The 72,089-nt window shown below is 46.1% G+C and overlaps 2 protein-coding genes across 2 annotated transcripts; one reads left to right on the forward strand and one right to left on the reverse strand.

The window, feature by feature from the left end:
- Positions 1-21,982: 21,982 nt before the first annotated feature.
- Positions 21,983-35,879, forward strand: nat9 (N-acetyltransferase 9). The gene is made up of 6 exons (XM_084322641.1): positions 21,983-22,276; positions 30,755-30,864; positions 31,380-31,520; positions 32,023-32,082; positions 32,473-32,567; positions 35,164-35,879. Exons 1-6 carry the CDS (start codon positions 22,200-22,202, stop codon positions 35,311-35,313), a joined length of 633 nt encoding a protein of 210 aa, XP_084178767.1. The 5' UTR covers positions 21,983-22,199; the 3' UTR covers positions 35,314-35,879.
- Positions 35,880-38,102: 2,223 nt separating this feature from the next.
- On the reverse strand, positions 38,103-55,832 carry lrrc59 (leucine rich repeat containing 59). The gene is made up of 8 exons (XM_084323444.1): positions 55,653-55,832; positions 55,295-55,405; positions 55,001-55,060; positions 54,525-54,683; positions 52,885-52,989; positions 51,828-51,900; positions 49,300-49,491; positions 38,103-39,431 (listed from the first exon to the last, which is right to left on the reverse strand). The coding sequence occupies exons 2-8, from the start codon at positions 55,391-55,393 to the stop codon at positions 39,148-39,150; spliced, it is 972 nt and encodes a 323-aa protein (XP_084179570.1). The 5' UTR covers positions 55,394-55,405; positions 55,653-55,832; the 3' UTR covers positions 38,103-39,147.
- Positions 55,833-72,089: the final 16,257 nt, after the last annotated feature.

Below are 72,089 nucleotides of genomic sequence, written 5' to 3' on the forward strand. Positions count from 1 at the left end.
TAAAGTATGTTTTCATCTCTTTCTGCAGCTTTCTCCAGAACGTGATTTATAGCTCCAAATGCATTATATTGATGATGAAATACAGTTTGATAGCGATCTGTGCCAGATAATAAATTTCAACGGCACGTACTTCTGGAAGTTACTACACGTCATCTGATGTTGACCGGATGGCCGAGGGGGCGTTTATAATTCCGTGGGCAGCGTTATACCATTCATCTAATGTGGGTCAAATGTTCATCATAGCAGTTAGTATCGTACACATTGAAAAATAACGCTGAATCTTACCGTATCTTCCTCGCGCCGTTGGGCGATGAGCGTGGAACAGACATTTTCCTATTATGGGATGTAGAAATATCCGGTCCATTTCCAGGTTGTATAATAATATATACGTCCAAATCATGTTGTTTTTTCGAGTTATTTGCAGCGATCGATGTTCACTGTGTGAAGACTGAGTCTCTCTAACATTAGCGAGTGCCCGGACCACATATGGAGTGAGTCCTGCCGGGTTAAAGGTAACATCCGTTTTTTCGATCTGCCGATCGGCCACCAGATGGCGGTCTTGAACCGCTAGAGGATTGAGAGGAGATCACACTTGTGTCTCAGGGCCCCCGGAAAGGAAATATGATTCCGATCACAGATTTTTGAAATATTGATATCAAAGACGAGTTACGGCATCTTCGGCAACTTGAGCATGGCGGGGAAGGACGCCTAAACTCGTCCTTTGGCAACTAAAGTGTAGAGCAAAGCTACGGAAACTGGCAGGCTACCTAAGCACTGGAAGCATGCAGTGACTGATTGATTGATTAGCTGGTTGTTTATCTGATCTAGACATTGGAAGGACAATAGCAATAGCTGTTTATTTATAGGTGTTGAAAAGGCATATGATTCTTTGTGGAGGGAATGTTTATTACTAAACTGCATGGGCATCAAGGGAAATATGTTTAGTGGGATTAAGTCAAGTCAGTATTGGAAGGGATTGTTCAGTGTCTGTGGAAATTAAACTCCCCAGTTTTAACAGTTTGGTCAGAATTATCAGAGAACCGAACCTCTCTCAGAGAACCATACCTATCGCAGAGAACCAAACCTATCTCAGAGAACCAAACCTATCTCAGAGAACCTATCTCAGAGAACCAAACCTATCTCAGAGAACGAAGGTTATCCTATAACCCTAGTTATATGAATACTGGCGGAGCGTCTCGCTCTGCCATTGAGATATCATCTCCATGCACATATTGTGCACGTGAAAAAGTTGACACATGCACGTAACTTGCACGTGACCACGCCTACTCCTGTGTGTTCCTACAAAACACAGGAAGTGGTCACGCTTACACCCTTAAGTCTGAATTCCATGTGTGAAAAACATCCAAGGGTCCTCAGGGCGCTGAAGAGCGAGACGCTCCGCCAGTATTCATATAACTAGGGTTATAGGATAACATTCGTTATATTACATCTGGCTCGCATCTCGCTCTGCCATTGAGATCAACAGGGGCAGAGCAGACGCGTGGCCATGTCAAATGCACCCCCTGAGGGCCCATAAGCCCCTAACCAGGGGGGGAGGGGAGTCCCGTCCACCTGCCTGTCCTAACGAGGGGGGGGAGGCAGTCAACTACAACCAACGTGTGAAAAAGGGAACCAGTCACCCTAGAACGCACAGTGCAAGTGGAACAGAGCACTCCGCGGTCCACACCCACACACACCTGCTAGCCCACCTGATGGCGGGGTGCAGGAGAGGTCCCGGCCCTCAGGACTGCTTGGGAGATAGAGCCCCCAGTCATGTCCATGAGGTAAAACCTAACAAAGGGACCCGGGGAGGACCAGGAGGCTGCAGCGCAGATGTCCTCCACCGAGGCCCCCCCAAACAGGGCAGCGGAGCCCGCCACTCCACGAGTGGAATGTGCCCTAATGCCTGCGGGGGAAACCTGTCCGGCCAAAGTGTAGCAGAGGGCAATGCCCTCGCATAACCAATGTGACAGGCGTTGCTTGGACAGCGCCTTACCCGCGTGAGAGCCACCATAACAAACAAACAGTTGATCGGTAGCCCTGAGATCCTGCATGCGACTAAGGTAAACCATCAGCGCACGGACAGGACACAACAGGTGAAGGCTCGCCTCCAACTCACTAGTGTGAGGAGGAGGGTGAAAAGCCTGGAGCACAATATCCCTGGAGCGATAAGAGCTCCGGATATTCTTTGGCACAAAGGCCGGATTAGGCCTCAGAGTCGCACTGTTATCGGCCTGAATAGACAGGCACTCTGACTGCACCGAGAGAGCACACAGCTCACCCACGTGTTTAGCGGAGGTGATGGCCAGAAGGAACGCGGTCTGACAGTCGATCCAATGGCGCCTGCTCAAGAGGCTCAAACGGGGCCCCCAACAGCCTTTCCAGGACCAGTTGGAGGTCCCAGCTCGGAGACAGAGCACGTTCCACAGGCTTGAGATGCCATGCGCCAAGCAGGAAACGTCTCACGAGAGGGTGGCTGAACAGCATTCTGCCCTCAAAGCCCACATGACAAGACGATATAGCTGCGGCGTATACCTTCACTGTCGAGGCCGACAGCCTATCCAGGATAGAATGGAGGAAGGACAGAACCGAGTCCAGGCCCCCAACCTCACACCACTCTTGAAACATACGCCACTTCCCTGCGTAAACCACGGTAGTGGACGGAGCGTGCACGTACTGGATGGTGTTAACCACAGTAGAGTTAAGACGCATTCCCCTCCAGATTCACCCTTTCAGCAGCCAAGCCATTAGAGGCTGCCCCAGAACAGGAGGCAGAAACAGTGTTCCGTGTGCCTGAGAGAGGGCCCGCGGTGACCACGGAACAGGCCACGGCGGGGCCACCAAGAGCTGAATCAGGGCCGGGAACCACACAGCTGTGCCCCGGTCCGGCGCGACCAGGATCAAAGTCCTGCGCTCCTGACGTACCCGCTCCAACAGCTGAGCTATCAGGTGTATGGGGGGGGAACACGTACAGAATCCCGGGCGGCCACGGGTACATCGAGAAGGCATCCACTCCCAGAGAGGGGTTGTCCTTCCGACTGACCAAGAACCACAGAGGGCACTGGTAGGACTGACTGCTTGCAAACAGGTCCACCACGGCCTCCCCGAATTGGTCTCAGACCTGCCTGACTACAGTATGTCTGGACGTAGTCCCCACTCGCCTGGGTGGGGACCGCCCCGCGACATCACGTCTGCACCCACATTCTCCCTGCCGGGGATGTGGAGAGCCCTCAGGCTGCGCAGATTGAGAGACGCCCATAACCAGAGTTCGACCGCCGCCCGGTGGAGACGGGGGGGGGAGCGTACTCCTCCCTGTCTGTTGATATACGACGCCGACGTCGTGCTGTCCGTCCTGATCAGAACATGCTCGCCCACCACACGATGGCCGAGCTGTTTGAGGACTAGAAGCACTGCCTTCAATTCCAACACATTGATATGTAGTGCAGACCGGGCAGCATGGTCTTTCCAGCTGCCCCCTACTGCATCGGTCGGACACGTCCCCCCCCCCATCCCCCCCCCCCATCCCGTCACCTTCAGCTGCTTCCACTTGCCTCTCACAGGGTCTATTTTCATACTGAAAAACCACCTCTGTATCCTCCTCATGAAGAGGAGGCCAAGAGGGACCACAGTTTGAGCAGATGCCATCATACCGAGCAGGCGCATCACGGACAGCGCCGTAACCGTCAGGACGGAACCTCCCGAGCGCGCAGAGAATATCCTCTCGCCGCCGCTCTGAAAGGGTTGCCCTCATAGACCTTGAGCTTAGAATTAAGCCCAAGTACTCCACCTGTTGACTGGGAAGAGGAGTACTCTTCTTCCAGTTCGCAGTAAGGAGGAGTTCCACCACCTGCCTGGTATGAGACCTGGCGATCTCCTCTGACCGGCTGAGGACCAGAATGCCGTCTAGGGTCGAATAAAATTCGTATCCCCTGACGACGCAGAGGTCCCAGCGCGGTCTCCACGAACTTAGTGAAGGTGCGAGGAGCCAGAAAGTAGCCAAACGGCAGCCTCTGGTACTCTTTTTTTAGTTTAGTTTCTTTATTAGTTGTCATACAGAAGTACAGAATACTTTTATACAAAATGCTTCTTTCTGTTACGCTCCAGAGACTGTGCTAGACAAAAATAGATAAGTATAAAATAAGTATAGCAAGTATAAAATAGAAGTCAAGTACGTAGACAAAAGTGTTCAGTATATACATATATACAATGCAGAGTAGAAGTAACTGAGTTACCATACAATATACAATACAGTGCAAAGCAGAGATGGGATGAGGTACAATTTAGGTACTGTGTAATGAGGTATGGGTTGTAGTGCAAATTCTTTACCAATAAATACAAAGTGTGTTTAGGTGTTCTAAAGTGGGTAAAGTGGGTGCTGCAGTGAGTTGTTTGTTTAAAGTGAGTGTGTGTGTGTGTGTGTGTGTGGATGTGTGTGCTGTGAGTGCATTTGATGGTTGTTACATAGTGTTATTGTTCATTGAGCATCCTGATGGCCTGGGGATAGAAGCTTCTTCTGAGTCTCTGTGCTTGCCATGAGACTCGGGTATCGCTTGCCTGACCGCAGCAGTTCAAAGAGGCAGTTGTTTGGGTGGCTGGAGTCTTTGATAATTCTCTTAGCTTTACCCATGCACCGCTTGTTGTAAATGTCCTGGAGAGTGGGAAGCCCCCCTCCAATTATGCGTTCGGCTGAACGGGCCACTCTCTGCAGTCTGCTACGGTCTTGTGCGGTGCTTAGGGATGGGTACCGAATTCGGTACTTTTGAGGTACCGAACCGAAACACGTCGGTACTACCGAGTATCGAATCAAGCGAGAAACCGAAAAAAAATAAAAAAAAAATAAAAAGAAATATTTTTTATTAATTTCTTTTTTTTTTACTTTTTTTTTTCTTTTACTTTTTTTTTGTCATGTCAACGTTCACACGCACAATATATGCTTACCTAGGATTTGACTTGATTCAACAACAAAGCAGTCGGAGCAATGACAAGCCGAAAACTGTCGAAATTGTAGTTATTTGAAGTTTGGATTTTTTTTTTACGACTGAGGTAGGTAAATTAAATTTCTTGAGACTAAAGTACCGAAAAAAGGTATCGTTGGGTACCGGTATCGATTCACAGGTACCGGTACCGGTATCGGTTCAAATGTGAAAGGTACCCATCCTTAGCGGTGCTATTCCCAAACCAGGAGGTGATATTGCCAGTCAGGATGCTCTCTATTGTGCATGAGTAGAAGTTCTTAAGGATCTTCTGACTGACTTGGAACTTCCTTAGGCGCCTGAGGAAGTAGAGGCGTTGCCGTGCCTTCTTCACAACACTGTCAATGTGTGTGGTCCATGTCAAGTCCTCGGATATGTGGACTCCGAGGTACTTAAAACTGTTCACTCTCTCAACCGGTGCCCCGTCGATGCTGAGGGGGCTGTAGTCCCTGACCCCCGACCTCCTAAAGTCCACAATCATCTCCTTTGTTTTGCTGATGTTCAGGGAGAGGCTGTTCTCTTGACACCATCCCGCTAGAACCTTGACCTCCTCCAGGTAGGCCCTCTCGTCGTTTGCAGAGATCAGGCCCACCACTACTGTGTCGTCAGCAAATTTGATGATTGTGTTGTTCCGCTGTGCCACACAGTCATGTGTGTACAGGGAGTAGAGAAAGGGACTCAGAACACAGCCCTGGGGGGCCCCTATGTTGAGAGTGATGGATGAGGAGGTGCAGTTGCCTGCTCTCACCACCTGGGGTCTGCCCGTCAGGAAGTCCAAGACCCACTGGTAGAGGTCATAGTTCAAGCCCAGGTCCCTGAGCTTGGCTATGAGTTTGGAGGGGACTATGGTATTGAATGCTGAGCTGTAGTCGATGAACAGCATTCTCACATAGTTACCCTGCCTCTTGTCCAGGTGTGATGCTGCTGTGTGCAGCACATGGGCTATGGCGTCCTCCGTGGACCTGTTGGGGCGGCATGCAAATTGCAGGGGGTCCAGGTTGATGGGGAGGGAGGAGCAGATGTAGCCCTTTACTAGCTTCTCAAAGCACTTCATGGCTATGGAGGTGAGAGCTACAGGGCGGTAGTCGTTGAGGCAAGCAGGCTTGGATTTTTTGGGTACAGGGATAATAGTGGACTTCTTCAGACAGGTGGGGATGACAGCCTGTTCCAAGGACAGGTTAAATATGTCAGTGAATACCGGGGCCAGTTGGTTGGCACAGACTTTTAGGATGCGGCCGGGGATACCGTCCGGTCCTGCTGCTTTCCTGATATTCACTTTCTTAAAGGTCCTCCTCACCTCATGTTCTGTTACCCTGAACACTGAGTCTCCATCAGCAGTGTCCCCCCCCCTCTATTGCAGTGGTTTGTAGGCTGGTGTTGTTATTCACAGCCTCAAACCTCGCATAGAAGGTATTGAGATAATTTGCTAAGGAGATGTCACTGTTCAGCTTGAGGGAGGTGCCTTTGTAATCTGTCATCGTTCTGAGGCCCTGCCACATAGCTCTAGAGTCAGCCTGTTCATATTGAAGTTCAATTTGATCCCTGTAGCGCATTTTTGCTTCTATTACTGCCCTCCTGTAAACAAGACGAAAGTCTTTCTCTGGTCTGCATCCCCTTAAATTGTACCCATTCTGCAATCTGTTAATAAAGTTTTCAATCAATCAATCAATCAATCCTAACGTTGTATCTCGCCACCTTGTGGTCATTCATGTTGCCTGCCACAAGCCCGGCATTGTAGGCTGAGGTGCGCGCTTTCAGAGCCTCACGGACGGATTTCTACCCAGGGCTTTTGATTTGGGTAAACTCGAATTGTGGTAGTGGAGATTGTTTCTTCCACCAAAGTACAAACAAAGTCCAGCACTGTTTCTGTATAGTCATTAATGTTATCTGTGTTATCGCGGAACACCCTCCAGTCTGTACATTCAAGTGCAGCCTGTAGCGTTTCCTCTGACTCCACAGACTATTGCTGCACATCTCACGATACTACCGGGGCGCGCTTGAGACTTTATTTATATTTTGGTGAAAGAAAGATGGCGTCATGATCAGATTTGCCGAATCCACTGGCAGCCTGAGACTTGTATCTACACTTAAATTGCGAGTAACAATGGTCTAAAATATTACCGCCTCTGGTATTACAAGTCACATGCTGGTAGAAGTCTGGCAATACTCTTCTCAGGTTGGCGCTATTGAAATCACCCACAACCACAATAGCAACGTCAACGTTAGCTGCTTGGATTCTATTTACCTTGTCGTGGAGCCTGGAGAGCACGTCGCCTGTGTTTGCTTGTGGTGGAATATACACTCCGACCAAGATGACCGACGTTAACTCTCTCGGGAGAAAGAAAGGCCGGCACTTGATGGATATATACTCCAGGTTGGGGGAGCAGTGGTTTGAAAGTTCCTTCACGTTGCCTGGATCACTCCAATTGTTGTTCAACATGAAGGCTATCCCACCTCCCCGCTGTTTACCGGATTCTGCTGTTCGATCTATGTGGTGGATGAAGAAGTGATCCGCCGGTTGAATGGCGTGGTCTGGGACGTCCGCCGTCAACCACGTCTCGGTGAAGCATAGCACGTTACAGTCTCTAACGTCTCTTTGGAATTGAATCCTTGCTCTGATGTCGTCCAGTTTATTATCTATTGATTGTACATTGGCCAGCAATATGCTGGGCAATGGCGTTCTGTGTCGCCTGGATCGCAGTCTGTTTCGGACGCCGGCTCTCCTTCATCGTCGCCTGGTTCCTTTGTTGCGTGGGCCGAGGTCTGGTCCCGTTGTCCTCAAGATCTCAGCAGGCCATTGTTGTTGTTCGGTGAGCTGATTACATGAGCACATTAAATGCACCAACAGTACGCTACTCGTACGCTATTCCCTGAAAACAGGAAGCGTAGGTATTTGCTGTGAGGAGGGAAGATCGGGATGTGAAAATATGCATCCTTGGGAGCTCCAGTAGCTCACCACGTACCGCGAGTGCTATTTCAGCGCCGTGGACAACCGCGCTCGCGCGGATCTGGGGCTGAGCGCGTTCGAATCCCGGACGGCAGCCGTGCCTTTCCCAGAGTGTCTTTCCCCCCATCTGAACCCTTTCAGCCTGCTTCTGTCGGTCGAACTTGACCAAGTATGAATGCGACGAAAAAGCGATAAACGCTAAAAAGAACCAGCTGACTGGTCAAAGTTTTAAAAAAAGAAAATATGCATCCTTCAGGTCTATGGAGGTGAACCAGTCTCCCACTCTGCCAGCGCATAACAGGTGTTTGACGGTCAACATTCTGAACCTTCCATGGGAGAGGTCCAGTATGGGTCTGACACCCCCCCCCCCCCCCCGATTTCTCGGGCACTAGAAAATATCGGGAGTAAACGCCACTCATCGCGTCCTCCCATGGGACCACGATTATGGCCTGCTTCGCCGACAGAGAACGGATCTCGCCGGCCAGAGCAGTCACTGCCGCGGACAATAGAGTCTGTATCAAACCCAAAAATGGAGGGTGGGGGTGTGCAAACTGTAACACAAGCCCCGCCCTCAGCATTTTCTCCATCCACACCGACATATGGCACTTCTGTAGCCATACATGGTAAAAAAAACCCAAAGCGGCCCCGCTGCCAACTGGCGCTGGTCCGCTAAGAATCGTAGACAGGTGGCCCGGTCGCAAACCGCGTGAGCAAGTTATCTCGCGGAGTCAGGATTTCGCACCCTGACTCCAACGAGGTAATTGCACCCAAGGGGGGACCCCGACAGAAAGGGGTGGTCTGACACGGGGGGAGCGATCATCACCCCTGGTGAATGAGGTAGTTCCCCCGCTGAGCATTGTCCCGTTTTTGCACAGAATTAACTTGCTGGGGATGGCCTGCTCTGCGGCTGGACATGCATGGTGTGTGGTCCTCACACTCCTCTACATAAGCAGGGGTGTGGCCATACTAACAGCTCCTTCCCAGGTCTTTCCCCACCGAAGGCGGAGACCACGGGGTCCTCAGTGAGTCCGGCGCACTGCGCCGCTATTACTCATATAACTATGGTTATAGGATAACCGTATGTTATATTACGTCATAGCTTATGCTCTGCGCATACTGGAACACAGGAGCTGAGCAGAGCGGACGCTCGACAAATGTACCCGCTGAGGCACCCCACAACCATTAGAACCGGGGAGGACCCGAGCCCCCGGACCCCCCTAGTGGAGGACGGGAGGGAATTGGATCCGACTGTGCGAAGAGGGTTTAGCAACTCAACGCACAGGGCGAGCAGACCATGGGACTTACCTTCCCACAGAAGAACCCACGACTACACAAGCGCGCAACCCACATGCCACTAGGGAACGAACGGGAAGAAACAAAACCCCTGTTACAACCCCTAATATCACGGGGTCAAGGTAAAAAACCCAACCCTGTGGCAAGGCCATAGCAGCGGAGCACGAAGGAGGACCCAGCCCCAGGAAGGGACTGGACCCCCCGGAAAAAGGGGGCCTGGTGAGGCCAACGATGCCGCAGCATCGAGACCCCACCAGACGGTCACCAGTGACACCACCCCCCACATCGCCAGTGTATCGGACAGGGCCCATCCAAGAGCAGGCCCTTCCACCCTACAGCATGCCGCCCTGAAGCACTCAAGAGGCTACACCCCTATAGTGGGACTAGGCAGCGCACCGGGGAGACAACCCCCAGAGAGGTTGATCCCTCAATCCAGGTAACATGTCAAAATGGACTCGACCTGAGCCTGGAGCACTGCGGACTAGACAGGCGCCAAGGGGTCTGCTGAAAACAGCACCCCGGCGGAAGGGGCGTACGGTATGCCTCCACACAAAAAAAACACCCTCTAGAGGGGCCAAGGCAGAGAAAGTTGACACGATTGGCAGACGTCATGAAAGGTGCAGGGGCACACTCGCAGGCAGAATGGGTCAAGCCCGGCCTAACCCGAGAGTCGACTCCGCTACCAACACACCTAGAAACCAACCACCACCCAACAGGAGGCGGTTGTTCCTATAACCCCCCAAGAAATAACTCCAAAACATAACGGTGGGTATACACCGGCTATACAGCAGTACAAGTGTTTCAGTTCTCAAGAAGGGGTTAACCCAGGCCAACAGGTAGACGAGAACGAGTCCGGACCTGGGCCCGGCGGACCGGGACATATACAGGGATGCCAGAGGGGTACAAGAACCACCTCGACAGCCCCCTCCCAGCCCCGCCAAGCAGGAGAAGAGAGGGGCGAAAAAAGAATGGAGAAGGACCAGGGTCCTTTAGCACAGCGCAAGGTACAACACAATAAGGACCAAGCAATAGTGAAGGATAACACGCAGTGACATAACCATGAACACCTCCATAACATCAAACCCTGCAACGCTCGGGCCAACCCGGCATTTTCCCCCCGAAAAAGCACAAGTCCTTCAGGGTACCAGAACAGCAGATCTGCACCCCCGGCGGACAACGGGTTAACTGACCTGGTCCGGCGCGACCAGGACCAGTCCCGTGTCCCAATCACGCCACCATCCCCAGTCCCGAGAGGGGGGTAGGTACGCGTGTCGATCCAAAACATCACAGAGGGCGCCACCAAGACGGACAGAACATAAAGCACCGCGCCCGGTGGCCCACCCCAAAGCGTGAGACCCCTCTGCCAATGCTTTGATCTATTCCGTTATCACCCCCCAGAGATGAACGAGAATTCATCGAGACAAACCTAGTACACTGGCGCTCGGAAGAGACAAACTCCATCCCAGTTGCCCCATAAAAACGCAGTTTAAATGATAAGCAACCAAGGCGCACGAGCCCATGCGTGGTTCCACACAGAAGCACCCAGGGCCAGCACTATGTACACATCGAGACCCAAAACATATCAATGGTAATTCTAACAAGAACCCAGATAACGTTCGCTCCAAGCCGCCTGGGAGAGCGGCAGGAAGCTGGCCAAGACACAGATATGGGTCCCATATGACACGTCTGAGGGAAAACACCCCTGTCAACCCTGCCCTGTATAAAAGAGAGGAGACAGGGAACCCCCAGAGAGACTTCCCACGTGAGTAATAATTGAAAAGATATATGTAACATTGAGCTACGTGACCAAAAGCTCAAGACATATGTAACAGAGCGCAGAGCAGAGAACTTTCGCTAAGTTCACATGCACCGCAAAACTCATCTTGACAACAACAGAAGTCCACCACATGGAGCCTGAAAAGAACTCACGGAAGTCTCACAACCAATAGAAACGCGCCCAGTGACGTAATCTATGGCGGGGGGAATTCCGTGACCCACCTGGCCAAAAAAAAGCGTGGAACCAGGGAACTCCCTACCCCCCCCCAAGATTAAAAACATAGTAAAGCAATGAAAGTAATAAAAACAAAATAATATGATGCAGGATATAAGATTAAAAACATAGTAAAGCAATGAAAGTAATAAAAACAGGTAGTGTTACAAAGGGTCAGATTAAACCGAATATATGTATTTATTGATTGATATATATTGCATAGGATTTGTATATCGTCTGATATCCCTTGTGTATTCTTTGTACATATACACGGAATATCCCTTTAACCTAGTACAGACCATAATATTTCGTTCTCCTATTGGAAGCGATCCCCTAGGCGCCAACGGCCATACCCCCAATGCCGAGTTCAAAGTCACCGCTAAGACATGTCTGTACATGCCCGGCTTTGCCCAGGAATATGAGACAGAAATAAGGTTGGCACTAGATTATTCACCGTACGTATAAATATGGCGCAGGTGAATACAGAAGTAGTTCGAGTTACTCAAGTGAAGCCTCACCCACGATACAACGTGCGGTGAAGTAGGGCCCGTTTTGCCCCGAAATAGAGTCTTGTCTTATCCTAATACGTTCGTTCAACGTATCGTTCGCTCCTTACTAGTAAAGCCTTCATCACGAGTCAACGGCCAAGTGAAGTGAGCAACCGTGCATCTAAATAGAGCACTTATAGCCGCGTGCGAATAGGATAGTAAAGTGTCAGAGCTTAGTGGAATAACGTCAAGTTCTACCTAGTTAATGTGAAGTACCGCGCACCGGAGAATCTACACCGGTGAATGCAGAGCCCCTATCCGGCTGGATTATTATTATATTGCTTTGGACCAGGCTGTTGGAGCGGAGAAGAATCGTCTACACCCCACTACTGTGTGGGATTTACCCGTGACGTGAGGAACATCACTCGAGCCTGTCTCTTGGAGAGGCTGGCCGGCTTTCACCTGTGCTGCACGCATACTGGGATTACAGCTGCTGCTTTCGTCTGCCGATCAGGGAGTAATATACCGCCTCCCATAGCAGGAGCTTATTGAGTCCCCGCTGATCCAGACTTTGCATTCGAACATTTCCTCCCCCTGCTGGCTTACAACCGGTGGGAACCCTACTAGTATCTCCCGCTGCCTAACAGAGTACCATAGATATAATTCCTAAGATTCAGGTTGTATTATTATCTCCTGCGTAATATGAGAATGGACATACGTTATTGATTTGCCTACGCACATTCCTTTGCCTTATAAGCGCATCTAAAGTAAAGTATATTATGTACTATCATTGCTGCTAATAAATACTTAAATCCAGTTCTGTGTGGAACCGAGTCATTGTGGGAAGTGTTCATCATAAGATACCTGTGTACTGTATGGCCAGTAGTAATGTACATAAGACGGTAGTGGTTTAATGATACCATACTTATTAATACAGTCAGGGAATTGTACCCCTCAGTTACAGGTAGGGCACAGTAAAACAAAGAGGATAGAAGGGCCAGGGGTCTAGTAGTGATTAAGTGGGGGGGAAGGCCAAGGAGAACAGGTCGGTTTTTAGAAGTGATTTAGAAGCCTGCACGGTCTGGGCGGTCCGTACGCTGAGGGGGAGCCCGAAAGACAGAGGGCCCAACCCCCTGACCAATCAGAAAAGAGGGAAGAAGGGGTTTATCAGTTCACCCCCTCATGACCCCACACCCCGGATACGAAGAAAAACAACGATCAACGATGATACCCGTGTAGCCAGCATGCTGTATAAAAAAGCGCATCCACAAGGCTAAGCTAAACCAACGCACGCCAGCCACAGACGATAACACGACTGCGAACAGGGTTTATAAACACGGCCGTAGGCTTATGTGCGAACACGACACCCGTGTTTCATGTTTTAAGAAAAACACAGAAGTTTAAGAGAGTTTGATTGATTGATTGATTGATTGATTGATTGATTGATTGAAAACTTTATTAACAGATTGCAGAATGGGCACAGTACAGTACAGCTCAATACAACAATTGTTAAGGGGATGCAGACCAGAGAAAGACTTTCATCTTGTTTACATCAGGGTCCCCCATTTTCAATTCATCATAACATATATGACATACATGATACAGATAGACAGTACGGCTACATCTATACATTTATGACATACCAGATTTGCAAATACAGTACTGTTTGTGATACAAAAAGAGTCCAGAAAAGAGAGTATATACATTTGACATAGAAACTGTACATTGGAGGAGGTTGGGTAGGTGGGGTGGGGTTGGGGGGGGTGGGGGATGGGGACTGTACATTGGAGGTGGTTGGGTGGGGGGGGGGGTTGGGTAGGAGGGGTGGGTGGGTGGGGGACACTGTACAACTGTACAAGCAAGACTGTGCATTGGAATATTGACAAAACCATACTTGGTCATTTACTGTACATTGGAGGGGGTTGGGTTAGGACATTTACAGGGGCCAGTTTCGAATTGCAGTCTCCCGTAGGTGTTCTTTGAGAGTGTTTTTGAAAGTGGGTAGTGATTCACATTCCTTTACAGCTTTGGGTAGGGCGTTCCACATTGATGTGGCATAATTGCGAAACGTGTTTAGTCCCTTGTTTGAGCCGAATCTGGGTTTAACATGGTTTGTGGAGCTCCCTCTGGTGTTGTGATCGTGGTATTCACTGACCTTTGGGAAGTATTTTGACATGTACATGGGTACCTTGGTCGTGTAGTGTATCTTGTAGACCAGGCCCATTGCAAGTTGCTGTACTCTGTCGTCTACTCTAAGCCATCCTGGGTTGTCAAAGTGGGCAGGAGTGAGGTCGGTTCTAGGAGTAAGGTCAAGTAGTAGTCTGACCAGTTTGTTTTGAGATGTTTGTAATTTTGTTTTTAGCGCCTTTGAGGTGCTTTGGTACCATGAGGTGCAAACTAGTACCCTTGAATGAGTGCTCCTGCCACAAGGGTGACATCGTCCAAACCTCGGTACAAGCTACACATACGAGCACTTCTGTAGGCTAACACTCCAACAAAGTTGTGGACTCGATGCCATGTTTCCAATGAACAGAACAACCCCCTCAGACAACGGTAAAATTTACCACTATAAGAAGAAACATATTTCTTCAGGATGAGGAAAGAACAGTCTTTTGACCGAGTGCAAAAAGGGAACAGGGGTAAACAGGGGAAGTCACTAGCGGTGCCTGCCGCGTGCAGCACGGGGCTTGCCCCCACGGGGAGCCGGCCCGGAGGGCGTGGTGCGGCTGGCTGCGGCGGATGAGGCACTCCCTTCACTCCTGGCCTTCTTGGACGAAGGCCCAGCAGCGGCGGCGGTGGTGGCGGAGGCAACGGTCGCGGTCCTCCGACGACGTTGTTTCCGTCGGCCATCACCGGTGGCATCGGTGGGGGGAAATGGGGTTGGAGCACAGCGCGCTCCTCCTCCATCTCTCTGCAGGCAGCCGTCATCTGCTGCATAGCCGACCCGAAGAGCCCAGCATCGGAGAGGGGGGCCGTGAGCAGGGGAATCCTCTTCTTTTCAGGCACCCTCGCTTGCTCCAGCCAAAGGTGGCGCTGGGACAGAGTGGCCAGGGCGCGCCCCTTCCCGGCGGCTATCGCCTGCAGCTGAGTAAGGTGCAGGATGGCTCCAGCCGCCTGGGCGTGAAGGTATTGTTGACGGTCGTCCAACACCGACCCGCCCGCCATCATCCCCGACATGTAGCGCGCCAGCTGCGCGATGTTAGACGTCGCAGCCAGGCTCTGAGTCGCGGCGATGAATGCCTGGTCACTCCAGTTAGCCATCTGCCTAGCCGATTTCCCCTGGGGAACCGGCTTCCGCAACGGCTCCCACACCACTTCGGGACAGAGAATGGATGTCATCGGGCTATCAAGCCGAGGCACCCCATCCCTTAGTCCCTGGACCAAACCCGCCACCCGCGTGACTGGCACGTAGGCGGGGGTAAGGCCAGTGATGCGGGAGATTACCTGTCCCTGTCGTACGTAAGCCTCCATTGAAGGGAAGAATGGGCAGACAACGCCCGTCTCCCTCACAGGATGACATTGCCAGAGATGACCTATCATATCATCAGGGACAGATACAGGCAGAGGCTGCGGCAACGCCACGCCATTAGCGGCAGCGGCGGCCGCCATGAGCTCGGGGAACAAGGCACGCAACTCCCCTTGCGCACCTTCCTCCACGTCGCCTGTGTCCCTCACGTGCGGGAGGCTGCCATGTCTGGCGCCACAATCCGACGCGGCTGATAGCCGGGCATCTCGTCTCCGGGTCGGAGGTTCTAACCCAACACCGGAGAACAAGGGACCCCAAGGAGACGCAACACCCCCTGCCACACCCTGAGGGGGAGAGTGATACGACTCCATTGGGGCATCAAACAAGAGCGCTCCCGCCCCCTCCATATAATCCTCAGTTTCCATCGGAAACGGAGACAGAGCAAGAGCACCCTCGTTCGGCTCCAGCACCTCCCCACAGCCAGGCCGTTCGCCCCTGCAGCTCGCCGCCCTACGACGGGAGCGAGCAGAGGCGAAGAGCCTGCGTCTCAAATCCTCAGCCACCAGAGGAGCCGTCGGCCTATCGGTTGACCGTCCACTGGCGGGGGAACCAGAGCTGGAACTAGGCCATCTCACAGGAGACGGCCTTGATTCAACAGCCCCTTGGAGAGGCAGACTCCCCACCGGACGCCACTCGGGCGTGTCTGACTGCCACGACCATGGAGTCAGAGCAGCCCCACGACGCACGGCGGACGCAGCAATAGAAAAGCGCTGGTGAAGGGTGACATCGTCCGAACCCTCCGATTTAGGTGCAGACATTATGACTTAGCTTTTCCTCGAAAATTCGTGAGAGAGAGAAAAAACAAGAAACAATGTCCACGCAGCTCCTCTCCAACAACTATCTTACACTAACTCAAGTGGTGTATACAGACACTCGCCGTGGTGAAAATAGGGAAGGAGCTGTTAGTATGGCCACACCCCTGCTTATGTAGAGGAGCGGATGGGGGTGTGGCCAGGCGGATGGGTGTGTACAGGTACATGTGGAGAAATGTATTCAGTATATAGGCTGATATGGGATATGTTCCAGTAGGCGCAGAGCGTAAGCTATGACATAATATAACCAAACCTATCTCAGTGAACCGTACCTATCTCAGATGAAGTCAAGTCAGTATCGGAAGGGATTGTTCAGTGTCTGTGGAAATGAAACTCCCCAGTTTTAACAGTTTGGTCAGAGTTATTTCAGAGTTATCAGAGAACCAAACCTCTTTCAGAGAACCATAACTATCTCAGAGAACCAAACCTATCTCAGATAATCAAACCTATCTCAGAGAACCATACCTATCTCAGATAACCAAACCTATCTCAGAGAACCTATCTCAGATAACCAAACCTATCTCAGAGAACCGTACCTATCTCAGAGAACCATACCTATCTCAGATAACCAAACCTATCTCAGATAACCATACCTATCTCAGAGAACCAAACCTATCTCAGAGTTATCTCAGAGAACCATACCTATCTCAGATAACCGTACCTATCTCAGAGAACCATACCCATCCCAGAGAACCAAACCTATCTCAGAGAATTGTACCTATCTCAGAAAATTTTACCTATCTCAGAGAACTGTACCTATCTCAGAGAACTGTACCTACCTTGTGCTGCATTCCGGTGGATGTCGGGTAGACTCTTTTTTTATATCCAACCTCTACGTTTTCAAAGTCAAAGTCTTCATGTACATGTCGAAATACTTCCCAAAGGTCAGTGAATACCACGACCACAACATCAGAGGAAGTTCCACAAATCATGTTCAACCCAGATTCGGCACAAACATGGGCCTAAATATGTTTTGCAATTATGCCACATCAATGTGGAACGCCCTACCCACAGCCGTACATTTTTTTGAATCCCTACCCACCTTCAAAACCGCTCTCAAAGAGCACCTACGGGAGGCTGCAATTCGAAACTGGCCCCCGTAAATGTCCAACCCCCCCCCCCCCCTCCCACCCCCTCCTAATGTACAGTTTCCTCCCCCTTGTATGTTATCTGCTAGGATCTCTGTTTAACAGTACCGTATATTTGCATATCTTGTATGTCACAAATGTAACAGTACTGTATACCTGTATGTCATGTATTGTCATAAATGTTATGATATATATCTGTATATCTGTATGGCCCCCGTAAATGTTGAGCCGTACTGTATTGTACCCATTCTGCAATCTGTTAATAAAGTTTTCAAACTTCAAATGCAATTACTTTAACCGTTTCCTGGAAATAATATGTAGTTTTGCATGAGGTGCACAGTCTTGTATACCCACTCATTTTTGTCAAATGTAAAAACGCAGATCTCATTTAACTCTGCTCCCATCAAAATGTCAGACCAATTGAATAAGTGGAACCATGTAAACACCCTCTACCTTGAGAAACTCCCATGGTAAAGGTTTCAAACATTTTCCGGAAACCAGACAGAACTATCACGTGACTCCCCATGGTTCAACCCATGGTTCACCCAACCCCCTCCAATGTACAGTAATTTACCTAGTATGGTTTTGTCAATATTCCAATGTACAGTTTTGCCTGTTTGTACAGTGTCCCCCCCCATGTACAGTTTTGCTTGTTTGTACAGTGCCCCCCCCCAACCCCCTCCAATGTAAATTACCTAGTATGATTGTCAATATCCCAATGTACAGTTTTGCCTTGTACAGTTGTACAGTGTTTCTCCCCCCAACCCCTCCCCCCCCAACCCCTTCCTACCCAACCCCCCCCCCCCCCCCCCACAACCCCACCCGACCTCCTCCAATGTACAGTTTTTACGTCAAATGTATATACTCCGTTTTCTGGACTCTTTTTGTATCACAAACAGTACTGTATTTGCAAATCTGGTATGTCATAAATGTATAGATGTAGCAGTACTGTCTATCTGTATGTCATGTATGTCAATTATGTCCTGATGAATTGAAAATGGGGGATCATCGGTGGCATCGGTGGCATCGGTGGGGGGAAATGGGGTTGGAGCACAGCGCGCTCCTCCTCCATCTCTCTGCAGGCAGCCGTCATCTGCTGCATAGCCGACCCGAAGAGCCCAGCATCGGAGAGGGGGGCCGTGAGCAGGGGAATCCTCTTCTTTTCAGGCACCCTCGCTTGCTCCAGCCAAAGGTGGCGCTGGGACAGAGTGGCCAGGGCGCGCCCCTTCCCGGCGGCTATCGCCTGCAGCTGAGTAAGGTGCAGGATGGCTCCAGCCGCCTGGGCGTGAAGGTATTGTTGACGGTCGTCCAACACCGACCCGCCCGCCATCATCCCCGACATGTAGCGCGCCAGCTGCGCGATGTTAGACGTCGCAGCCAGGCTCTGAGTCGCGGCGATGAATGCCTGGTCACTCCAGTTAGCCATCTGCCTAGCCGATTTCCCCTGGGGAACCGGCTTCCGCAACGGCTCCCACACCACTTCGGGACAGAGAATGGATGTCATCGGGCTATCAAGCCGAGGCACCCCATCCCTTAGTCCCTGGACCAAACCCGCCACCCGCGTGACTGGCACGTAGGCGGGGGTAAGGCCAGTGATGCGGGAGATTACCTGTCCCTGTCGTACGTAAGCCTCCATTGAAGGGAAGAATGGGCAGACAACGCCCGTCTCCCTCACAGGATGACATTGCCAGAGATGACCTATCATATCATCAGGGACAGATACAGGCAGAGGCTGCGGCAACGCCACGCCATTAGCGGCAGCGGCGGCCGCCATGAGCTCGGGGAACAAGGCACGCAACTCCCCTTGCGCACCTTCCTCCACGTCGCCTGTGTCCCTCACGTGCGGGAGGCTGCCATGTCTGGCGCCACAATCCGACGCGGCTGATAGCCGGGCATCTCGTCTCCGGGTCGGAGGTTCTAACCCAACACCGGAGAACAAGGGACCCCAAGGAGACGCAACACCCCCTGCCACACCCTGAGGGGGAGAGTGATACGACTCCATTGGGGCATCAAACAAGAGCGCTCCCGCCCCCTCCATATAATCCTCAGTTTCCATCGGAAACGGAGACAGAGCAAGAGCACCCTCGTTCGGCTCCAGCACCTCCCCACAGCCAGGCCGTTCGCCCCTGCAGCTCGCCGCCCTACGACGGGAGCGAGCAGAGGCGAAGAGCCTGCGTCTCAAATCCTCAGCCACCAGAGGAGCCGTCGGCCTATCGGTTGACCGTCCACTGGCGGGGGAACCAGAGCTGGAACTAGGCCATCTCACAGGAGACGGCCTTGATTCAACAGCCCCTTGGAGAGGCAGACTCCCCACCGGACGCCACTCGGGCGTGTCTGACTGCCACGACCATGGAGTCAGAGCAGCCCCACGACGCACGGCGGACGCAGCAATAGAAAAGCGCTGGTGAAGGGTGACATCGTCCGAACCCTCCGATTTAGGTGCAGACATTATGACTTAGCTTTTCCTCGAAAATTCGTGAGAGAGAGAAAAAACAAGAAACAATGTCCACGCAGCTCCTCTCCAACAACTATCTTACACTAACTCAAGTGGTGTATACAGACACTCGCCGTGGTGAAAATAGGGAAGGAGCTGTTAGTATGGCCACACCCCTGCTTATGTAGAGGAGCGGATGGGGGTGTGGCCAGGCGGATGGGTGTGTACAGGTACATGTGGAGAAATGTATTCAGTATATAGGCTGATATGGGATATGTTCCAGTAGGCGCAGAGCGTAAGCTATGACATAATATAACCAAACCTATCTCAGTGAACCGTACCTATCTCAGATGAAGTCAAGTCAGTATCGGAAGGGATTGTTCAGTGTCTGTGGAAATGAAACTCCCCAGTTTTAACAGTTTGGTCAGAGTTATTTCAGAGTTATCAGAGAACCAAACCTCTTTCAGAGAACCATAACTATCTCAGAGAACCAAACCTATCTCAGATAATCAAACCTATCTCAGAGAACCATACCTATCTCAGATAACCAAACCTATCTCAGAGAACCTATCTCAGATAACCAAACCTATCTCAGAGAACCGTACCTATCTCAGAGAACCATACCTATCTCAGATAACCAAACCTATCTCAGATAACCATACCTATCTCAGAGAACCAAACCTATCTCAGAGTTATCTCAGAGAACCATACCTATCTCAGATAACCGTACCTATCTCAGAGAACCATACCCATCCCAGAGAACCAAACCTATCTCAGAGAATTGTACCTATCTCAGAAAATTTTACCTATCTCAGAGAACTGTACCTATCTCAGAGAACTGTACCTACCTTGTGCTGCATTCCGGTGGATGTCGGGTAGACTCTTTTTTTATATCCAACCTCTACGTTTTCAAAGTCAAAGTCTTCATGTACATGTCGAAATACTTCCCAAAGGTCAGTGAATACCACGACCACAACATCAGAGGAAGTTCCACAAATCATGTTCAACCCAGATTCGGCACAAACATGGGCCTAAATATGTTTTGCAATTATGCCACATCAATGTGGAACGCCCTACCCACAGCCGTACATTTTTTTGAATCCCTACCCACCTTCAAAACCGCTCTCAAAGAGCACCTACGGGAGGCTGCAATTCGAAACTGGCCCCCGTAAATGTCCAACCCCCCCCCCCCCTCCCACCCCCTCCTAATGTACAGTTTCCTCCCCCTTGTATGTTATCTGCTAGGATCTCTGTTTAACAGTACCGTATATTTGCATATCTTGTATGTCACAAATGTAACAGTACTGTATACCTGTATGTCATGTATTGTCATAAATGTTATGATATATATCTGTATATCTGTATGGCCCCCGTAAATGTTGAGCCGTACTGTATTGTACCCATTCTGCAATCTGTTAATAAAGTTTTCAAACTTCAAATGCAATTACTTTAACCGTTTCCTGGAAATAATATGTAGTTTTGCATGAGGTGCACAGTCTTGTATACCCACTCATTTTTGTCAAATGTAAAAACGCAGATCTCATTTAACTCTGCTCCCATCAAAATGTCAGACCAATTGAATAAGTGGAACCATGTAAACACCCTCTACCTTGAGAAACTCCCATGGTAAAGGTTTCAAACATTTTCCGGAAACCAGACAGAACTATCACGTGACTCCCCATGGTTCAACCCATGGTTCACCCAACCCCCTCCAATGTACAGTAATTTACCTAGTATGGTTTTGTCAATATTCCAATGTACAGTTTTGCCTGTTTGTACAGTGTCCCCCCCCATGTACAGTTTTGCTTGTTTGTACAGTGCCCCCCCCCAACCCCCTCCAATGTAAATTACCTAGTATGATTGTCAATATCCCAATGTACAGTTTTGCCTTGTACAGTTGTACAGTGTTTCTCCCCCCAACCCCTCCCCCCCCAACCCCTTCCTACCCAACCCCCCCCCCCCCCCCCCACAACCCCACCCGACCTCCTCCAATGTACAGTTTTTACGTCAAATGTATATACTCCGTTTTCTGGACTCTTTTTGTATCACAAACAGTACTGTATTTGCAAATCTGGTATGTCATAAATGTATAGATGTAGCAGTACTGTCTATCTGTATGTCATGTATGTCAATTATGTCCTGATGAATTGAAAATGGGGGACCCTGATGTAAACAAGACGAAAGTCTTTCTCTGGTCTGCAACAATTGTGTGTATTGAGCTGTACTGTATTATACCCATTCTGCAATCTGTTAATAAGGTTTTCAATCAATCAATCAATCAATAAATCAATAAATCAATCAATCAATCAACCTATTAGTGACATCACACGATATTGACAACCTATAGAGGGCGATAATACGCTGCGTCCGGTCTAGTCTGCCGCAAAGTCAAATAAGAAGAAGAAAAGAAGGAGGAGGAGAAGAAGAAGAAGGCCAGCGAATGCGACGATACAAGGAAATAACGTTCGAAAACATTACTGATTCCTGTGAGCCGCAGAACCGTTAGCACTGAACGATACACGAAGGTTTGAGCTGGCTACTGATAGACCGTTTTATTTTGGAAAAGTATACAGTGCTATTTTGGAAAAGTAGCCTTTGCTGAAGGTATTATTAATTTCCACGTGGCACGATAGGTTTAGTAGCCTATCATGAGGATAAATGAAAACACTTTACTAGAAGGGGAAAAGGTCGTGTTGGTCCCTTACAATGCAGACCATGTGCCCAGGTAAGTTAAGACTATTATTGGGATGTATAACGATATAAGGAATTTCACCCATTGTACGAATTCGCATTATATGCTTCGTGTGCCCCACAGCCAGGACGGTTCAGTCAGCATTTGTGAACAGCATCACTCGCCTAAGCTAGAAACCACAGAGACAATCGGAGTGATGTCACCTGGAAGTAAAATATGGGGCTGCTGCCCCGACCATAGACGATGCGGGCTCTGACTCTGAGGCCAGGCATAATAACATGCCCGTCTGAATTCACACACATAATAAGGTTTATATTCTAGTATTACCAACGGGTCTGAACCAGAATAAAAAAAATAAAAATCGGTCTACGAGCTCACTATACAATATTTTATGGCCTCACAAAGTCAAGAGCCACATTCAGCGTCTATGAGTACTTAGCCCTGGATTTTACATCCAGGTGACAATATTATTATTATACACTCACGGGTTCTTCCGTTCTTTCTTTGGTTTCCAGCTTTAGGCGAGAGTGGTGCATGTTAAGATGAGATATTCCTTTATTGATCCCCTTGGGGGAAATTCAGGCATGTTTACAAATATTGTCCTCAGTCACAGGAATAACAAAGTAGGTGACATTACCCTTTAAGGCATTTGTGTTTACTAACGTTATTTGTTGATTAATATGTTTATTTTTTTTATTTGTTGAAACACTTTAATCGACCTGGGCCCTATTCCCCGTACCTGGTTCAACTAAGTCATCAAAAGTCCCATTATCCAGATTCAATTAACCCGATGTTTGAATCCAGGCTTTCCCTGTTCCTCTAACGCCGATTCAGTCTCGTTCATTCGAACCAGACTTGATACTCAGGATAATTGCGCACGGCCGCCTCACCTGAAAAGACAGCAGGTGTCGATCGCAGAAATCCTGATTTTCTAACGGCATTGATTGATTTAAAACTTTATTAACAGATTGCAGAATGGGTACAATACAGTACGGCTCAATAGCCTCGCCGACGAGTTAAATGCATATAATATAATAATGCAGGACCTGTTGCAGAGGTCTTTATTCGGCATGCAACGACACTCAATGTTTTAGTGGTACACACACAGCGGAACATTTTGACAGTGCTTTCAGCGTTTCCAGGATTAGCAGCTAACGCTAATTAGCTTAGCTTAGTTAGCTCCCTACAGTGCAAGCAGGCGCCACGGGCAGTCAGGACAGAAGAGTAGTGGATGTGACATCGGTAAACAAGCCACAAATTAGGCCTGTCGTAAGACCAAAACACACTGCAGTTTTAATTATTTTACATGACTATTTTGTGACCCGCCAAATGGCGGACAGACCTCTCAGTGGCACACGCCAAACCTAAAATATGGTCGCCAATGGTGGGTGGCGCCGTGGCGGGCTCTAGTTTCGGGCCCTGTTAGCGCCTTATAACTAGCCTTGCAGAAATGATACCAGACCAATTCCATATAACGCATATTCATCACGCTATAAAATGGGAACGTATTGATGAGAAAATTATTTCTTTAAGGCATATTGAAGGGAAGGTTTATAGTGTCAATTGACAATGAGAATCGACACATAGCAATAATTTAAAATATAGATTTAGCTCTACAAACACCCTCACGCATAGTTAAACCATGTTATGATAAGCTGGCCTTATAGAGTGGGCCTGTCTAATCCCTGTGGCCGTCAATGTGTTAAGGGGGTGCAGACCAGAGAGAGACTTTCGTCTTGTTTACATCAGGGTCCCCCATTTTCAATTCATCATAACTATATGACATACATGACATACAGAAACTACATTGGAGAGGGTTGGGTTTGGACATTTACAGGGGCCAGTTTCGAGTTGCAGCCTCACTAGACCTGTGCGGTTTTGAAGGTGGGTAGTGATTCACATTCCTTTACAGCTGTGGGTAGGGCATTCCACATTGATGTGGCATAATTGCGAAACGTGTTTAGTCCCTTGTTTGAGCCGCATCTGGGTTTAACATGATTTGTGGAGCTCCCTCTGGTGTTGTGGTCGTGGTATTCACTGACCTTTAGGAAGTATTTTGACATGTTAATGGGTACCTTAGTGGTGTAGTGTATCTTGTGTAGACCAGGCCCATTGCAAGTTGCTGTACTCTGTCGTCTACTCTAAGCCATCCTAGGTTGTCAAAGTGGGCAGGGGTGAGGTGGGTTTTAGGAGTGAGGTTAACACTTTCCGTGCCACACACGAGAATACTCTGGTTTATTAATAGGTGGTTGAAAGCCACTCACGAGATTTCTCGGATTTTTTTTTTTTTTTAGCGATCTGAAATCATATTGCATCACCCGAGCCTACCCGAGTATAGCCGAGCGGCGCCGGCGATCATTGTGGAAAAAAGTGCCCCCTGTCGTCTCCCAGATGACATAAGGGATTTTGGAATGGACTCAATGAAAATGAATGGGGAAAAAAATCCGGTACTCCACATTTTCCAGTCCACTGATGCAGCCGTGGTTATCAGAGTTCATTCTGGATCCTCTGAGCCCCGCGGATCATGGAGTTCTACTGTATCGCGTTGGATCCATACGCTTATCGATTTTTTCGAATGGTGATCAGGAATTGGAATATACCAGTTGGATACCATCTGATGTCAGGTAAGGACTCTATGTTATCAGTGTTAGGATAATCAAACAAATTTTGATGAAGTTATAAGCTGTTTTGTTAAATGTCCTCTTTCGGTTTCACTGTAAAAGTCAGAGAGGAAATCAACGGGGCGATTATCCGTGCGCGGCCCGAATGTGCTTGCGTGCACATATAATATTGATCATCTAGCGTTTATTTGAAAACGATTCATAAAAAGGCAGACGAATATCAACGTTGTGGAATATTCCAGTAAAAGACGATTTTCATAGAATGCTCCAGAATGGGCTGTTTTTTATCTGAAAACGGGTGCTTTTCTAAATGCTCTGAAACGGAAATGACGCGATAAAGAAACAATCTGCCTTAACAGCACTGACTGGAAAATAGTCTTTGATAATGCGATGGGCAGATTAGACACATAGCCATAATTTAAAACATAGATTAGGCGATATTAACGTTAACATTGGCACCGATGGTGGCATTCAGCGGGTAAAAAGGAAAACCCGGCGTGGCGCTCAAAGTGTTAAGCAGTAGTCTGACCAGTGTGTTTTGTGATGTTTGTAATCTTGTTTTTAGTGCCTTTGAGGTGCTTTGGTGCCATGAGGTGCAGGCTAGGGCTGCACGATTTTGGGAAATAATCTGACAGATATTGCGATTGCGATTATAGCAGCCCCACATAGATTTATAGTAAAATGCGGCTTGCATCTGGCCTACGCAGTGGGTCTGTTCGGGACACCGAGCCTGAAAATGTTTCTTTTTACCTGGGAATCGATACCGGTACCCAACGGTACCTTTTTTTCTGTACGTTACTCTCCCTCTCTGAAGTCTAAACTTCACAACACACAATCTAAAACCCCTTACCTCCGTCTCCCAAACCGTTCCTACAACAATAACAACTTGCAAAGGAGATCTTGTATCTCAATGGGACTTCCTGGTTAAAAAAAAAATTGCTAATTGCATCATTTCAAATCGCGATCGATTTAAAATCGATTAATCGCTCAGCCCTAGTGCAGGCATAGTCGTAGTACCCTTGAATGAGTGTTCCTGTTAGTCTTCAGGGTATTCTTGTTTACCAGAGATGAGATCCGTTACAAGAATCTTGTTCGTTGGTGCGGCTGGGTGGTGCAGCGGACATTGCGCTCGTCACCAACGCAAGAGACACCGGTCTTGAATCCGGCTGTCAGCGTTACCTCCGGCTTGGGCCGGCCGTCATACTGACTCAATTTACTCAATTGGCAGAGTCAGTGGGAGGGGAGTCGTTGGGTGGTAATCTGGTCGTTGTAAACGGCGACTCCTACAGGTCGGTCAGGGCGCCTGCACAGCAAAGACAGGAAATGGCAGGAGCAGTGTGAGCCTCCCACACGTTACACCTCGCCAATGAGAGTCCGCGCTGGCAGGTGAAAAGAAGTGACTGGCTGCCTCCACATGTATCGGAGGGGACATGTGATGGGCTTCTATCCTCCCTACGACCGGCCAGTGGGGGGCACATGCGAGCAACGATCAGGACAGGGGAGGGAGAATTGGCACGAGGAAATTTGGATGGGAGAAAAATCACAGAAAAAGGAGGAGAAAAAGTGGGTAAAAAAAAAGAAAATAATCTTGTTCGTTGGTTGACCTTTTTGATTACATTGGTTGCCATTTTGGCACAGGAAAGATTTGCCTCTACTCTAGGATAGAACCCAGATATGTAATTTCATCTTTCCTTGTGACAATATTGTCACCCACTGTAACAGAGAAGCCGTTGGTCTTGTTGAGTTTGTTATTTGATCTGAAGAGCATGGACTCTGTTTTGCCCATGTTTAATGATAGTTTGTTATCAGCGAGCCAGGCTACAACTGTCCACCTGGGCCCAATTCCCGCAAAGAATCTTAAATCTAAGTACATACTATTAACCCATTGACTCACAAGTTGTTCTTAGTGCTAAAAAGGTTTTTGGATGGAAAGTGGGCCCTTTTCACAGATGTATCATATCTGGTATGCCCAACCTATACTAATGCTCAACGGCATTAGGATGATGCTGGGAGAAGAAATTTGCCTATAGGCCAGGAATCAAGTGTTTCTTTATTAATCCCCTTGGGCAAATGTAGGTGTCATAGCAGCATGGGGGACGGGGGAGGGGAGGTACAGGCAGGACAAAAAGATAATAATAGAAATAGTAATAATAATAATGGAGTAGAACATAATGATAATAGTAGAATTGCCAAATTTCTTCGACTCAATGTAAAGCCTTGGAAATTACATTACACACATTTCATTACAATACCTAGGTTTGCGCACAGCTTTCCCTCAAACAGAGCAGAATACTCTGTCACATGACCACTCTTGCAGGTGACCTGCTATACCCAAATACATTTTCCTGGCAGGTCGCTTTGATCAGGGGGAAACCCTCATTTTGGAGTGGCAGGTCCTTGGCAAAGTCTGTCACATGCTGGGATTACAAATAGGGCTGGGCCGGGGCGATAACCAGCTGTCAATGGGATCATATTGTGATTATATCATGGTATTGTGATGCACACAAGTTTATGTTGTCTAAAGTGTTCATTAAGAAGCACATAGGATATGAACAAAGATTTCTCACAAAATGTTATCTTAAGTATTTGAGGGAATGTCGCTTGAAAAGTTTTGGGTGGTATGTCACACTTCATTAACACACAGTTCAATGACATTAACGCATCCACCGCCGGAAACACTTTAAAACGTTATTGCCTGCCATGCTTTGACCGCCAGAGGCCAGACCACGCTGTACAGCGATATTGAGATCAATATTAAATTTTTTCGCCATGGCATTCATAATTCATATATACACCTCCGGCGCTGCAGCTGGACCCTACGGCTAAAAAAAAAACGACGGCTCAATACCGCCGCCTGGTGGATGGTCGGGCGAGTTACACTTGAACAACAGGAAGTGGGAGGTGTCCGTCGATTAAATTCATCCGGCCGTCAGACATTGTTGCAAGGCTCCCGACAGATACTATAGTACATATCGATCGCTTTATAAACGTAATAATCGATATGATTTCGGCGTTTATTGCGACATACAAACCGGAAATGGACCTAGGCGATCGACGTCCTATACCTGGGATCTTTCACCGCCAGTCTCATTGGCGCACGGTAAGAGGACGCTGATTTGTTTATTATTTTCACTGCAAACCGATCTGATCAATATATCACCCATACTACATAAAGCATTTACTGACGATCACGGAATTATAAACTACCCCCCCCCCCCCCTTTCATCCGCGCATGATGACGCATAACGTATAGGATCATATACAGTTGAATTTTTTTATATAGCGTGTATCGGGAATAAACGGCAGTTGATAATCTATATATGCGTTTATGCCTATAACTCGCGTTCTATGAATTACTGCAGAAAACGATAAAAAACATACTTATATTCTAGAAGGTATTTTTGGAAGAATCTATGAATGAAAAAGTATAACATTTCTACATCCTGAACGATAGATAATCGATGTTGAATGGGCCATAGTAATGTCAATTTAGCAATACAATTTAAAAAGCTATAGCCATGCAAAGAAGGTGAACATCTCCATAGGCCCAGTCCACACGAGCGCTGGATTTAATATAACCATGATTGTATGTGCGCAGTTGCACTGTTCGGCCACACACAACCGGGGATTTGCTACACTGCAACCCCGGTCTTTGAAAACCGGAGTCCAGGGTGAAGTTTTGCGGTTGCGTGTGGGCATAGCAACCGAGGTTATTCCCAGTGTTTACAGCAGAGCTGTTGCAATTATTTCCCATGTTCACGGCAGACTGTCAAACAATAGCAAGTTAGCAACCGAGCGAGGGGTAGAGAGATTAGAGCAGAGCCAGCTACACCAGTGTTTACAGCAGAGCTGTCCCAAGTAGCGTTATATGAAAATGATTGTAACAAACTTTTGTTCGAAACGTATCGTCTGTGTTGAAGAGTGTTGTGATCGACTGATGTCTGTTGTCGCATTCCTGACCTGATGCTCAGAGTAAACATGTAGCTGCGGCTAAACTAAACTCATGTATTGTCAAGTTATTGTTATAAGGAACCCAGTCCAGACTGCATCCCCTTAACAATTGTTTGTATTGAGCCGTATTGTATTGTACCCATTCTGCAATGTGTTAAATAACGTTTGCATCCATTCATAGCGGTAACGTTACCACATTACGTTAGCATTTAAGCTATATACTATACATAGATATAGCCATTCACATTAGCATGTAGCTAACAACACCGGCGGTCTTTTGTGAGACTAAACTATCCGCTCTTGGTGGTAAATTGTGTTGCTGTTGGTTTTGTTTCATCAACAAATGAGAGGCAGAACACAGTGAATGTATCCGTTTGTTTATTGCACTTTTATTGCAGTTTCTTTCTTTGCTGAAAATATATGTTCCGTTGGCAAAATGATATTTAAAGATGGCGGCTATGGTGTTTCTAAACAGGAAGTTTAGTGAGCGTTCAACCTTTTCTGATTGGTTGAAATGGCCTTCATGTCTGAACAACATCGCCGCCTACTGTCTTGGCATTGTACTACATGTATCGGTTGCTGGTTTTTCCAGCCGCCGTGGGTACGCAATTATATGCGGTTGTTCACCTGTGTGGACAGAGGTTTATTTTTTTCAAACTTCGGTCACATTAAATCCAGTGCTCGTGTGGACAGGGCCAGAGTGGTGGCAGTGAGGCTACATTGATGGATATAACCATGGCAGGGAATGTGTTAACTGGATTACATAACCTGTGATTTTACATGTGTGGGCAAACAGAGCATCGTCATCATACAGTATGTATTGATATTGAGAAAAAGTTCTTATCAGTTATTGTTATATAGATTTATCGCCCCGGCCCAGTAATTATCTACCTTGACTACCTATCTCAAATCCTCTCCTTGGTCCAAAGGAAGCAAGTTGCAAATTGTGTTTGGAGGATCAAGAAAAGAGGGTGGGGGGTTTGAGATGGGTCAATTATAAACAACGGCCATTACGAATAATCACCGTCGACTGACTCGGTGCAACCAAGGTCTTGAGTAGATGATGTCTAGTCTGTCCCTCTCGGTCTGTCTTTGCCAGGTACCATGAGTAGATGATGTCTAGTCTGTCCGTCTGTCTGTCTTCAGGTACCATGAGTAGGGATGGGTACCTTTCACATTTGAACCAATACCGGTACCTGTGAATCGATACCGGTACCCAACGGTACCTTTTTTCGGTACTTTAGTCTCAAGAAATGTAATTTACCTACCTCAGTCGTGAAAAAAAAAATCCAAACTTCAAATAACTACAATTTCAACAGTTTTCGGCTTGCCATTGCTCCGACTGCTTTGTTGTTGAATCAAGTCAAATCCAAGGTAATCATATATTGTGCGTGTGAACGTTGACATGAAAAGATTTTTTTTTTTTTTTTTTTTTTTTTTTTTTTGTATCTCACTTGATTCGATACTCTGTAGTACCGACGTGTTTCGGTTCGGTACCTCAAAAGTACAGAATTCGGTACCCATCCCTAACCATGAGTAGATGATGTCTAGTCTGTCCGTCTGTCTGTCTTCAGGTACCATGAGTAGATGATGTCTAGTCTGTCCCTCTGTCTGTCTTCAGGTACCATGAGTAGATGATGTCTAGTCTGTCCGTCTGTCTGTCTTCAGGTACCATGAGTAGATGATGTCTAGTCTGTCTGTCTTCAGGTACCATGAGTAGATGATGTCTAGTCTGTCCCTCTGTCTGTCTTCAGGTACCATGAGTAGATGATGTCTAGTCTGTCCGTCTGTCTGTCTTCAGGTACCATGAGTAGATGATGTCTAGTCTGTCTGTCTTCAGGTACCATGAGTAGATGATGTCTAGTCTGTCCCTCTGTCTGTCTTCAGGTACCATGAGTGGATGATGTCTAGTCTGTCCTTCTCTGTCTGTCTTTGCCAGGTACCATGAGTGGATGAAGTCTGCTGAGCTACAGCAGCTGACTTCATCAGAGCCTCTGACTCTGGAGCAGGAGTTTGACATGCAGAGGACCTGGAGGGAGGATGATGACAGTAAGCTACTGTTTGTTTTGGACTTGGGACGCACAGTGGACTTGTTGTTACACAATCCACATTGTCCAATTTGGGCTTTTAACTTGCACAACTAGAATCAGCCCTGTTGGAATTTTACGGCCGGGTGTAGAATTGTGTCTTGCTTAAATACAAGTGTAAAATGGAACAACAGAATAACGTTAACAAGGACTTTTGTTTAAAGACACAAAACACACACACACAAACGATAAAGAATGTCCACGGTTGTGTCCTCTATTTGCCACTACCCTTGATTATCTGAGGAAGTGCTCGTCTGAAAAGCTTTACTCGAGCATTAAAATGTACATTTAAAACCAGTGGGAATCAAATGGACTTAGGCTGCATATCTTGGCTCATTGAAATCTCCATATTTTAATGGTAGTGACACACACACACACGCACACTGTGACTGACGGAAGTGATTCACCATCCCTATTTCCTTCATCATCTCTTTACTTGTTTATCTCCTCTCCTTCTTCTTCCTCTGTCTTTTCAAGAGTGCACCTTCATCATCTTGGACAAGCAGCGTTTGGCGGACCCTGGGGTACAGGAAGAGCAATGCATGGTGGGAGATGTCAACATTTTTCTGACGGACCCCAGTGACCCCTCCTTGGCTGAGCTGGAGGTCATGATAGCTGGTGAGACGCTGCATGTTCCTGTTATAAACGCATAAAAACACATGACGTCTAGTACAGACTGCTGAAGTTTGACAAAACATTTAAAGCTCTAGTTAAATTTGAGGAATCATTTATTTAATACTATTTAGAGACGAGAAAAAGAATATACATATTAATAAAATATTAAAGAAAAGATAAAGACATTTTCACAGACACATTTTCCAGATGGTAGAGGCTAGTAAAACTATCACTATTTGGGGTGAAGCCATAAAGCGGGAATGGTATTTGCAAAACTTGCCAAATATTAGGTCTGCACTGACATGTTTTTTCTTAGAGTTAAACGATTATTTTAGTGAGTGAATAGAGGTGCTTTGCATCTAAAAAAAATAATAATAATAATAAATCCAATGAGAAAATAAAAGAAACCTTCTCTTCAAGGTTTGCGGCAGTGCTGCCGGTTGTGATGGTGGAAGCTTTGTATCCAATGTCTCCAAACAGTGATTGTCTATGTACTCTCCAACAGAGCCCAGCTACAGGGGCAAGGGCCTCGGGAAGGAGGTGACACGGATGATGATGTGCTACGGTGAGCGGATTACACAGTATGTGATGATAGAAACTGTTTCTGGATCAGTCATTCTGCTGCATCAAAGTTGATGTGCTACGGTGAGCGGATTCCACAGTATGTGATGATAGAAACCTCTTCTGGATCAGTCATCCTGCTGCATTGAAGTTTGCCCATTTTAGAATAATGACGTACATTCCACTTTGTCAAACCTGAACACGATTTAAGGGAGAAAGTTAGTTAAAGTTACTGATGACACATTCTATGAGATTGCCACTGAGGACAGAGCTGTATGCTGATTAATCCTCTTATGATACAGATTTAGATTTTGTGAGCATATGGAGTGCAGTTGGTTGCCAGTGAACTGCAGTATCTGCTATTGTGTGTGATCACTGTGCTCTATTCCAATAGGAGTTACCAGACTGGGGATCCAAACGTTTGAGGCGAAGATCGGACTAGACAACAAAGTCAGCGTCACCATGTTCAAGAAGCTCAACTTCAAAGAGGTAATTATGTAAAACATTCTCCTTTTTATCTTCTTCTTTCGTGTAACGTCAGAGGTCCAACTCCGTATCTTGTAGCCATGCCCTTAACTCTGGTCCCACATCAAAGAGGCTGGCTTCCGAGGGTGGTTTGTATAGGGGGCAGATGGTCAGGATGTGGTCAACAGTCTGCTCAGGGTCTCCACACTCACATGCAGCGCTGTCTGCCAGGCCCCACTTCTTTAATGATGCTTTAAAGCGACCAACCCCAGATCTTAAACGGTTCAGCAGAACCCATTGCCGGCGTGGAAGATCGTCTCCTGTGGCGCCATCTCCTGGATCCCAGATGTGGTGGTGGATACGGGTTGGCCCAGCACTCTCCCACTCTCTCTTCCAGGCTGCCGCCAGCCATCCATTTCTGGATAGGTCCTCAGTGGTGGAACGGAGCATCTCTTGTGCCACCTTGTTGTAGGGGTGGCGGGACTTGAGTCTGCTCATAGGTGCTGTTGTTGTTGTGGTGTTGTGTAGGATGTGCCAGTCATGCTTCACTGCCTTCCTTGCTAGGGCGAGAGTGGCAGCCTCTCGTCGTAGGCCAGCTGGTGCGATTCCTGCAAGGACTGGCAGCAGGAAGACGGGTGTAGCCTTCAGGCATCCAGTGATGATCCGGAGGGCGTTGTTAGTAGCCGCATCAACTTTTTTAACGTGCGGGCTTCTGCAAGATGACAGCGACAGTACGACTACAATTAACTTTCTTAGGCCTTGGGTCTGGTATATTATGCAGTTCAGGTAAATAATGCTCATTTTCTCTATCTGGAGAAGTTATAATAATATCAGTAATAATCATTTTAGCTTGAAATATTTCCATCAATCGAGGTGTAACTTCTGTGCCTTGGCTGTAGTGACCAAGGAGGTCGGTTGCGATCAGTTTGAGAACACTAATTTTAATGTTCCTTCCGTGCCCCAGGACGGTTCCATCAGTCATGCACCACTGTCACGCAAATTGGAAAGAACTCTCCAAACGATGTCACTGGGATGTAAAATCTGGGGCTGCTCCATTGGCTATAATAATAATGGGGCTCTGACGTCACAAGGCCATGTGTGTTAAGAGCTCTTAACACCCAGAAGAGGTTTAGGTTTGTATTCTAGATTTGCTAGAAGGTCTGACCCAGAATGTGTTAATGGCTTCTCTGTGGAGCAGCCCCAGATTTCACATCCCAGTGACATCACCCTCTGATTTCTTGCTTCAGGAGAGTGTGGTGAATGTTCACCAATACTGACTGGACTGCTCTGTATTCTTAACACTTTGAGTGCCGGCCTCCGTGTCCTATTTACACCGTTGAATGCCACCACCCACTTCAATGATAGAGCTCTCATATTTGCGAACGCATAAACTATATCTTAAATTATGTGTCTAATATGGCCATCGCTTATCAATGACTTGTTTGCAGTCAACATTGTCGAAACGGATTGTTTTTTAATCTGTTCATTTCCGTTTTATACCATTTTGAAAAACGCTCGTCTTTTGAAAGTTTCAGAAGATTCTGTGATAATCGCCCGTTACTGGAATACACTGGAATACACAAAACACGTTGACATTTTTGAAAATTTTCGGCCTATTTATGAATAGTTTTCAAATAAACGCTAGATTATCGATAGTATATGTGTACTTATGCACGCTATAGAAGCGGGCTGAAAAATCGATTATCTTATTTCCTGATCGCACACGCACACATACACACATATGGCACACGCTGATATATAGGTGAAAATAGCTCTGATTATCCCAAGACTGGTCAAATAGATTCCTTACCTCAAATCAGATGTTCTCCAAAAAGATGATTCCAATTCCTGATCGCCATTCCAAATATCGATTGCGTTTATTGATCCAACGCTGGGTACTGGAAACACACATTCTCCTCTGTTTTGATGGTCGGCAATGACTTCGATTGTCTCTGGTTACTTGTCTGACAAGTAAAATGTGGAAGCAGGACTTTTTTTTTTCTCCATGCGTTTCATTCAATCCAATCCAAAGGGGTGCAGTACCATCCGGAGAGACGATAGGGGGCGGTATTTTCCCTGTTCGAGTTCAGACGGAGTTCTAACGTGAGGCTAGATTCATGAAATATGAATGGAAATCTCTAATAAAGAAAATAACGATAAAAAAACGGCATACCTCGTTTTTGGCACTGAACGGTTTGCATGAAATAACGAATTATGCCATGGCTGGCACTCAAAGTGTTAAAGGAACATGCCAACATTTTGGGAAATTAGCTTACCGTCTTCTCCAGAGAGAGACAAGATAGATACCAGTTTTCTCTGTGCGTTCAGTAGAAAGCTATCTGGCTGCACATTAGCCTAGCTTAGCACAATGAATGGAAGCGGACATGGCTGGTTAGCCTAGGCATTGTCCAACTAACACCTCTCCCGAAGGCTAACCGGTCATGTCCGCTTCCATTCATTGAAAGCAGCAAAAGCAGGTAGGGTAAATAAGGTGAGCAAGGCAGGCCAGATGGCATCATCGGAGGAAGGAACGTGGAAAAGGACAAGCGATGGGAGCACAAATTAACATCACAATGGGAAGGTTGCATGAATCTAACCATCCCTTCCCTGTACCCTGCAGTTGTCATTGTGCAAGGTGTTCAAGGAGGTGACCCTGGGCGTGACCATGGACGCCTCCTTTCAGGCAAGACTCCTCGGCGAAATGGCCTACGTGAAGGAGAGAGAGTACAGACAGATCTGTACCAACCAGCAGGGACTGACCTCACAATGATGTCGGGACACTGGAAAGTTTTACCTAAAGGACTTCCTAGTGTGAAGCAGTGCGTTCTGGGTACAGAAGGATACCCGGACGAGTATATTGTGATTGGTCCAAGGATTCCCTGACCCGCTGCTACCAGAAGCTATGGTAGAATGGAAATTTAAACTGTTGTGTTATCTATAATTATGCATATAAACGCAGCATAGGTTTGTGACAGTCTGCACCCTGTTGTTTGCGGTATCTTCATTCATAGTGTTCTTATGACCTGTTTTGCCAACCAATATGGTGCAATGCCACAGTTTTGTAATTTGATAATCACCTTTCATTACAATCACCTGTTGTTTGTGACTAAGATGTCTGTGATTGAATACAATGGATAGGGATGGGAATCATCCAAAATATTATGATATTTGGGCCAGATAATTATGTGATTGTTTGTTTTTGAGCACCATACGTCTTGTGATTTAATGCTGCAATGTATTGTGATTTTAACACTCGATTTCTGTTTCATTCAACGTTTGTGGTAAAAATCTGAAATATCCCTTTGGGAAATAAAATTGATGTCATAGATGGGTAAACACATCTGTAATTAATAACCTTAAAGTAACACGCCAACATTATTCTACAAGCTGAGTCGGAGAAGAAGATATCAATTTCCTTACTCGGTAGAAAGGTATCCATCTACAATCTAGCCTATTTTAGCACAAATGAATGGAAGCCGGTTTGGACCCCTAGCCTAGCTTAAAATCCCAGGAGAGGTGTTTTTGGCCAACAGCTAGGCTAGCTGGTCTGTATCCACTTCCATTCATTTGTGCTAGGCTAGCTTGCAGCCGGATAGCTTCTTCTTACCTGACTTTGGAGAAGTGAATTTCCCATAATATTGACATGTTCCTTTTAAAGACATAATGATGTATAGTTTCATACAAACATACTCCTGTGTGTGTGTGGTGGTGTCTTTATGACCCACTAAAAGTGTGTTCTATTCTTCCCTCAGCCTGTTTTGATGTGTCTGGCTGTCAACCTTTGGGCAGCGTTATGTGCGTCCATGTATCTCCTCTACTTGCCATTAACCCCCACGTCGAATGCACCTGATTGGATACACACACACTGCTGGTGGGCAGTCCATGGTTCTCTGCTCCTGTTCTCTACTTAAAGCTGAACCTAAAATACGTTAAACAAATTTTGGAGGGTAAATTCGATATATTGCTCAAGTCATTATTTGATCTGCAATACCTAGTTGAGATACAGCATTTCCTATGTTTTGGTGGTGCTCTAGTGGCTGAACCTAGTATTCTTTTAATATTGGGTCTGCCCTTTCCACCTAAATGGAGCATACCCATTATTAAAGTGAATGTTGCAATTCTTTTTAACCCCAGCCCTATTTCTTGCATATCAATGATGCTGTCGATTGGTAAAGTCCTTTCTCGGCACACACTCCATGCCGTTCTTCATACTAGATGTCCACAGCTCGGCCTAGTTATCCACAAACGAATCAATGGCTCACACTCCTGTCTACAAGCCCTGAAAACGATACTGAAATCTACTTTTGAATGCATTGTGGAATAGGTTTCAGAGAGTCTGTTAAGTAAATTGAACATTCCAAATATGAACGTCAAAACAGTTTTAAGTCCGCTGCCGCACCAAGAGACACAATTCTGCCCCATCGAAAAACACAAATACACATACACACAGTGCCACTTGGTTGTATTGCTGGGTTGAGCTGACAACTTCAGCATCATGAACTGCACACTCAATGTAGACCGCTGCGGAGTGCTGGAAGGCATTATTAGTCCAAATCTGAGGTGAGGTAGACTCATAGGTGAGCTTCATTCACTTGATTACTGTTGACCCAGTTTGAGCCCTTATAGTGATAAAACATAAACATCTATTTTGATTTCATGGGGCCTTTAAGCCAGCTGGTAGTGGTATGAGATTATATCACGGTGCTCACCACGACCGACCAACTAAAGCTGAGACATTTAGTCTCCCAATAGGTTTTAATTTATTCATATGTAATGATGTTCCCTTTCAATGTGGTGACACCATTTATTTTATTTTTAAAATGTATTTTAGACTTGACTTCACTGTTATGGGCGACAGTGACTCAGGAGGTAGAGCAGTCACCTGGTAATTGGAAGGTTCTCTGTTTGATTCCGGTTCCTCTCAGCAGCGCGTCGAAGTGAGCAATACACTTAACCTCCAACTGCTCCCGATGAGCAGATTGGCACCTGACATGGAACCCTCAGGAATCGTGAGATGCTAGCTTGAGACTCAATCTTTTCTATTAGCATGTGATACACATGAATCTTGCCAATTCAAATTATGAAAATGTTGAGTACATCAGGCTATCATGGTGGCCTGATGCCTGCCATTAAGTTGCTGCAATTTTGAGGTTGATGATGCCATTAATTAGTCACACAGAATTGGGCCACTCGAACACTAGAAAAGTTCAGTTATTTGGTGTCAATAACGGCATCTGGCTGACGAGCACTCCTTTTCTAAAAATGGCTCAAACTTACCTAGACATGCCATGCATAATCTGAATGACATATGCTTATGGCTTATGGTTGTGATCCTAGAGGTCAGAAAAGGTTATTATACAGTAAATGGACTGCATATATGTAGCGCTTTTATCCGAAACGATTTCCAATTTATGCCTGGTTTCTAATGGTATGTGGCGCCTACTACTGCTGACCTTGAACCAGATGGTAAAAGAATGGTTTTCCAATTAATTAACAAGGTACCCTTTTTAAATCACTCTTTTCACACACAAACACGAGCAATGTTCAAACATTCCTGCAGCATGTAGCTTTTTATTGACATTTACGAGGACAAAGCTTTACAAAAATGGATGCAGCAGCGGCACACTGCCCTGGCAGCAGGCGACATGACGGCTGAAGCGAAGGAGCAGACGAGGTGCTCTCCAGTCGTCATCAGAGGAATCCTGCCCTTCATCTACAGAGACGACACTCATCAGCCCACTGTCTGCAGTGTAGTTAGAAGAAAAAGAAGAGCTACTGCAGACTACCGACAGGCAGGCCAACGTCAGCCTAGTCCCCGCACCCAGTACCGCCTTGAGCACCTCATAAATAATTGGATTAGGTGGATATATGTTGGAACTGGAAGTCAATGGAAAGTTTTTAATAGCCTAAAACTTGGCACAAAGCATTGGAACTTTTCAAAGTAGGGTAGTAAGAAGGGTGTGTATGCAGAAAGGTTTGTTAATTCTCTGGTTAGGGTGTGGGGCTATTGACTGATACAGGAGCAGAGATGGAAGACACACAAAGTGAACTTCAATATTCACATTTTACTGCACATGCTCAGACTGCCAGATCAAACAGTGGCCTACACATGATCCCATTTTGGCAGTTACACTCTATTAAGACTTGAATGCAGCACATACAGGGCCACCTGTCACAACATTTCACCAGGCATCTCTCAAATACAACCCAATTTCCCATGTAGTGTACCGACTAGAAAACCATATAGGGCTTTAGTCATACAAAGTGAAAAACATAGTAATAGGGTGCTGTTTGATACAATGCCATTAAAAAAAAGAGACTAGTACAAAGAGTAGACAGGAGCAATGACAATTCCATAGGAATTTAAGCCAAACCTTTCACATCTGTCCACCTTTTTTCCATCCATACATATTCTCTGCATCCCCAGCACCACAAAGCAGGGCGAGGCAGCACAGGGGCTCCCACCTCAAAAGAGATTCACAATTTCTGCATACTTTCAAAAACAAAATTGCGTTGTTTTACTGATTAGCAATCATTCCAAGTATTCGCAGATACGGTGGGGAACCCTGCAGGCCAAAGGGTGATGATGGAGCCCGACTAACGCTTAGTTCTCAGACTGAGGCTGAGCAGTTTCCAGAAACTCCTTCGCCTGAGAGGACAGTTTCTTCACCAGCTGTCTGATCACCACCTCTTGCTCCCTGGCCCAGGACAGGCCGTCGTCGACGGCGACGTTGACGGGCACGCAGGCGGCCTCCTTCCGCAGGTCTGTCAGCTGGCAGGCGGCGGCAGCTCCGGCCAACCCCAGCAGCACCAGGAGGAGGAACTTGAACAGCAGACCAACGAAAGAGCGTCTAGCTGGGGGCGCCAGCTCTGCAACGGCCTTATTATCTGGAGAGATGAATTAGTGTGGAGATCAGATGAGAATGAATTAAGGAGGCAAATGAGTTCTTAGTAAAAATAATAAAAATAATAATAACGGATCCCAGTGTATTTCATATGTGGGATATTGGGTACGTGACTATTGTGGGAGAGATGAAGATATGAAGTTAACCGTCTGTAGTGTGGTAGTGAAAGGGTTAACCGTCTGTAGCGTGGTAGTGAAAGGGTTAACCGTCTGCAGTGTGGTAGTGAACGTGTTAACTATGTAGTGTGGTAGTGAAAGGGTTAACAGTCTCCAGTGTGGTAGTGAAAGGGTTAACTGTCTGCAGTGTGGTAGTGAAAGGGTTAACTGTGCGGTGTGGTAGTCAAACGGTTAACCATCTGTAATAATAATAAACTTTATTTGTATAGCACCTTTCATACAGAAACTGCAGCTTCACAACAGAAAAAAGACAGGCATAAAATGAGCACATAAAGTGCAGACATATAACATCCCAACAGGCCACCTTGTTTATGGTTTGATTCAGTTTTAAATAGACAATAATAAAAAGAGTAAGATAAAATAGACAGAGTAAAATAGTGCAATAAAATTGTAGAATAGAATAGATTAAAAAGAATATATATTTTACAGTGCAATAAAATAGTTCTGGATTACTGTTCAACAGTTAAATGTCATCTTTACCTTCTCTGTTTGGTATCCACAGTTTAAAACTTGACAGTCTTCCCTCCTGTTTTATACCCACTTTGACCCTTTGAACCTCCCACCCAGGGCAAACCTCCCTCTCAGGGTGCAGTTCCCTCTCTCAGGGTGCAGTTCTAGGCCTGGGTCCTACACAGTTTTAAAGCCTGACAGTCGTTTGTTTGATACCCACACAGTTTAATACCTGACAGTTTTGAACCTGTAATAAAAAGCAATAGACAGAGTAAAATAATACAGTGCAATAATAGAATAGTAGAATAGAATAGATAGTAAAATTATGCAATAGAATAGACAGAGTAAAATAGTGCTACAGTACAATCAACAGCGGGGTGTATTAGAAGGCTATGGTGAAGAGGTATGTTTTTAGCTTATTTTTGAAAATATTAAGAGATCTAGCTTCCCTAATGTCCATAGGTAGTGTGTTCCATAACTTTGGTGCATAGTTTGCAAAGGCTGCATCCCTGATTTTCCTTAGACTGTGACTTGGAACCTTCAATAGACCAGTAGTAGATGATCGCAATGTTCTAGGAGGCACATAGTTGACTAGAGAATTTGCAATGTAGCTTGGTCCTGTTCCATTTAGTGCTTTGTATATAAGGAGAAGGACCTTGAAATCAATTCTAAATGTTACCGGAAGCCAGTGTAGGTTAGCTAATACAGGACTGATGTGGTCTCTTGGTTTTAGTTAGTAGCCTAGCTGCCGAGTTTTGAATGAGTTGGAGTGGTTCTGGTTTTTTTGGGAGGCCAGTGAGGAGTGCATTACAGTAGTCAAGTCGGCTTGAGATAAAGGCATGGATCAGTTTTTCAGTGTCTTTTTGATTTATAAACGGCCGTACCTTAGCTATGTTTCTAAGGTGGGAAAATTATGTTTTTGTCACCTTGTTGATGTGCGATTTAAAGCTTAGGTCTGAGTCTATTATAACACCAAGACTTGTAACTTCGGGTTTGATCCAAGGAGTAAGTTGCCCCATATTGCTCTGTAACATTTCTCTTTTTGTTATAGGACCGGCTAGTAGGATTCCAGTTTTGCCCTCATTTATTTTTAGGAAGTTGTTCGTCACCATTTGTTTATTGCTAAGAGACAGGCGGAAATGGAGTTTATAGCTGTGTGATCATTTGGTTCAGCGGAGATGTACAATTGTGTGTCATCTGCATAACTATGGAAACATACATTGTGCTTTCTAATGATGTCTCCGAGTGGCAGCATGTATAGTGAGAATAATAATGGTCCAAGGCAGCTCCCCTGTGGAACTCCGAAGTAGGTGTCATGTTTCTCAGAAGAATGATCTCCAAGCCTGACGTAATATTTTCTCCCTTTGATATATGTTCTGAACCAGTTTAACACATAGTCAGAAAGACCAACTAACTTTTCTAGACGATTTATTAGGATATCATGGTCTGAGGTCATTATTTTTGTAAGAGCAGTTTCAGTGCTATGGTGCGTTCTGAAGCCTGATTGAAATTCCTCCATGATGTTGTTTTCTTTGAGAAAGGAGTTTATTTGTATTGAGACCATTTTTTCAAGTATCTTGCTGATGAATGGGAGGTTGGATATTGGCCTATAGTTGGTTAGTACATTACTGTCTAGTTTGGGTTTCTTTAGTAAGGGTCTTACGACAGCTGTTTTGAATGCGTCTGGGAAAATACCTGTCAGAAGCGATGTATTTATAATATTTAGGACATGACTTGCAATACTCTCGAATATTCGCTTAAAAAATGCTGTGGGTATAGGGTCATACAGGAAGTGGAGGAGTTACATTCCATGACAGTTTTGTAAAGCTCAGTTGATGTAATGCAAGCAAATTTTCCTATGGTTACTTTTTCGCAGGGTTTGCTGATGGTGTCCATGTTTGTATCAGGACTAATGCTGGCTCTAATTGAAGTTATTTTGTTATTGAAGAATAATGCTAGTTCTTCACATTTTGATGCAGATGACTGGAGAGGTGGGGGCAGTGTCGAGTAGCTGGTCGATGGCTGAGAATAATATTCTAGAGTTTCCAACATTCTCTGTGATAATCTTAGAAAAATAGTCCTTTCTTGCCACTCGTATTTAATTTTTTTTAATCCACTTTTTCTCCTTATTTTCTATTTTTCTCCCATCCCAATTTCGTGTATCCAATTCTCCCTTCCCCTGTCTTGAACGTTGCTTGACTATGCCCCCCACTGGTCGGTTGTAGAGAGGATAGAAGCCTTGCATCACGTGTTCCCTCCGGCACACGAGGAGGCAGCCTGTCACATCTTTTCGCCTGCCAGCGCGGACTCTCATTGGCGAGGTGTAACGCATGGGAGGCTCACACTACCCTCGCCACTTCCTGTCTCTGCTGTGCAGGCATCTCCCAACCGACCTGTAGGGGTCGCTGTCCACAACGTCCAATCCCCACCCATCGACTTCCACCCGCTGACTCTGACAAATGAGCCAGTACGACGGCCGGCCCAAGCCGAAGGCAATGCTGAGACTGGGATTCGATACCGGAGTCTCTTGCATTGGTGACGAGCGCAATCTCCGCTACGCCACCCAGCCGCCTTGCCACTCGCATTTCTTTGTTATAGGCAGTCATGGCTTCCTTATATATATCGCAGTGGACTGTGAGCTTGGTTTTCCTCCATTTTCATTCAGCAGCTCTACAGATTCTCTGACCAACACTGCTATTATTTAACCATGGGGAGATTTTGTCACTTGACTTTTTTTTTGCCTTTAACACATTCGGGGCCAGACCCGAGAAAAGTCGGGTTAACTCGCCATGCTCTGGGCGCCAAACCCGGGTTTTAATCGTTATTTTTTTTATTAGTTATATCCATTCATTTTTCATCCATCCAGCCTGATGTTATCATTGGGAATGGATCTGAGCTCGCAAAGGGCAAATACTGCCGCCTAACGCCTCCCGGCTGGTATTGCACATCATTGGAATCCCTCTGGCTGGGGCTGTGCATCGATCTAAGAAGTCCGGTCCAGGTTTTACTTCTCGGGCATGCAGTATCGTTATAACAGATGGACTGGGGACACTCGGAGCAGCGTGGATTATGTGTTTGACATATAACGTTGGATCAATAAACACGATCAATATTTGGAATGGCGATCAGGAATTGGATTAATCTTTTTGCACTACATCAGATGTGAGGTAAGGACTTTATGTTACGAATCTTGGGTTAATCCGATGTTTCTTTCACCGCCATCGGAGAGTGTGTGTGTGTGTGAGGTTCGCGCCGACCAAAGTACGGAGAAACGATTTTTCAGACGCCGCTTCTGTTCGTGCATGGTGACACATATAATATCGATAATCTAGCGTTTATTTGAAAACGATTAATAAATCAAGCGACAAATGGCACGATTTCTAAGGAAATACATTGAAGGTCGATTTGCTGGAGTTTATTGAGATTAGACAGAACGCTCTAGAAATATATTCATATTCATCACGGTATAAAACGGAAATGTATGTATGAAAAAATTATCTGTTTCATGCATGTTGACTGGAAGCAACTCACTGACGATCAACGTGTTATTTAGATCTATTGCTATTATATTTCTTTTTTTTATCCACTTTTTCTCCCCATTTTCTATTTTTCTCCCATCCAAATTTCGTATATCCAATTATTCCCTCCCCTGTCTTGAACGTTGCTCGACTATGCCCCCCACTGGTCGGTTGTAGAGAGGATAGAAGCCTTGCATCACGTGTTCCCTCCGGCACACGAGGAGGCAGCCTGTCACATCTTTTCGCCTGCCAGCGCGGACTCTCATTGGCGAGGTGTAACGCATGGGAGGCTCACACTACCCTCGCCACTTCCTGTCTCTGCTGTGCAGGCGTCTCCCAACCGACCTGTAGGGGTCGCTGTCCACAACGTCCAATCCCCACCCATCGACTTCCACCCGCTGCCTCTGACAAATGAGCCAGTACGACGGCCGGCCCAAAGCCGAAGGCAATGCTGAGACTGGGATTCGATACCGGAGTCTCTTGCATTGGTGACGAGCGCAATCTCCGCTACGCCACCCAGCCGCCTTGCCACTCGCATTTCTTTGTTATAGGCAGTCATGGCTTCCTTATATATATCGCAGTGGACTGTGAGCTTGGTTTTCCTCCATACGGTATAAAACGGAAATGTATGTATGAAAAAATTATCTGATCTATTATCTGATCTAGATCTATTGCTATTATATTTCTTTTTTATCCACTTTTTCTCCCCATTTTCTATTTTTCTCCCATCCCAATTTCGTATATCCAATTCTTCCCTCCCCTGTCTTGAACGTTGCTAGACTATGCCTCCCACAGGTCGGTTGTAGTGAGGACAGAAGACTTGCATCACGTGTCCCCTCCGGTACACGAGGAGACAGCCTGTCGCATCTTTTCACCGCAGCAGCTCGAACTCTGTGGCGAGGAGTGTGGGAGGCTCACGCTGCCCCCATCACTTCCTGCTTCCGTCGCACCGGCGTCACCAAACAGACCTGTAGGAGTCGCTGTCCACAACGTCAAATCCCCACCCACTAACACTTGCCAGTTGTGTTAGTATGAACGCCCGGCCAGCCCAGGGGTCAGCAACCTTTACTATCAAAAGAGCCACTTTTCCCCCGTCCCACAAAATAAAATGCTCAGGGAGCCGCACAACCTATTTACCTTAAAATAAAGATAAGTGTATAACGTTTTATATATCCCCAAGCATACCCCACAGTTAGCATAAAACGCCTGACAATTGCATACCCAAAGTAATTTGCGATTTATTATACTTTAATGCACAGTTTGTTGCATTAATGGGATTATAAAGCAACAAAAAGAAAAAGTTTGACTTTTTAATTGCTGTTTTTACCTGTTATAACAAAGGAAAACCTCAAACTCTTATGAAGAGGAGAAAAAATACTGGCTGTGTAGACCTATTTTTTAATAAAACACAGAAGAGGAGACAAAACACTGGTGTCTGTAGACCGACTTTGAAATAAAACCCTGAACTATTCAGGTATATTTGAGTCCTTCCCTTATTTGTAGAACATTTATAAAATAAAAAGTAGTCCACTTTGAAAAAAGACTACCATGTGTAGACCTACTTTGAAATAAAACACAGAAAAGGAGAAAAAAACACTGGCATCTGTAGACCTACTTTGAAATAAAACCCTGAACTATGCAGCTCTATTGCATTGGCTCCCGGTTGTCTTTAGGATTGATTTTAAAATTCTCCTGCTTGTTTTTAAAGCTCTTAATGGTCTGGCACCATCTTATCTCTGCGACTGCTTACATAGATATGTTCCAAACCGCCCCCTCAGGTCCTCTAGTGCGGACCTGCTCGAAGTGCCTACAATGAAATATAAAAAATATGGCGAAGCAGCTTTTTGTTTCTATGGGCCGACGTCGTGGAATAATCTCCCACTACATATAAAACAGGCAGCCTCTGTGGATAGCTTTAAAGCACAGCTCAAGACATATTTTTATACTGCTTTTAGCTGATTTTAAAATCCCAATTAATTTTTTTTTAAATTTGTTTCTGTGACTTTGACATGAGGCCCAGATAGTCCGTGAGAGAGGCCCAGATGGTCCGTGAGAGGCCCAGATGGTCTGTGAGAGAGAGAGGCCCAGATGGTCCGTGAGAGGCCCAGATGGTCTGCTTTTAGCTGATTTTAAAATCCCAAGTAAAAAATAATAATAATAATAAAAAATAGTTTTAATTTGTCGACATGCTGAGCGGGCGGGTTTTACCAAGCCAGCACTTTCAGCACTGTTAGCACTGTCACTCACCTACTGTATAAGGAAACAACCCCTCAAAATGTACAGAAGGGCTCTCATATCTGTACTCTCTGTCCCTGACATGCTGCGCGGTCAGTCTCATCGGGCCAGCAGTGTCACTCACCTACAAGGAGGCAATTCCTCAAAACTGACTGTTCTATTGTATTCACAAAATATGCTTAATTCATATATGCTACCACATGTATCTATTGCTATGTTTGCCCATCACCATCACAATCACGCATGCAGTCTAACGCCTTTCCCGTCTCCCTGTCTCCCTGTGGGTGGCTGTCCTGGAGTGACACCCACCCACACCCACCCAGGATGCGATCCCCCTCTGCGTGCCCCCCTGTCTCCATATCGCCGGCCGAAGTGATGACTAGAGTGCTGGACGTCCCGTGATGACGCCCACCCAGGATGCGACCCCTGCTGGCCCCTCTGCGTGCCCCCCTGTCTCCGGCTGTCTCGTGGGGGTGGCCGGAGTGTTCGACGTCCCGTGATGTCGGGGGGATGCGGCCATCTTCAGCTGTCTCGGAGTGGTGGCCGGAGTGTGGAACGTCCCGGGAGGATGCACCCCTGCTGCCTCGGCTGGAGCCGCTATCAGTTCTATCTTTAATCTTATAAAATGTTCAGTTGTTATCACTAACAGCTCTATATTAAATTTTTCAAAATGTTCAGTTGCTATCGCATGCACTCATCTGTGTTTCACTACACACATGGGTGCATGCTTACCAGCTGTTCGCCTCTTTTTAATGCAACATGCAACACTAATATCACCGACATCTAAGAAGGGAGATCCCCCCCTTGAATTGGCCCTTCTAAGGTTTCTCTCCTCCACATTGCCTGTGGAGCATTTTTTCCTATTGTTAGGTTTTAGTGAGTTTTTCCTTACCTTCGCGTGGGGTACGTCTGGGAGTGTTGCATGTATGCATGCATTTATTTTGAGCTTATGGTATTCTTGTTTTTTCTTGACTTACTGTGTTACTATGTATTTTTTCTTTTTTTTCCTTCTTGACTTGTTTAAAGAAGACGTGTCTCTGTTAAGCACTTTGAGCTGCACTCCGTGTATGAAAGGTGCTATATAAATGAAGATTATAAATGAAGATTATTATTAGAGTCCTTCCCTTATTTGTGGAAAATCTATCAAATAAAAAGTAAATTTTACGTTGTTCGCAAATTTCGCACCACATATCAGGCATACAGGTAAGCCTTTTGTTAACTAAATATCTTAGTTGATGAAATATTTTTTCATTTCAGTGTCACAGTATGACATCTATCTCAAAAAGAAATGTTAAAAAAATAATGTAATATTTTTTTTTTTTTTATTATTGGGCCAGGGAGTCGCAGCTGATTGGCTAAAGAGCCGGATGGTTGCCGACCCCTGGGCCAACCGGTAGCAACGCCGAGAGCTGGGCTCAAACCCAGCGTCTCCTGCGTTAGAGAGGCGAGCGCCTTGCCCACTGCGCCAATCAGCCGCCCCTATTGCTATTATATTTCATATATTTTAAGCACTCGCAAGTAAGTCCTATCCTACATTGGATAAAGCACTGGCGCTGAAGGGCCATCAGCGCCCTCTGCTGTTGGCCCCCAATGAGTTAATGGAGCGACAGCATCCAGTGTATATGATAGGGTGTTGTTGAGATTTTCAACCATGCAGTTTAAAGAACAGTCCACGCTGGATGGTTCAGTTTGTCTCATGATGTTTGAGAACTTCTCTTCTGCAATGTCATCTAGTACTAGTAATTCGATTACTGATACTTTATCAATGTTCAGCCTTGTTGTCATCACTAAGTCTAGAGTGTTACCATGTTGGTGAGTGGGTTCATTTACATGTTGTATTAGCTCAAAGCTGTCCAGTAGGTTGGTAAGCTCAATAGCCTTGGGGTCGTTCTTCTTATTTATATGAATATTCAGATCTCCATGTATGATTAATCATTCACATCTAAGGATACCGACTGAGATTAGCTCTGAGAATTCCTGCAGAAATATTGATGAGTATTTTGGTGGCCGGTACAATGTGATGATGAGCAAAGGCAGTTCAGCTTTGAGCTCAATAGCAAGATATTCAAATTATGTAAATTCACCCATGTCAATGTCATTACATACAAACAATGTAGATAAAATAGTGGCAAGCCCTCCCCCTTTTCTATTTTGTCTGACCGATTGATACTTATAATTTGGAGGGCAGGCTTCTATCAGCGTTGTCGCACCAGTAATGTCATTTAGCCAGGTCTCGACTAGGAACATGCATTGCAAATTATTTTCAGTTATCAGATCATTGATTAAGAAAGATTTGTTGCTCAACGATCTAACATTCAGAAGGGCCATTGTCTTTCTTTTTTTATCCACTTTTTCTCCCTTTTTTCTATATTTTTCTCCCATCCCAATTTCGTATCATCCAATTCAACCCTCCCCTGTCACGAATGCTGTTTCTTGCCTCCCACAAGCCGGCTGCAATGTGGACTAAGTCATACATAGCACAGGTCCCCTCCGGTACTTGAGGTAATAATAATGGATTGGATTTATATAGCGCTCTTCTCTGACTGACTGTTGCTCTGACTCAGAGCGCTTCACAGAGTCCATTATTCGTTCATACACAGTCATACCGGTGGTGGTAAGCTACAATTGCAGCCAGAGCTGCCCTGAGGCAGACTCACGGAAGCGTGGCGAATAATCAACGCCTACGGCCCCTCCGACCACCACCAACATTCATTCACATGCATACACATTCATACGAGGCAAGTAGGTTAAGTGTCTTGCCCAAGGACACAACGGCAATGGGATGGACATGGGCTTAAGCGGGATTCGAACCACCAACCCTTCGATCATTGGACGCCCCGCTCTACCCGCAGTCGCATCTTTTCACCTGCGCAGCTCGATCTCTCAGTGGCGAGGAGTAACGCGTGGGAGGCTCACGCTGCCCCCGACACTTCCTGATTCTACTGCGCAGGCGCACCAACCGACCTGTAGGAGTCGCTGTCCACAACGCCCGATCCCCACCCATCAGTTTCCCACCCCCTAATACGGCCAATGTGTATTAGTATGAACGACCAGCTAAACTGAAAGCAATGTGGAGCGCTGGGCTCGAACAGGCGAGCCCAGCGTCTCCGCATTCGTGGCGAGCGCCTTGCCCACTACGCCACGTAGCCGCCCTCAGAAGGGCCATTGTCAGGGATTTTGTGATGGGGGGTGTGGCCGGCCTTGGCTGAGCGATGATGGGTCTGAGGTTGCTAAGTGTTACAGTATGAGTCAGGCATTTCTTCTTGAGTCTGATAGTAGTGAGAACAGGAACAGCATGGTTTGTTATTGGAACAAATTGATAGCAGTAGTTTGGGTGCGAGGTGGGGGGCGTGGTGGACGTTTCGGAGGTTGCCGTTGCGGGCTGTCGAGGAAAGATGGCGTAGTGTGGTAGTGAAACGGTTAACCGTCTGTAGTGTGGTAGTGGAGGGGTTAAGATGCACATCATTCCTACCTGCGGTCTGTCCATTGCTCTTCTTCTTCTCCTCTTTCCTCTTCTTCTGTTGCTCCTGCACAGCAGCGGCAGCCATCTGGGCATTGTACTCTTTCCTCCTCCTCTCTTTCTCCTCCGCTTTATCCCGCTTACGGGCCTCCCTCTCTCGCGCCTCCCGCTCTCTCTGCTTTGCCTCCTTTTTCTTCTCCATTTCTTGTGAGGGAGGAGTTAATAAAGAAGTGTGAGGTAGTTGTTAGAGGAGATGCAACTATTCTCAAGCGCTTTTTTTTTTTTTTATAAAAAAGATTTTTTTCTCATTTTCACCTGCAGCTGTAACACAATTATGCTATTTTGGGTTGCTTTCAACTCTCTACAATATGGGAGCTAGGCAGCCTGGATCCTGTCAATTTCATTTAATTTCAAACCTTTATTTATACTCGAAAGGCAACTGAGGTTTCCATCATTTACAGTCACGTCGGGTGTACATACAGAGTTAAAGGAAAAAGGGCATATAAAATCACACAGCATATAAAATCATAACAATAAGACAAGTAAGGATAACAATCAATTAAAACGTGTACAACTTGATTGACAATGGTTGGAGATCAAGGTTTTAAACTCTGCAACAGAGGGGAGAACCTCAAGCTTTAAGGACTGTTGGAGTTCATTCCATGAGCTAGGGGCATCATAGCAAAATGTAGATTTACCCTGTTCCGAGCAAAGTCAAGGGACCTTAACACATTGTTTGCCAAAAACGTAGATCTACGGTTCTGTCGCCCGATTGTTGAGTGCCGGAAACGTAGATCTACGTTTCTGTCACAGTATTTCTTTTATTAGCTATTGCCATTCATAATTCAGCGGGGCACCTTGTGCATACTGTTCTGAGTGTGTCTGAGCTGGCAGACGGTCTTATGCCGTCCTCTAACGCCTTCCGGCATTATTGCACACCGTTAGAAACGGGTTAGTTTATTTTCCCTACCGAGCTGCGGCGTGGGGGCGGCGCGCCGGTCTAAATCGCATTGCATGCTCGCACGATGAAGGATAATAATGATGATCTATCGTTGATTTCAGGAAGATCCGATAATCAGGCGAAAAATGACAACGTGTTTATTGAATTACACAAAAACGCTGTTTACGTGTCTTTTCCCTGGAATTGCTCAGAAGCGGCCGGACTATGTTCATATTCAAAACGGTATAAAACGGAAATGTACAGATGAAAAAATTCTGTTTTTTGCACGTTGACCAGAAGCAGCTCACTGAGACTCGAGGGCGTTATTATACCCATAGCTATACTATAAAATATAGGTTTAGCTCTACAAACTACAACTACGTTTACATGGGTTTAATGGGCGGCACGAAAGGGGTCACTTCCCGGAAGGGGCGTGGCACTCAATGTGTTAAAGGAAGAAAGCTATGTGCGTTCAGTAGAAAGCTATCTGGCTGCATGTTAGCCTAGCTTAGCACAATGAATGGAAGCGGACACGGCCGGTTAGCCTTCGGGAGAGGTGTTAGTTTGACAATGCCTAGGCTAACCGGCCATGTCCGCTTCCATTCATTGTGCTAAGCTAGGCTAATGTGCAGCCAGATAGCTTTCTACTGAACACAGAGAGGAAACTGGCATCTATCTTATTGTCTCTCTCTGGAGAAGACAATAAGATAATTTCCCAAAATGTTGGCATGTTCTTTTAAGGACCAGACGGTCAGTAGAATGGGTTCCATTCCAAAAAGAAATTCCATTCCAATAATGATGTAATCATAAGTGCAATACAATAACAGCAGTATTATAGCCACATCAAGTGTCAGGAGCTTCTGAATGCTACACCTCTCGTGTACTGGGAACTGTGATATTCCAGATGTAACGCAAACAAATCTTTATTTAATTTTTACATTATTAATTAATTAATTTAATTAAGCAATATCACACTCAAGGTCAAGCTGTTATGCTGAATATCAGCACAGCTGTGATTCGGTCGTGGGTACAAGGCCGCAGGCCCAGGCAATCTGAAGTTTCATTTTCATTTTCCAGCTCCAACAGTGAGGATTGGGAGGGGCTGAGCCCAGAGCCTTTCTCTCTCCCTCTCTGTACATCCAATGATTACAAGTAGCCAAACGTAACACTATAAAAACAAACTGGATAGTTGATGATAATAAAAATGCAGTTCATTAGCTAATATATTCTATCGATAACCCGTTAATGTAGCCTAATTAGCGGTTATTAGTAGAACACATAATTATATTATATTGTGCCCTTAGTTAATATTTCATTTAATTTGACTCCACCTCTTTATTGTATCATCTGTTTGTTAATGTCTGTCCGTTAATGTCGCACCAAAATCGACCAAAGCAAATTTCTTGTATGTGAAAACTACTTGGCAATAAAGACCTTTCTGATTCTGATTCTGAACACCTGTGCGGTGGAGTGATACATATAGTTAAAAGTCCCAGTGCTGTTATACTGAATATCAGCACTCATGGAATGCCTCTTGTCCAATCAAATGACTTGGTCGGAACTAACCAATATAGCACCGTCCTAGGGATATACTGCTCACCTTTCTCCTTCAAAAGTCGCTTCTCTTTCACTTTGTCCACCTCTTCCTGAAGATCCCTCATGTGCTGCAGAACCTATAAGCAAATGCATAGCCGGTCATGTGATATCCAACATTGGGTTAAGTGCAGAAGAACATGATTTGAAGGTAGAACCCCCACACTGAGGTATAATTTAGACTTCTTTATTAATCAGACAACGTTTTAGCCACTCGCATTTTGTAATTACCTTCCAAACTAATCACTAGCTCAATATAATATTTAGTGGCAGTGGTACCCTAAAGGTTAGAGAAGTGGGCTTGTCACCAGAAGGGCACTAGCTCCTACCCCCGAAACAGCAGAGAAAACGGGATAGGAGAGTGAATGTACCTGGTAAAAGATGGTTGTACTAATAGGCTGTGTATTAGACCCTGGTATATGAGTGTCTGTAATTGTACGTGTGTAGCAGGTCATTGATGGAAAAAATTGTAATATGTTCAGCAAATCACCCCTGAGTAAATTAACTTTTCTTTGTTATTTTTATTAAGGTGCACAAAGATTTAAACTATTTGAAATAGTTGAAATCTTATAGTTATAATTGAGACCCTCATCTGCACCTTTGATTACACGTTTACTTTCTCATATTCTTATATTCAGAGTTAATTATATTGTTTACACTGTTTTCTTATTCAGATCTAATTGTATTGCCTATATTCAAGTATTTCTACTATTACCCTGCCCATACCGGTACCTCCCCTCCCCCCTCCCCCATGCTGCTATGATGGCCGAATTTCCCCAAGGGGATCAATAAAGGAATATTTTATGTTATCTTATTTAAAATGAGGACTGCATAGACTCGACCACACACACACACACACAATTTACCTATGTCAAGCCCCACCCTCTTTTCTTGATCCTCGAATCACGACTGTTGCTTGAGGAAAGCAACAGTTGTGATTGGAGGATCAAGAACAGAGGGTGGGGTTTGTTCCTTTAAGGTCCCTTGACTTTGCTTTGGTCAATTCTGTGTTGGAGTAAAGCATGTCATTCCTTCTCTTCCCTCCATTCCTTGCACTTCCTTACCTTTGTGGCGCATTGTTTACACTGTTTCTCATCCAGGCAGTCTCCTGCAGCTTTGGCCAGAGTGACGTCTAGAGGGTTGTCCTTTAGATCCAGCCACTTCAGATTCTGAACCCACACAAACACACACATATATATATAAATAGTGATACAGACCAGAATAATGCTTAAAAATAAACTCACTTTATCAAGGTTAGATTGGATCCTTTACTAGGGACATAGGCGTGACATGCAGAAAAGACAGATGTGTATTATGAGAGCAAACTGCAAAGGCATGTGTGACCAATGTTGGAAATGTAAATAATGTATAGGACGGGACATTCCCATACGTGCGCGTCAATGCTCTGAGCTGTGGTAAACTTGGAACAGGAAATTATTAAACTGGGAGCTGCATGACGAGTCGCTGGCTAGAAGCAATGGGCCGCTGGTCACGTCGCCCATCTTTGATTTTCTCAAAGCACTTCACGTTTTCACTTTGCAGCAGACTACTAACTTTGGTTACATTTACGTTTACATTTACATTTAGTCATTTAGCTGACGCTTTTATCCAAAGCGACTTACAAGTTCTGTACGACAAGTCAGCAGGAAGGGTACAACTCTTATAACTGAGTAACAATGTTCATCAAACAGTGCTGAAATTTAGGTGCTGCAGTGATGAGTGCATAGTAGTAAATACATATTAGTATAGTAGGAAGGAAGAGTGCATGATAGTATAAGACAGTAAGACGTTTTCTTTTTTTTTTATCATTTCAGATATTGATTGAAGAAGTGTGTTTATAGTCGACGGCGAAAGATTGGTCTGGTCGGGTTTCGGCTGTCCTCTCTGTGGTGGGAAGTTCGTTCCACCATTGTGGAGCAAGGACAGAGAATAGGGGCTTGTCTTTGATGACCCTCCCGGAGCTCGGCTGCCTGCTAATTCAGCAGCAGGCTTGTGACCGGACGTTGTGGACAATGTCATCAATTGGTAATAAGCACTACCTGAAACTAGAGTCATTTAACTAATCATAAACAAACAGCTGCTGAATGAGTAGATCAAATCATGATCAAATGTAAATGATGTAATGTAAATCATGAGAAGATCACCACATAGAATGTCATTTTAAGATGAATTCTTCGAAATTATATTCTGTATATACTGTATGTATTCTGTGTACACTTTAGCATTTCTCTTATTATATCTATTTTATACTCATTTTATGTCTGCACTTTATGCATTGTTTTTATTTTGTCAGAAACCTGCCGATAGTCTTTTATAGATTTGAATGTCAGAAATCTATATATATATATTTTATTTTTAATAGATTTGAATGACTTCTGAAATCTATTAAAATCTTTTCGGGAGGTTTTTAATGTCAATTCTCTGAATTATACCAATTTAATCCTATGTCTATTTTATGTCTACATCACTGCTGTGAAGCACTTTGGGCTGTAGTTCTTGAATGAAAAGGTAATATAAAATATAAATAATAAAGCGTATTATTATCATTATCATTATTACCAGTCTATTCATTATTCTACATGTGTGTGTGTGTGTGTGTGTGTGTGTGTGTGTGTGTGTGTGTGTGTGTGTGTGTGTGTGTGTGTGTGTGTGTGTGTGTGTGTGTGTGTGTGTGTGTGTGTGTGTGTGTGTGTGTGTGTCCTACCCTGAGCTGAGAGAAGCTGACTGGCAGGACACTCAGCTTGTTGTTGTACAGGTCCAGGTGTTGTAGGTTACCAAGGTTACCCAGGTCATCTGGCAGGGTGCTCAATTGGTTCTTACTCAGGTCCACTCTGATCAAATGGGTCAGATTGCAGAACTCTGGCTGCAAAAAAGATTTATTAAATAAAAACACATAGAAATGGCTTACACAGTTTATTCCTTACACAGGAGCACAAATAAAAGGAGTTATGCTGTGTAATTCGCTACATGTGGATATGAGAGCACAGAGTTATAGAATTGACAAATAAATTGCCCCCAAAAAAGTCAAAGTGCAAATCAGAGATCACACATCTGTCAGGCTCGCCATATAGGCCTACGGTACAGTGTTTGCTGTAACATAGGAAGCGCAAAGGTGTGTGAAATTTAGCAAGATTGTGCAGACGGTCCGGTTTGCATTTGTGTGTCTTGAGTGGTACTCACAGGCAGGGAGGTAATATTGTTGCAAGACAAGTCCAGAACAGTTGCTTTGGGGAACGCAGCCTGTAGTGAAAAATCACAATATAATTTGTATTGTAAAAGTGACCACACAACACCATGAACTACACACCATAATTAATAGGAGGCACTATATCTCTATGAAGTTGAGATGTGTCATATTATGTCACTATGTCATATATACATTGTGTTATTATTATAAGATTATGCTATGTCACACAGGTAAAGTTAGGCAATGACTCACAACACAAAGTAAGAGACTGAGATTGAATAACTTACCAGTTCTTTAACTGGCACCTCAGTGAGGTTACAGAGGCTCAGGTCCATTTCGTTGCCATTGACCTTATCTTTCAGGTTCAACACTTTGCTTTTACTCATCCTGGAATGTGACTGAGGGGGGAGGGAGAACGTTTTCACTCAAGAAGAAGACACGTAGTTCACACAGTCCTAAAACAGACATGGAGGAATGTAGACTACAAGGAAATCAGATTCGGATTGACCACTAAATTTGTTCTACACAGCACGCAATCGCAATGTCTGCCAACAAAAGTGTCAAGTTTCTCCTTTGAATACTTTGACAGCACTGTCTCTGACAACGTTACACAAAATAAATGTTCGCATGATCCACATTGCTCACCTGTTATCAGTTGTAATAAAATGATATCCTGGTGTGACAAACGAAACGAAATAATAAGTAATCCAATGATCTAATCTACTGAAACTTTATAGAAAAGGTCTGCAATGCAACAAACACGGGCAAATATTTCATTTGATAACATTGAATGACTGGAACTGTGTTACAATGAAAATCCACGTCACAGAATGAACTCAAGCAGTCCAGTTGGCGTTGAGGCAGCAACAAAACGTTGACATTTTGGCGAACATCGCCGCCTGCAGTACTGGAGGTGGATCAGCAGTCAGCGTCTCTCTCTCTCTGATTGATTGATTGATTGATTGCTTGATTGATTGATTGATTGATTGATTGATTGATTGATTGATTGATTGATTGAAAAGTTTATTAACAGATTGCAGAATGGGTACAGTACAGTACAACTCAATACATACAATTGTTAAGAGGATGCAGACCTGAGAAAGACTTTCGTCTTGTTTCCATCAGGGTCCCCCATTTTCAATTCATCATATGACACACACGACATACAGATAGACAGTACTGCTACATCTATACATTTATGACATACCAGATTTGAAAATACAGTACTGTTTGTGATATTAAAAAAATCCAGAAAAAGAGTGTATATACATTTGACATATAATAGAAACTGTGCATTGGAGGAGGTTGGGTAGGTGGGGTGGGGCTGTACATTGGAGGTGGGGGGGGGGGGGGTTGGGTAGGGGGGACACACACTGTACATTGGAATACTGACATACATTTGACATAGAAACTGTACATTGGAGGAGGTTGGGTAGGTGGGGTGGGGTTGTACATTGGAGGTGGGGGCGGGGGGGGGGGGGGGGGGTAGGGGGGGGGGGCACTGTGCATTGGAATACTGACAAAGCCATGCTTGGTCTTTATTGTACAACTGGGTTAGGACATTTGTAGGGGCCAGTTTCGAATTGCAGTCTCCCATAGGTGTTTTTTGAGAGTGTTTTTGAAGGTGGGTAGTGATTCACATTCCTTTACAGCTTTGGGTAGGGCGTTCCACATTGATGTGGCATAATTGCGAAACGTGTTTAGTCCCTTGTTTGAGCCGAATCTGGGTTTTACATGATTTGTGGAACTCCCTCTGGTGTTGTGATCGTGGTATTCACTGACCTTTGGGAAGTATTTTGACATGTACATGGGTACCTTGGTCGTGTAGTGTATCTTGTAGACCAGGCCCATTGCAAGTTGCTGTACTCTGTCGTCTACTCTAAGCCATCCTAGGTTGTCAAAGTGGGCAGGGGTGAGGTGGGTTCTAGGAGTAAAGTCAAGCAGTAGTCTGACCAGTTTGTTTTGAGATGTTTGTAAGAGAGTGAACAGTTTCAAGTACCTCGGAGTCCACATATCCGAGGACTTGACATGGACCACACACATAGACAGTGTAGTGAAGAAGGCACGGCAGCGCCTCTACTTCCTTAGGTGTTCAAAGTGAGTCAGAAGATCCTTAAGAAGGATAAGGATAAGAAAAAGGGTGGAAAGAAACAAGAAACAGCAATTCCATCGGCGCCGATTGAAACACGTTCAAGAAAAATAACAGGCGACGCTGCGGCAGATCCGTCGGTGACAAGCCCCGACGTGGGGAATATAGAGGAGAATACACCGGGACCAACGACTACTGGCCCCGAGAGGGAGACAATAGATGACAACATAACAGGAACGACAGGAAAAAGTACCGTGAAGGATAAAGCAGGTGATTTTGAGAAGATAATAGCAAACAAATCCATCGGATCCCTCACTGCACCCATAACATCAACTGACACAAGCAGTGCAATTACACAACCCCACTTTAACTCTCTGACTATCCTGATGAAAGAACAGATGGTCGCTTTCAAATTACACGTTGCACACATCGATACTAAATTCGAACACATCGATGCTAAACTCGAAGAGGTTATGAGAGCGGTCGCTGTACAGTCCATGCGAATCACGACAGTGGAGAATACGGTGACAGAAATTACACGGGCAGTCAAAGAGAACGAGAACATCATCAACGTTGGTTTGACAGAGGTAACAGAGGAGATAAAAAGGGTGGAAGAGGCATGCCTGAGGAAAATACAAGAAGTTAAAGATGAAGCGATGGAGAGGCTACTCGAAACCCAACGTTACTACAAGCGAAATAACATCCGCATTGTAGGACTTGATGAATCAGTCAATTGCACAGACGACAAGTTTCCAACAGTGCTATCAGAGATTTTGGGTAACAACTTTCTAAACACAGAGCTGATAGTGGACCAAGTTTACAGAATCGGTACTCGGGATCAAAGAAGCAACGGTCCAAGAGTCATCATTGTTACTCTGCGCAAGACGGCAATAAGAGATGACATCATCAAAATTGCTCGCAACCAAAGGGGAAAGCTGAAACATGGTGAAAACCCAATATTTATCTACGAGGATCTTTGCAAAGAGGCCATCGCTCAGCGTTTCCCCTACAAGGAGGTGATGCAGAAATTGTTCAAGTCTGGCCTCAAACCAAGGCTAGTATACCCAGCTCTATTATCGATCGTGGGCAGTGACGGCCGTAGGGTAGGATTACACACGCCTAAAGAAGCCGAGGAATACTGGAATCTACATGGAGCAGAACCCCCAAGGCAGAGCGAAACACTGTCTAACAACAGATAAGCCTTCTCATCTCTCTCTTTCTCTGTGTATATCAGTATTAGAATGACTTTATCCGGGCTCAACAAAAGTAGCAGATGATATGCATGCCGGCTACACCAAGGCATAATGTGTATAATATGATTCGTAATGCATTATATTTTCAGACCTCTGGTCTCTGTGGAGACAAGAATATAGCATTGACACTAAGAACAATCTGGAATATTCTGGGCTCATCGCTCGACTGCTCTGGGTCACTTAGAAATATCCCGAAAATACTAGTAGTCATGAACCCTGGGTAGGAAGATCATTCTGGAACATAACAGCAGTCTGTTAGTATATACTAGTGTATTCTACAACCTTCTAGAATATAATGCACCATTACAACGAAGGCCTGCAACTCTAACATTAACATCCGGTGTGTATAAGCATAAGCATATGATCAATTGTCTGAAGTTTAATCAGGCCTTAATAAGACTTCAAAATCAACCACACCTAAACGTATGAGCACAACAAGGTTATTCTAATAATTTAAATAATCACTCCGCTGATGTAGAGATTGGCACATTGTAGCTCTAAAAGTCTCTGCTTTTCTCTTTTATCTATTTACTCAATTCTGTTCTAGTGGCTTCTCCACGTTGAGTTTTATTCTATCTCTCACTCCTTTTTTTTTCTTCTCTTTTATCTTACATTGTTCTTTCCCATTGTTCTTCATATTAAGGTGTTAATGTTTCTCTACAATCTTTTCCTTTTTTCTGATGTTTCCTACATAAGTTAGTAGAAGGTTCAAATGAATATATCGATGAAAGGGTATTATTCTTTTTTTCATTTTTCATAATATTTCATTACAGTAAGGGAAGGCGCAAGACCAAAAGCGACATTCTATTGAATTAGAATGAAAATGTTAGATCCTATGGCAATTAGCATAGGAAGATTAGGATTACAAAACTCAGTTTGGGCAATCCGGTGGCCTAAGGGAGGGAGTCATACGCGGAGGATGTGTTTATGGAACACAGGCCTGTACGACTCTCTGGGAGAGGGGAAAAAAGGGGATTTTTATTTGTATATATATATGTTTTTAAGCTCGGCTCTCAACGGGACCTCAATAATTGGATGTACATCTATTGTAGCTTTGCACTCCAGAAGCATTACCAAAAACTACACAAAAACATGTATAGATTATGGCTAGTTTGAATATAATGATATGGAACACTGGTGGGATAAACAAACAACACAAACGCAAAAGCGTGCTCACACTGATGAAAAAAGAACATGTGGACGTGGCTCTACTAAGCGAAACGCACATTTTAGAGGAAGACATAGATACGTTAGCGGATAACACATATCATAATATTAGTCACTCTTCTTTTGGTACGAGAACTCGAGGTGTAGCCATAGTCGTCAGACGTAATTTAAATATTGAATTAAAGGGGGTATGGTCGGATGCGGATGGGCGTATAACTATAGCTAGGATTGTACACAATAACAGGAAAATAGCGTTGGCAGCGGTATATGCCCCAAATTTGTACGAAGAGGGTTTCTTCACTACACTAACCGATGAAATGTTAAACCATCCCGATTACTCATTTATAATAGGTGCGGATTTTAATGCCATTTGGAATCCAAGGATGGACAAATCTTACCTCGCCTTTTCCAGCGAACAAAAGAATTCATCTAAAGCATTAAAGGATTGGTCAAAGATTACAGGTGTAAATGATTTATGGCGTTCACTTAATCCCACGACCCGAAAGTACTCTTGTCGATCGGCGAGACATAACACATTATCCAGAATTGATTATGTCTTTGCATCCCGAGACTATTTGATAAATATGAAGTGGAAATGATACCCAATGCATCAGATCACTGTTATTTACTCCTAAAAGCAACATTTGGTATACTATCTTCCCGGGCCCCAAGATGGCGTTTTAATTCGATGCTGCTTAATAACAAGGAATTCATTACACAACTCAAAGAGGCTCTTATAGAATTCCTACAGGAGAATGCAAACTCGGTGCAAGACCCCAGAATAATATGGATGTCGGTAAAGGGTATCATCAAGGATTTCACTGATAGATTTTCCTCCAAAATGCGCAAGAATCAATGCACAAAACTGTCTGAACTGGAAACGCTTTACTCAACGTTATTTAATTCTTTAAAATACAACAACTCAACTAGACTAGAAAATCAAGTTAACGTACTAAAAACAGAGATCAATGCCATATACAGACAACAATCGGAAATGCAAATACGCAGCACAAGACAACAGCAAGACCTCATTCTATCACCTAAAAAACATATCAAAACTCCGTCCCATTCTAACCCTGTCAGATGCAGAGAAGCTTGTCCATGCCTTTATCTCCTCAAGACTGGACTACTGTAACGGACTCTTCATCGGGATTCCTGGCAAGAGCATCCAAAAGCTGCAATACATCCAGAACAGCGCTGCCAGGATCCTGATGAGAGTCCGTAAACACGATCACATAACCCCCATCCTTCACTCACTACACTGGCTCCCCGTCTCATCCCGGATCAACTACAAAATCCTTACGATCACCCATAACTGCATTAAACGGACACGCACCCCTCTACCTTCAGGAACTCATCACTCCACAATCCTTCACCCGCACCCTCAGATCCGCAGGTAGCCTGCTCCTTCAGGTCCCCAATACCCGGCTCTGCACCATGGGTGACCGAGCCTTCTGCACGGCTGCACCACGCCTGTGGAACAGCCTCCCCATCCAGCTGAGGGCACCACAGAGCCTGGACTCTTTCAAAGCAGGCCTGAAAACCTATCTGTTCAAAAAGGCCTTTGACTGTTAGCTTTTTATTTTAATTTTATTGCGCTTTGTTTTTAAATTGTCTGTTTATACTATGTTTTTAATTAACTATGTTTTATTTTTATTCTGTATTTTATTTTATTTGTTTTACTCTTTATTTTATTCTATTTTTTTAACTGTTTTAACCATGTAGTGTAGCACTTTGGGATCCCAGCGAACAAAAAGTGCATTACAAATCCAATATATTATTATTATTATTATTATTTAGCAGTACTCCCAAGGTTCTAAACCTAGTCACCTATTAGCCATGCGATTAAGAATGAATGCAAAATTTGCAGATATAACTACCATTAGAGCACAACAAGTACTTGAAACAGACCCCAAAATAATAAACGATACATTCAAAGAATTCTACTCCGACTTATATAAATCAGAAACGACCTTCGATCAAAACAAAATGGACACATATCCTAATCAAATTATTCTCCCTAAACTTTCAGAGGATGACGCTAAACAGTTAGAAACACCGATCACACTAGAGGAACTCAAGAAGGCCATATCCGAAATGCAAAATGGTAAGGCTCCTGGAAGAGACGGTATCCCATCAGAAATGTACCTTTCTTGTTGGGACATAATTGGACCCTTATTACTAAATATGATCTTATACTCAGTCAAGGAGGGGAACTTCCATAAAAACGACAATATTGCACTCATTTCAGTCCTTCTCAAAAAAGACAAAGACCCCACCGAGTGCCGTAGTTACAGACCCTTAAGCCTCCTCGGAACCGATGTCAAACTGTACTCTAAGGTATTAGCCATCAGATTACAAAAGCATATGACGTCTTTAGTTCATCCGGACCAAACTGGCTTCATAAGAGGTCGCCTGATCACTGATAACATAAGACGAATACTGCATGTACTAGATGCAGACAAGGACGACACCATACCTAAGGCGATGCTGTCCCTGGATGCTATGAAAGCCTTTGACAGGCTGGAATGGTCGTATCTATGGGCAGTATTAGAAAGGATGGGGTTAGGAAAAGGATTCATTGATATGATTAAAGTATTATACAAAGACCCATCGGCCATGATTACAACAGGTACATTCATCTCCAAAATCTTTCCGGTATCACGCTCAGCCAGACAGGGTTGCCCTCTAAGTCCCGGACTATTCGATCTATCATTAGAGCCTTTAGCACAATATATAAGACAATCCCAATCCATAGAACCAATCGTAATCAAGGGCACACAACATAAAATTAGTTTATATGCGGACAACGTAATATTGTTCATGCAAAGCCCCAACACCACATTGCCTCATCTACTCAAGTTGATTGAGAACTTTGGTGATTTATCGGGATTTAAAATAAATTGGCCGAAGTCGGCTTTCCTTCCACTTAACACCCCTGCAAAAAAAGATACAACCCTCCCAGGTGAGATACCTATGGTAAAACATTTTAGATGCTTGGGTGTGGAAATATTTCCCACCATAAGACAAACGGTGAAGCACAATTACACAAAAATACAAAACAAAATCAAAGACGACCTGGACAGGTGGGCAAAACTTAAAAACTCAGTACAGGCAAGGGTATCAATAGTTAAGATGGATGTACTACCTAGAATCAACTTCTTCAGTTCAATGCTACCTGTAACTGAGGGGTACAATTCCCTGACTGTATTGATAAGTATGGTATTATTAAACCACTACCTCTTGTACTTTAACTTCTGGCCATCCAGTACATGATATAGATATGATGAACACTTTCCCACCTGATGAAACGAAGTCCACACAAATGTACAAATCGAATATTTAATATAGCAAAGGGTATATACAACGTTCACTTGAGGACATTTATGATTTGAAATGCACTTGTATGGCAAATGAGTATTCGTAGGTAAATCAACATTGAATGTCCAATCTCTGGTTACGCAGGGAGTAAATATACAACCCGGTTCTTTAGGGAACTATAGCGATGGTACTTAAATGATTATAGCTGGATACACTAAGGGGGGGGGGGGGGTCCCGCTGGTTGTAAGACAGTAGGAGGGGGGGGTTAGAAGAGCCGCTGGCGGTATCCCATCTGGCCGACGATTTCTTGGGAGAATTCAAAGTCTTGAACACGGTGCCCACAGAACCTCGGTCCGCAGATGAATACAGCTGGACCCTCTGGTGGACGGTAGCTGCCGGTCCACAACGGAGAGACGTGAGGCGACCTCACTGGTGTAGAGCGCCGTCTCACCTGGACTCCTCTCCGGGGGGTAGTTCCAACACTCAGCAGTGTTGGCCGTTATCCATGGAATAATCAAAGCACCCAAAGCATGTAGATAATCCAAGCCGTGGAAGGCTCGCCGTCGTCCTGGTAAAGTAATCCAATGTACAGGTCTCCTCGTCCTGGCCCGGAGCTCCTCGGATGCAAGCACCACTAGTGGTCTGCCCAGCCTGGTTAAGACTCCAGATAACGTCAGGAACGATGGGGGTACTGATAACTTTATAACTCTAACCGAATGATGCACCATACATAATAGACTATTATTAGCTTAATAGAAATACGTCCAACTCGACGGTATAGTGCCAAACTATGACAATTCAACTATTAATCCACACGATATCTCAATGCCTATTCTGAGGCCAAGTAGGCCTTACTGCACCACACGTGCGTCGTGGGTGAGGCTTCGCGTCTGTTACTCGGTTGGAGGGTAAAGAACTAATGGACTAAAAGAAAGTTCTACTTTACTTGCGCCATATATATATGCGCTGTGAACAAATAGTACCATTCGTATTTCGCCAGACGTATTCCTACGCGGAACCGGGCTTGCCACAACATGTTGGGCGGCACGATTGAACTTGAACCTAGGGGTATGGCTGCCGGCGCCAGGTTCTCGTCCAATGGTAGAATGAAACTATTATGGGCTGTTTAGTAGACTAAAGGGATATTCAGTGCATATTGTACAAGGAATATACAGGGGATATCAAACGATATACAAATACTCTTAAATATATATCCATAAATAAATATATATATTCGGTTTAATCTGATCCTTCACAACAGCCGCCCCCTAATTAGTCCCACCTAATTAGCTAAGCAGAGACAGATTAACCGCACTGTCTACCACTCAAGGTCCGCTGTAAGGGTCAGTCAACTCATGAACAAGTCATGGGGTCATGGTCATCATCGATAGTATCTGGGAGTCGGGGCAGTTCTATTAGCCTCGCCACGGGTCGTGTGTAAGTTCGCCCTTGGACGAGTACTTCAGCTGCTCGGACCTTGCCATCGGCACCGGTGATCACTTTGCTTACGCGGCCAGCCGGCCACATAGCTCTGGGTAGTGACTGGTCGATAATCATGACGACTGTTCCTTCTGTCAAATTGTCTCTCTCTTTTACCCACTTCTGGCGGGTCTGTAGAGACGGTAGGTAGTGGAGTAGGAAGCTGCTCCAAAACTTGTCAGCTAGTACTTGGCTGTACCTCCACATTCTTCGGCCGTTCGCTTCTTCAGGCCTGTACATTGTCTGGGGTAGCGCGGGGTCCAGCCGCCCCATTAAGAGTGTGTTGGGGGTGACTGGGTCGACATCTGCTACATCACTGGAGACGTAGCCGAGGGGTTTTGAGTTCAATACTCCCTTGATCTCCGTGAGGACTGTCATTAGGACTTCCTCCGCCACAGTCTGGGCCCCAAGCACGGCGTACAGGGCTGTCTTTATAGAACGTACTTCTCGTTCCCAGGTTCCCCCGAAGTGGGGTGCGTTCGGGGGATTAAACTGGAAGTCAATCTGGGATGGAGCTAGGTGGGTCTTAAGTTCTGGGCCCATAGCTTGGAAGCTCTCTCTCAGCTCTCTTTCTCCGCCTTTGAAGTTTGTCCCGTGATCAGACAACAATGTAGACGGTTTTCCTTTCCGTGATGTGAATCTTCGGAAGGCCATAAGGAATGAGTCTGTGCTCATGGTCGGAAGGAGCTCGATATGTATCGCTCTGGTGGTCATGCATTTGAATACAATACCCCACCGCTTCTCGGTTCCTCTTCCTTTCTTTATATACAACGGGCCAAAGCAGTCCATGCCTGTGGAGTGGAATGGCTTGTCGCCGAGTCGGAGGCGACAGGGGGGTAAGTCAGCCATCCGTGGTATGCTGGGCTGCGCGCGCCACTTTCGGCAGTCTAGACAGGTTCGCTGGAAGCGTCGCACCGCTTCTCTTCCTTGAAGTATCCAGTAGCGACGTCTGATCTCCGCGAAGACTCTCTCTGCTCCTGCGTGGTGTACATCCTCGTCGTATTTCTTTATGATCAGCTCTGTGACCTTGTGTCGGCTGTTCAAGACTATCGGGTACTTAATGTCATCCGGTAGATCGGGGGCTCTCCGCAGGCGACCACCCACTCTGATGAGATTATGGGCGTCACTCTCTGGTGCCAGGTGGAGCAGTCTGCTGTCTGATGGGACGGGCTTTCCTCCCTGTAGACAGTCTAGCTCATCGGGGAACAAGTCTCTCTGGGCTCGTTGTAGTAGAAGAAGTTCTGCTTCTTCGTAGTCAGCTGCTGAAATGTCAGTGGTGGACTGAATCTCTGGGTGGTGCCACAGGAATGTCTTTTGCTGCGCACTCTCTAGGGTAATGCAGTCATCTATGTTGGGGTCTGTGGAGGCGACTGTGCTCAGTCCACAGAACATAGGTTTCTTGTTCTCAGCCTCCTCGTTACTTGCTTCCCGTGGGGTGGGCGTAGGCCACTCTTCTTCGGGGAGCTTGAGGAATTCTGGTCCGTCACTGTAGATGTTGCGACGGGTGAGGTCATCCAGAGACATTCCCCGGGTGATGACGTCAGCTGGGTTGTGTTTGGTGTCCACATACCGCCAGCTCGCTGCTTCTGTTAACTCTTGAATCTCGGTGACTCTGACTCCCACGAAGACTTTGTATCTGCATGAATCAGACTTGATCCATGTGAGTACTGTCGTGGAATCTGACCACAAGATTGTTCTGTGCACCGGAATGGTGAGTTCACGTTGGATTAACGTGGCTAGATGCGCTCCTGCTAGGGCTGCGCAGAGCTCTAGACGCGGGATAGATTGTTGCTTTCGTGGGGCTATTCTTGAGCGAGCCAGGATGAAAGCAGTGTGTATCTTTCCTCCCTTCTCTTGGGCACGCAAGTAGGCCACCGATCCATAGGCTACTTCGGAGGCGTCGCTGAAGACGTGTAGATCAATCTTGCATGTCTCTGGCCTCACTGTGGATGGGAAGTAGCTGCGGCGTATATTGACGCCTGGGAGTGAGCGGAGTTCCGTCTCCCACTCTCTCCATGTTGAGGCAAGGTGTGCGGGTATTGGGTCGTCCCAGCCCTGGTCCTTGTCCCATAGTGCTCGTACAATCATCTTTGCCCTGGTGGTGTAAGGTAGAATACATCCCAACGGGTCATATTGTCTGGCGAGTGTTCTGTACACCCTCCGTCTGGTGGTCGGTGTCGCCGTCGACCTTCCCTGCTCTGGAGTCAGGGGTTTGTGTCTATAGTGGAGCGAGTCTGTTTTGAAGCGCCAGACTAGTCCTAGTGTCATTTCTTGGGCTTCTCCTGGGATGGTCGCCATCCAGGTCTCGCTGCTGGCAGCCTTGTCCGCGGGGGAGAGGCTGCGCAATACGTGCGGGTCACTGCTGGCCCACTGCCTGAGATCAAAGCCGCCTTTGATCAGGGAGGCGCGTAGCTTGATTAGGAGAGCCTCGGCTTCTTCTTGAGTCGAAACGCTTTGTAAACAGTTGTCCACGTAGAAACTGTTCTTCACACTGTGTCGGACCTCTTCATCTGCTGCTGGGTCCTCTGCGACGTGTTTCTGTAGTGCAAATGTAGCACAGCACGGGCTGCATGTGGTTCCGAAGGGGAGTACTTCCCACTGGTAGATGGCTGGGTTCTCATCTCCGATCCTCTCTCTCCATAGGAACCGCAGCAGGGGCTTGTCCTCCTCCACTAGTCTCACCTGCAGGAACATTCCTTTGATATCCCCGCTGATAGCCACCTTGTCCTGGCGGAAGCGCAGTAGCACGCCTAGTAGGGAGGGGCCGAGTGTGGGGCCGGGCAAGAGCTCTTTATTCAGATTTTGGGATCCGATCTGGTAGCTGCAGTTAAACACAATGCGATCCTTGCCGTTGTGGTGGACCTTGTGATGCGGCACGTACCATGATTCGGTCGTCTGATCGGCCTCTTTAATGTCAATCTTTGTCACGTGTCCCGCTGTGATTAGCTTCTCAATCTCGGCGCGGTACACACCCTCTTGAGCGGGGTCTTTGGCTAGGCGCCGCTCCGTGTTCAATAGATAGCGCTCCGTGGCGTCTTTCTTTGCGTGAAAGGTGGGCTTTCCCTCTCGCCTCAGGAGTGGAGTTGCGTATCTCATCACTCCGCCGACTGTGACTCTCTTTGTCCCTTGCTCGAGTAGGTTGATGGCGTAAATGTCTTCTTTAGAACGAATATCTTTCTTTTTGTTCTTAAAGGGCATTGTCTCTAGTGTCCATAGCCTCTCGACATGCTGCAGGAGAGTGGTGTCTTCTTCTGTCGTTCTGGAGTGGAGGCAGCTAGTGGCTGCTGTTCGGTTGAGAGAGTTAGCGAGGGGGCCTTGTAGTGTCCACCCTAGGCGGGTCTCGACTGCTGCAGGACAGCCTCGGGGTCCTATATGGACCCGGTCAATCGGGACTATGAGTTCTGCATGGTCGGAGCCTATCAGCAGGGTCGGGGTAGCGCCGTCTATGAGCGGGATAGGTAGTTGACGCAGGTGCACATATTTATCCATCAACTTGGCGATGGGGTAGGTGTACTGCGATAGTCCTATTTCTTGGCTGGTGAAAGCATTTGTAATCCTATACCGTCGCTCTGGCTGCCCGTTTGCTGCGATAGTGAAGGAGACATTCTCGCCCTTTATCGTCTTTAAATCTCTTCTTATTGTCCGAATCGTCATTTGGTTCTCGCTCCCCCGCAGTCCCAGCTGGGCCGCAGCGGACGCGAGCAGAAGGGTCTTCTCTGACCCGTCATCAAGGACGGCGTAAGTGTCCATGACTTTATCTTGGTAGCTCAATGTCACACGGACTACCTTTAAGAGCACTTGGGCGCCGCTGCTGCTGGCGGGGTCAATGTACATGACACTTGCCTTGGTGCCGCTCGATGGTGCAGGTGAAGGCCGTCTTCTGTTACTGTCGTGTAGTATATCTAGATGGGCTCCGTCGCACCGACTGCACCTTTTCTTTAGGCGGCATTCGGCTGCCATGTGACTGCGCGCACATCGGTAACAGCGCCTGTTGGACTTTATCCATTGACTCACTTCTTCTGCATTCATCTTTGTGAACAGGTCACATTGTGACAGCCAGTGTTCTTTCTCACAGTAGGGGCACACCATCTTCCACTTCTCTTTTCTCGAGGGGGTACTGTGGCTCTTACTGCTCGGTACTGACTCTGATTGGTGCATGACAGTCACCGATCTTCTTCCATCATTTATTCTCCTGGGTCCCTCTCTGGAGCTTGGCGTGCTCCGCCCGAACGTATCCAGTCGTAAGCTGCTGACTTCTCTCGCCAGGAAGTCGGCTAGATCAAGGAGGGATGGTTCGGGGCCGTTAGGATCCCGGTAGTCCCTCTGCCGCCTAAAACGCTCTTGTCTTGCGGGTGGCAGCTTCTCCAAAATCCTCTCGACGTTAGAGTTGGCGTATAGCTCATGCATGCCCTTTTCCCGTTGCGCTCCCAGCATCCCTACCAGGGACTGCACTTTGATTGACAGGTCGTCTAATGAGCGATTGTCTGTTGCTGGGGGTAGGCGATCAATATGCCTTATCTCTTGGATTACGTAATCCCATATACGTCCATATCTCTGGTCCAGCGCTGCTAGGGCCGCGGTGTATGGGGTCGTAGAGGTGGCATAGGCTAGCGCTATATTGTGCGCTCGCGGTACTTTCAGGTGCTTCAGTAATATTGCATACTTGTGGCGTTCATCAGCGACATCCACCATCATTGTCTCTAAGCACATCCGGAGCTCCGTGTACTGTGCTCGATTCTCATAGGTGAAGTCTGGAAACGACGGCGTGGCAATGTATGACGCCGTGGATGGCTGATACATCGGCGAGCGTTGGGGGAGAGACCTCCTAGGCGAGTCCCCTCTTGCGCCTCTCTGTGGGCTGGTACCGACAGGGTACCATGGCCCGCTGGTCCAGGTGCTATTCCTCGGGGCTGGTCGTGCGTCGTGCTCACCCGTGAATAGGGTCGGGGGTCTGTAGCGCAGCGCCGTGGGGGTATAGCCTGGGCTGTACTGGACCTCCTGGTCCGGTGGAGTACTGTGCTGTCGTCGGGCTTGGTTCTCCTCCTCTCCCTCTTCTTCCTCTATCAGGTCTTCCAGATCCTGTAGTCGTTTGTTTAGCTTCTCCGCAGTGTATGCCGCTCCTTCCTTGTAGCTGGGTCTCGCTTGGACCGGTCTGGGAAGGGGGTCTGCGGGGGTATAGGCTTGGTCTGTTGGTCAAGTTCAGGGTCGCTTGCTCGGTTAGGAGACGCTGCCCTTGACTGTTGTCTCGACGAGTTCCTTGAACCCCTGGCGGAGGGAGAGGGTGTTGCCTTGAGGATCAGCTGCTCCATTAGTTGCGCTTGTAGCTTGTCGCGCTCGGCTTGTAGTCTGTCGCGCTCGGCTTCGCGCTGGATGAGAGCGAGTTCGCGCTCTGCGTCTCTTTGGGCACCGGCAGCGGCACGCTGGGTGTCTGCTCGGTCTCTTGCCATATTCTCTTCCGTCTGAAGGCGTCTCATCTCCAGGCGTATGCGCTCTTCTTCGCTCCGTTGTTGCGCTTGGAGTTGTTCGCGCTCGCTAAGCGTCTGTGCTTGGAGACGATCGCGTTCACCCTGAAGTCGATCGCGTTCGGTAGAGGCTGTCAGGCTGACGAGGAACGCCTGTTGTAGCATCCTCTCCGCTTCGCTGGGGGAAGGCGGTTGTGGAGGTGAGCCGCTCCTGGGTGAGCCGCTCCTAGGTGTACTCGTTGGGGAGTCCTGGAGCTCTATTTCCTCGGCGCTCTCCTCCTCTTCTTCCGTGCAGAGTTCTCTCTCTGTAGGGTTGTCTTCCTCCCGGGGCTGGTCGGGGACTACTTCTTCGGGATTGGCGGGGGGTAAAGGCATGTCAGCTCCCTCCTGGTCCCCACCGTGAGCTTGGTCAGTTACATTAGAACCTACTGGGGCCTCTGTGGTCGGGGAAACCTGGTCGTTAAGGTCAGACATAATTTTACTTTCTACTTTTACCGCGTTTACCGTTTGTCGAAGGCTAGGTAGTTGACTGACAGCGTAATCCTCTAAGTACTGAGGTGTCTGTCGTCTGCGCCGCGGGCGTTCTACGTTAGGAGGACCGTTTCGTGGAGTGTTCATCATAGGCCATTTTAATATTAATAACACTATATTAATATTACACTAGTTACCCTCCGGCTCGAAGGACCAATTGTAACTGAGGGGTACAATTCCCTGACTGTATTGATAAGTATAGTATTATTAAACCACTACCTCTTGTACTTTAACTTCTGGCCATCCAGTACATGATATAGATATGATGAACACTTTCCCACCTGATGAAACGAAGTCCACACAAATGTACAAATCGAATATTTAATATAGCAAAGGGTATATACAACGTTCACTTGAGGACATTTATGATTTGAAATGCACTTGTATGGCAAATGAGTATTCGTAGGTAAATCAACATTGAATGTCCAATCTCTGGTTACGCAGGGAGTAAATATACAACCCGGTTCTTTAGGGAACTATAGCGATGGTACTTAAATGATTATAGCTGGATACACTAAGGGGGGGGGGGGGGTCCCGCTGGTTGTAAGACAGTAGGAGGGGGGGGTTAGAAGAGCCGCTGGCGGTATCCCATCTGGCCGACGATTTCTTGGGAGAATTCAAAGTCTTGAACACGGTGCCCACAGAACCTCGGTCCGCAGATGAATACAGCTGGACCCTCTGGTGGACGGTAGCTGCCGGTCCACAACGGAGAGAGACGTGAGGCGACCTCACTGGTGTAGAGCGCCGTCTCACCTGGACTCCTCTCCGGGGGGTAGTTCCAACACTCAGCAGTGTTGGCCGTTATCCATGGAATAATCAAAGCACCCAAAGCATGTAGATAATCCAAGCCGTGGAAGGCTCGCCGTCGTCCGGGTAAAGTAATCCAATGTACAGGTCTCCTCGTCCTGGCCCGGAGCTCCTCGGATGCAAGCACCACTAGTGGTCTGCCCAGCCTGGTTAAGACTCCAGATAACGTCAGGAACGATGGGGGTACTGATAACTTTATAACTCTAACCGAACGATGCACCATACATAATAGACTATTATTAGCTTAATAGAAATACGTCCAACTCGACGGTATAGTGCCAAACTATGACAATTCAACTATTAATCCACACGATATCTCAATGCCTATTCTGAGGCCAAGTAGGCCTTACTGCACCACACGTGCGTCGTGGGTGAGGCTTCGCGTCTGTTACTCGGTTGGAGGGTAAAGAACTAATGGACTAAAAGAAAGTTCTACTTTACTTGCGCCATATATATATGCGCTGTGAACAAATAGTACCATTCGTATTTCGCCAGACGTATTCCTACGCGGAACCGGGCTTGCCACGACATGTTAGGCGGCACGATTGAACTTGAACCTAGGGGTATGGCTGCCGGCGCCAGGTTCTCGTCCAATGGTAGAATGAAACTATTATGGGCTGTTTAGTAGACTAAAGGGATATTCAGTGCATATTGTACAAGGAATATACAGGGGATATCAAACGATATACAAATACTCTTAAATATATATCCATAAATAAATATATATATTCGGTTTAATCTGATCTTTCACAACACTACCGTTACCCCCTCCAGAGGGTTACTGGAAAAGATTACACTCCTCCACATACAAATTTATTTGGAATAACAAACCACCACGTATAAAAAGATCCACCGCACAGAGAAATAAAGCAGACGGTGGCATGGCAGTTCCAGATTTTTTCCATTATTTTAAGGCGTACACATTAAGACCATTGACAATATGGTTTGATCCCCAAGCATTAGTATCATGGAG

The sequence above is a fragment of the Notolepis coatsorum genome, assembly GCF_963971535.1.
Source record: "Notolepis coatsorum genome assembly, chromosome: 10".
In the NCBI taxonomy this organism is placed as follows: Eukaryota; Metazoa; Chordata; class Actinopteri; order Aulopiformes; family Paralepididae; genus Notolepis; species Notolepis coatsorum.

What these genes read in the sequence shown, in the direction of transcription:
- nat9 (XM_084322641.1), top strand. Translation starts at nt 22,200, where the DNA reads ATGAGGATAAATGAAAACACTTTACTAGAAGGGGAAAAGGTCGTGTTG. An exon ending in CTGGAGGGAGGATGATGACA is followed by an intron (nt 30,865 to 31,379) that starts GTAAGCTACTGT and finishes TGTCTTTTCAAG; the next exon opens with AGTGCACCTTCATCATCTTG. An exon ending in ACGGATGATGATGTGCTACG is followed by an intron (nt 32,083 to 32,472) that starts GTGAGCGGATTA and finishes CTATTCCAATAG; the next exon opens with GAGTTACCAGACTGGGGATC.
- lrrc59 (XM_084323444.1), bottom strand. Translation starts at nt 55,393, where the DNA reads ATGAGTAAAAGCAAAGTGTTGAACCTGAAAGATAAGGTCAATGGCAAC. An exon ending in ACAATATTACCTCCCTGCCT is followed by an intron (nt 54,684 to 55,000) that starts GTGAGTACCACT and finishes TCTTTTTTGCAG; the next exon opens with CCAGAGTTCTGCAATCTGAC. An exon ending in GAGCAATGGACAGACCGCAG is followed by an intron (nt 39,432 to 49,299) that starts GTAGGAATGATG and finishes TCATCTCTCCAG; the next exon opens with ATAATAAGGCCGTTGCAGAG.